A 52,131-nucleotide genomic window follows, 5' to 3' on the forward strand; every position below is an offset into this window, starting at 1 on the left:
GTTCTAGCTTTTCTCACGACTACAAGACTTTTGTCGATAACAAATTCACGAATGAGTGTGTATACGCCGTATACAACATCCACTTCGACGTGGTTCACCACCAATCGTATTGGCCTGATTATGAAGGACTGAAGGTGGTTCCCAACAAGTCCATGCGTAGGGCAAAGAAAGGTCGTCCACCAATTACTCGCATTAGGACCGAGATGGACGATGTGGAAACTGAGAGAAGATGCGGCGTTTGTAGGATGTCTGATCATTCCCGCAAAGATTGCACTAATATTAGACATCAGTAGAAATCTAGTATTTATTTCATATTTATTGTATTTCGTAAGTTTTTTATTTTATATATATTATGATTATTATTATAGTTACTTTTTTATTAATGCCTAAATTAATATTATGAATATAAGTTGAAATGGTGTGATAAATTAAAAAATGAAATGAAGTATTTATAGTAGATGAAATAATACATGTTTCATAATAACTGTAGATTTTATGGTGTTTTATTGGTTATATAATTTTAATTAGTTTTTTATTATTAAAAAGTAATTATTACATAATCTTTTTTTGTCTCCATTATACCAAAACCAAAACCTAAAAGCAAAAATTAAAAAAACCAAAACCATTACATAATAATTTTAATTATTAAAAAAATTAAAAAAAACCAAAAAAACAAAAACGCAAGTTGCACTTGCGTGGTATTAAAAAGGAGAAAAAAAAAACAAAGAAAAGGTAAACCGCAAGTCCCACTTGCGGGGTAGTTTAAAAAATAGAAAAAAAAATATAGGAAAGTACCCCGCAAGTGCAAGTAGCGGGGTACTGAAAGTGGTACCAGAAATTCTGAAAAAGTAGGGCATTTTTGCAATTTTTCGAAAAAGTGGGGCATTTTTGTATTTTTTTGCACAAACTAGGGCAGAAAAAAAAAAATTCCATATATCTTACCTCTGCAACTTCTCCCACGAATTGACAAAATTCCCTTAAGTCTTTCTCAGAAAATTCGTAAGGAATTAATTCCCCCCAATTGAGACCCATTGTGGAAGGGCACAAAGCTTGGTGTGTTTCTTCTACTCAACCTCATCTTCCCCATCTAAAGTATGCCCAAACAGAGAGTAATTTAACAATTACATTACATGGATCAAAATTTCATACTAAGTACTTATAAATTAAAAAAATAATATTTTCTATTGATAATTGATATGGTTGAGAAGTTAAAGAGTGAAGGATTCTCTTCTCTTCTCATTCTGTTCACTCTCTCTTTCAATATTCACGTTTCCTCTCTCATCAAAATAAATCTTATGAGAATCAACCTCATTCTTTAGAAAGAGATGCATCACCGTTTCTTTCAAAGGTAATGCAATAGAGTTAGTTGTCTTTCACAATGTTCATTGGAAAGTGATCAAACTAAAAATTTCTATTTTTCAAAGCACTTAGTAAGTAGGCACTAGGGGTTGGAAAACGTGTATAATTAACTGGAGTGGGTAGAGTTTGGATGGGGGATTTGAATTTCAAATTCGGCATTAAATGAGGCTTCAAAAGATAATTCCCGCCAAGGTTTAGGTTTAGGGTTTTCCAAGTAGTGTGTGTTGTACCTTAGGATTATATATTAAAACTAGACCTTGCACCCGTGCTGCCGCACGGGTCATATTGACGACAAATACATCATTCAAATAAATATAAATTTTTTTTGCTTTAGTACCAATGCAATGTGACTAATAAAATACAATTAAATTGAGTTCATGTTAGTACATTGCGGAAAATTTCTTTGTAAACAAGTGTAGTGCAGCCACAAATAACATATTTTAGACAACTCAATATTCGTCCTAAATAGCGGTGATTTAACATTGAAGAATAACACAATAAAAACTTGTTCCTGAATAGCGGTGATCACCACTCTTTGGGTTATGAAGATTATATGGTTATATGATAAATACGGTAATTGTGAAAGAGATGTTCTGTCGACATTGCATTTTATCTCTCTATTTGGTGGCTTAGTCCACCATGGAACTCCAATAGTGCTGCTAAAATTGTCAGTGCTACTGTTTGCAGCTGCTGCACTGTGCTTAGCGTGCAGCTGCTGCCAATCAGATTGCACGTCATGCGTGTCATGAACTGAAATTGTGCCAGACTTTTTCATTTTAACGACGCCATATGAACCAAAACATAATTGCAAAGGTTTTCTAATCCTGCACATTCAGTCCCTGCATCATAAATTCTCAACTTCATATTAGAAAAGCAGTATCATAAATTCTTGTTTCTCTTGTATATTTTGACAATACCATATATATCAATTGCAAACACAATTTAAGCAGCCCAAGTGACATAAAAAGACAATGCTAAAACATGTGGGAGTTGAAGAAATTAAATGGTATCATGTAAATTATACATATACCTGCAACAAAAGAAATTACATGCTGCCAAATGAATTATATGTCATCATACATGCACAAAGAGAAAAGTTTGAGCACAAGACATTTTTTTAGAAATTTGTTTTTCATAATGGTATATTTTGACAATAAAATCAAGCCACGTCTAAATTGAGGAAAATCATGAAGTAACATTCCAATAGAAGGATCAACCTAAAGTTTGGTGGAGAAATCATTTATGTTAGTTAAAGTGGCAGCCATCAGCGGATAGGTAGAAGCACATACACAACAAATTGGTCTACACTCTCTTGTGGCAGCTAATCTTTCTGCAGGTCCCGTGTTAATTTGAGAGCAGCAGCTGTCTGCTTGCTCCGGCTAGATGGAAAACAATCACTCCTGCCTTCATATACACATGATTTCCGCTGTCACGGCAAGTTAGAACAATTCTTTATTCATGGTTGCATAATTAAAGACTTGCATGACAATCTTAGGGATGATCTTTAACTTCCTTGCATCACAATTTAGTAAAGTGTCAATATCGCCATCACCACCAAGAGGAGAAGACCTCTCGTCCTTGTCGATATATGATATTTGGAGTACCACTTCATTGTAAAAAATCCGATATTGAACAAAAAAATTAATGCATTTTAGTTAGGAGGTATGAATGACACACACAACCACTTTGATGTGTCGAAGCTGCATTGTGGTTAGAAAGGGCACTCTTTTATGGGATAAATAGAAGTTGAATGAAAATTACCTCATATTTGCTGCTAGTAGAAATCACAGACTCAAATTCACTCCATGAGTTGGGTGCATAAAAAACATTACCATCTTCAAGTTGCTTCTTGATCCTCTGAGCTATAGTGATTGTATCTTATGTTCGCTTAACATTTGAATGAAGCAATTTTACCATAGAAACCAAAAATAAAAACAATCACATATTAGAAATTCTTTCAAAAATAAGTATTGAAAACAGCTTCGTAAATAAAGCTAGCAGGATCCTAGAAAATTGTTTTCCTCGTGTGTTACCTTAAAATATGTCAAGAACCAAAGAAACAGATTATTTGTGAGAAAGGTAAAACTTGATTATGTTGAAGAATCACTTCCAACTACTAAAAAATAAAAAATCAATTATTAAAATAGTTGTGATAAAAGATGAAGTAGAGCTATTTTTTTTTTAAAAGCAACATATATATTTAACAGCTAATTTGCACAAAACATGCAAAGAAACAAACATAATTACGGAAGCCTTATGTATGCGGCAAGCAACCAATAGGAAACCAAAATACCCTACCCCATCACAATACAAACCAACAAATCAAAATCACCATTGCGCATAACGCCTAAAACAGGACCGAAACAAAAACTGCAGCCAAAGCCACACACCAGACCAGCAGACGGTGAAAAAACTGACAGGAAAAAAGCACCTAACAGCAGCAACAGACCCGAGGCTTGCCCTCTCAACTGTCATCCCCTTTGTAAACACTCCTTTGGATTTCATATACAACGAAGTAGAGCTATTCGATTGGTTAATTCATAACTCATTGATATAGTGGTGTCCTTGATCTCATGGAACCTGTAAATGAATGATAACAAAAAAAGAATATTAAAAAGACAATAACTTGAGAATATGAACACTAACAACTTTTGAATTTTTCTTCCCTTCAATCAAAGCAATATATTTATGAAGTCTCAACTTAAGTGCATCATATGACTACCAACAAATTCAAAAGGGAAACCAAAAACACATTTAGATCAGATTACGCCACTATATAAGACTAATGAAATCAAGTGTCCTAAGATGCAATGCAAGTGTACTAAGTCAATCCCAAAATGTCACTAAATGAGTAATTTGAAAACCAATTTCCTGGAGTCTTCTGAAGCATTCCATAGCAGACCGCCAACTTCAGTCACTTAATAAAGACCATCACTTTATGCTTTCAATTCCACAATAGCTAGAAATTCTTCAAGGCAATTAACATGAGACCATATATAAAATTCAGAATGCAACAGAGAGAGCTTATTAATGGTTAAAATATTCAAATGCTTAAGTAGTTGAAAGATAAAATCACTTAAGATTTGAACTTTCCTTACCTTGAAACCAGCTTTAACCAGCAATGATTTATTAGTTAAAGGAAATTGATAACTTCAGCAGCAAACTTCGCTCCTGTAACTCGTGCATCATTCATTTTGTTGGACATATTTGATTCTTGAATGGGGTTCTCAAAGGGATAACATGATTTCTTTGGAATACATGATTTCTTCAGCTTTGAGAACAACAACGGGAAGTTGCTCTTGCCATTCTTTGTTTTTTTTTAGTAGCAGGAGTGCGAGCTTCAAAGACAACCCTGATCAAACACATGGTGTGCGCTCAGAATGTGAAGAGTAGAAATAGATGAATAAAAAATATCAAGTAAGAACCCGAAAGAAATTGAAAATGGTGGTCATCTCTTAATCTTACCTTAAAAAAATAGCGTGTGTCGAGAAGAACAACTCTGTTGCCGGAAACACATGGTGAATTGAACATGTAACGACATAAGCTGACGAAATTAATCAATGGGATAGGAATTGAGCAAGAACCGCAAATCAGTTCCTTAAAGGCCGAGGCACACAATAAAAACGTAATCTTCTCCATCTTTGTCTTCTCCGGATTCGTCACTTGTGATATCGTCACTTGGTTTTTTAGAAGGGTAACTGGAGTGAGAGAGAGAAGAGGGACTGAAAATGGAAGATGAATTTCTCATATCAGAGAAAAATGGGCGTGAGATGATAGGAGAGAGAGAGAGAGAACAAAAGGCAAGGAAATAGTTTTGTTAGGGATGGTTCAGATGCCTTTGGATTGAGAAGAGTGGGTAAGATTGAAGCCAAATTTTGAGCCATGTGCATGCCTCGGAAAGAAGCAAGCATTGAATGTTTGATGGAATACCAATGTTTGATGGATAAAAGTGAAGGGATTTGAAATTTGAATTGTACATTAAGTGCAGTTAAAGCAAAGTTTTCCCGCTCTAAATCAAGGATTAGGGTTTTTAGGTCTTCTGTGCATTGTACATTAGGATTGGATATAAAGATAAGATATATATAAACAAGGATATTTTAGTAATTTACTTAATTTATTATCGGGTATGGATTTCCGTAGACACGGGTATCATCGAATCCCACTACTAAAAAAAGAAAAATTAGGGAGGGAAATTAATGAGGGAAAAAATCAAATTCCTCACAAATTCTATGGTCCCAAAATTTAGTGACGGAATTAGAGAGGGATTTCACGTTTTCCCTCTCTAAATTTTCCTCACCAATTTTTGCTTTTTTATTAGTGATCCGTGTTCATATCCATAAAATAATGGATAGTTAAATACCCGTTTAGCTACCTGCCCCGTGCATGTGACGAATTTTACCCGCGGGTATCCGTGAGCGGGGGTATTTTTGCCACCCCTCCAAGGAGGATATTCAATAAGGATATATTGATATAGCACAACCATGGCATGACATCAATCTCTTCTTGTTGGGAAACAAGTGTTGCTAGTTTATCAAATATGTTGCTGAGCTAGTAAAATGAATAGTGGGAATCTTAACAAAGCAGATGTTGTCAATTTATGCTTGTTCAGCGTGGTAGATATAGTTTTGAGATAATTAAAGACAAAGTTCGCTATCTAAAACTAGCGCCAACGTTTAAAAATTAAGGATGTTTTTTTATGAAATACCTTTTCTTTTATAAAAAAATCTCTAAGAAATAATTTAAAAATATGAAGTATTAAAACTACTTTTTTTTATAATCATGACCTAAATAAAATTTGTTTTTGTTCTTCAGAAAAAAAAAAACTTTTTTTTTTTGAAGTTGGGGGCTTTTTTAGCCACTTTGATATATTTAAGTTGTAAAATCTATACCTATTAATAAAGACAATACTTTTTTTTTGGTGTAGCCTTTTTTTTAACATCCTAAATTTCCCTTACACGGTTATTTATCACATCTGTTGGTGATACAAAAAACTGCTACCTTTCTCGGTACAAACTGCCGCTGCTTCACTAACTGCTACAAACAAGGCTTTATTCAATTGAATAGTTCTTTAGAGACAGAATTTATTCAAACTAGCGTCCAGACGGACACGGAGTGCCCGTCTCTACGCTTTTTCTACTACGCTAATGTATTTAACTCATACAATTGGTTTTTGTTTAACGTTGGTTTACATTTTTTGATAGATTTTGGGGAATATAAAATTACAACTAAAAGGAGGATCACACATGTAATTGATAAAAAATAGAATTTGATAAAAAAAAAACGTAAGATTATACATGTTCACTTTCAATACGTTGTAGTAATTCACTATTGAATTTTGATTAATGAACTCTAATAATAATAATCGTGCGTGCCGAATCTTTAGAAATGGAAAGCACATATTGTGATTAATCAATTATTTCAATATTTAACACTGCATTAGATTGCGACATGATACTTGATCATTTCATATCTTTATCATATCATGTCTAGGCCTATATACCTAACCACGTGTTCGTTCGTCTTCATGTTATTCGCACATTCTTTTGAAAATTTCAACTATGTAATGCCTTCTTTATCAAATTTTCTCTTATTCAAGAAAACTACAAATGTTAAGTTTATGAAATTAGAAACCATTAATACAATAATTATAAGACCTCGATGATCATTTGAATGGACATCTCACTCTCACTTTTAAAAAAAATAACAGGAAATAAGAAAATTCATTAGAAATAAAATTAAAATTAACTAAAAAATATTTTTATAAGTAGAAGAATACAACTTTTATGTTTAAAAAAATTAATTGTTGTAGAATCATTCAATGTTGGTAAATTTCATCGAAAACAATAAGTAAACTATTGTCTCGGTCTTGGGCTCAACCTTACCCCTTCCATCATCTCATGTGACGACTGTCACGGGAGTCTGGGTTTATACAGCCATTGGAGGATGACTTTGATGGTCCTATATTTTCTTACCATTTTGCTTACTCTCCTATTCTATTCACTTCCTTTCATTTTCTCAGCAACTTTATGCCCATTTGCATCTTTAATGACAATATCATCATATGACATTGGCTAAATATATCTTTCACAAACCTTGATGGAAAACTCAACAATTAGTAACATTTGCAACTTGTTGTGAATTAAACCATCTTATGAAGTAGACATTCTCTTAAGGGCTTAAATTAAATATGTGCTCTTCATAATCATAATTTTGGTATATTCAGCCACCATGTGTCAAAGTATAAATGAATGCAAATCATACTCTTGTATAGATAGATATTTATAATTAACATTATTGATGTTGTGGAGTTTGTAAAAACACGTTAAGACGCAACTCAAGTTGCCTCTTCTTAATTAAGTCCTCGCCATATAAACAAACAGTACAATACACCTTGATTTCAAGTTGCCTCTTCTTACACAAATGTTGTTGAGTGTTTTATGAAGCTTGTGACATTCCCTACAAAGTAACCAGAATCAACAGAAAAAACTGAATATGAAAAATTGATGACATAATAGAAAAAAATGAAGGATATAATCGAAACAAACAACCAAATTTTTTTTTTTATCATTAAACTAATACTGATATGAAAAAAAAGAATTTTTTTTTTTTGAAAGAATCCATCTGCTAATGTTAATATTTAACTAAGCATTGTTGATATTAACTCATCTTATTTTTCACATGTTACGTTAATATAATTAAGTCTAGAAATAAAATGTATTTTGGTGCATGAATTCTTCTATAAAACAAGTTATTGGAGTAAAGAATTCTTTATGGATGATACTTTACTTTCAAGTGGAATTGTATGTTCTTTACATATAAATATCATATTGACACTTGCTCAAAGGGTTTGCTCAAAATTTGACATAAATCACAACAATAGATAAAGGCAATGAGTCTTTTTTTGTCTGGCATTTTTTTCATGAAAAGTTTACTCTTCTAACTTCTGTGTTGCAGTAGGGGGACTATGAGAATGGGTCTTGCAAGAGAAAGTTTTTAGAAGAACATCCAGGAGATAATGATAGGTAAATATAATTATTAGGCATTGAATATATTAGGGATTTTCATTGTACATTGCTTCTTTTTTTTCCGATATAATTCTTCCTTTTTTTGTTATGCTGGTGTACCTCATATATAGTTTGGTCCTCATTCTCTTCATTTTTTCCAAGGACCGGCATGTAGTGGAGGAGTCACATAGGCCATACAGGTATCCTTCGATTATATAATTCACTTTTTTCTATTATACCAACCCATTATATCATAAATATATGTTTCTTTCTAATTTATTTTTACTTTCATTGTTTGTTTATGTATATCATGCTTTAAATATTTTATTTCTTCTGTAAAATGGTGGTCAATCAGGGAAGGGAAGGGGTACATTATTCGCGGTTGACGAATATCTAACTATCAATGATGAACGGAGGATGATATAGGGAGCCTATAAATGACATTTTAATGCTAAAAACATAGCATTCAGTGGCTGGGGTAGAACATCAAACCCCACAATGGAAGTGGACAATTGGATGCATTTTGTGACTTCTACGTTGGCTCATGATCACGACAAGAATGCTTGGTGAACGAGGCATTTACAATTAGGTTTTCATCCTTTTTTTCTCTTGGTCTTTTTAGTTGTTCAATTCCAAAGAATTTTTATTTAAATTTTGTTGACATCTGATTGTACAATTTTTCAAGTCTAAAGTGTATGTTGGTTTGGTTTTAGACTCGATTTAAAGTCGAGAAATGGAAAAAATAAGAGCAAAATTTAAATCAAAAGAGAAAAGATGTTGAAACTATCCAGACAAAATGAATCATAACCAGTGCTGATGATCTTTTGCTATTGCCTTTTTATCAATTTGACGAGGACAAAGGTCAAAACTTGATTCAACGAGGGATGAAAACATCGACATTAATCAAAATTCATTAGTGGATTACAATAACCTAATGAATGTGGACATGTATCATCTTACATTTTTTAACAAGTTCGATTTTTTTATATCAATTACACATGTATGATATTTCTTTTAATTCTGATAGTTTTGTCCAAGAAATATATATAAAAAAAAAACTAACATTTAACAAAAACATAATGTTCATGCATTGCACACATTACCGCAGTAAAAAGAGCGGACAGACGGACACGAAAGTGTCTGTCTGGACGCTAGTATAAAGAATGCCGTAGCATTGCTTAATTTATAATTGGTATAGTAAACAAACATATTTTTATTTACATTTAAACTATGAATTGGGTTTAACTCAGTTGTGCAAAATACAGAATAGGTATGTAGATTTGGATTTGCACATAGAGCTTCTTTTTTTTTTTTTTTTTTATAGGCATTACCCAAAAAAAATAAAAAAATAATCCTAATCTAAACTTTTTTCATAAAAAATAGTTCAATACTTTTTTTTTTGACAAAAAAAAAATTACTAAGATAAAATGGAATTAAATTAACCAATCTTTTTTTTTGAAGAGGTTAAAATGGAATAGATTAACAAAATAAAGTGTCCTTCCTAACACAAGGTGTACCAAGAAAGAACACAAAGGTCAATCTTGTTTACTTACTCTCCATAAAGACTATTAGATCGAAGCAAAAAAGAAGCAAAGTTACATCATACACAAGAAAGTACACAAAAAGAATCATTACAAGAAATTCATTAAAAAATAAAGCATTGAAATTCCGAGGCACAAAACTCCTTGAAAATCGTCCATATCTCCTCGGAATGCCAATTTTTTCCGAGGAACTCACGTCCTTGAAAAATAGTTGGTTGGTTGCAATTGATTGAACTTGTTTCTTGCTGTATTATGTAAATAGATCCTTTTATAATGTAGATTGAGACAAATATGTACAAAGCATGGTTGCTGTTAACGTTGGAATTTATTCCTTGTAGATAAGTTGGATAGGTGAATAATTCATTGTAACTAATGGTTGCTAGCTAAATCTGTCATATACCAGTGGTTGCTTAATTTTTGAATTTATTTCTTGCAGAATTTTTTTTGTGGTGGCCGGATTCGAATCCCGTACTTCACATATATTATACATTTTCCATATCAAGTAAGCTAAGCTCACGATGACTATTCCTTATAGATTTGATTATTTATAATTAAATTTATACAATCAATCATATCCATAGGTCCACACATTAAACAAAACGACATATACTAATTATTTTTGCTAATCCAGAACAAGCCTTTAAATCCAACCTGCTTCCTGCCCCAACTTCTTTACTAATTATTTTTGCTGAGCATAATTGATAAGTTCCCGATCATCCATGACCAGGAGCATAATTGTGGCCGTGTGCTAAATCATCAGTAACATAACGGAAGCTTCCATCTAAATTAAAAACAAAAGGAAAAAAAAAAAAAAAACTTCAAAAAAAACGTTAATGGAGTGGAATGAATTAGTAATAGTAATGCATAAATTTAGAAAGAAAATAAAAATAATGAAATAAACTATTCAAGAACTGATTGAACAATGATGGGCTCATAAGTTATACTAAATTATCTTTGTAAACTCACATATACATATATGGATGCAAGGTCACTTACGTGCTTTACGATTCCAGAAGTGCCTTGCTGTTGCCAATTTTATTGAAAAGAGAAGCATAAATAGCAAAGATAGATTCAAGATAACCTTTTTAAAATAAGCCATCTTTAACCAAAAATTGTAGAAGCTAGAGCATATATTCGTGAAGTGTGTTTGGAATGGATGGAAATATATATAGACCTAGCTCTAGAGAGAGAGAGAGAATCGCCCTCTAAAAATAACTTATGAAGACCTCATAATAGTTCACCTTATTACTAAATCCAATTTTATTAATTGAGTTAAAAGACCATGCATTGATAATATTATAAAACTTTATTACGTCCTCAGCTAAGTGTGGTTGGGGCTTGATTTTGATAATTTAAAAGATATATTCCTATCGGTCTTATTTATAAGAAACATTTGACTTTTTTAATTTATTATATAAATGATGTATTTGGTCTATATTTTAGACAAGATACATCAGTTACTCAATGAATCTAAAAATCAATTTTTTCTTATAAATATGACCGTATTTCAAATTCCACCTGAGACATAAGTCATTAGTGTCACTGTTATTAAAACAATTTCTCCTTCTTCTAATTTTTTTAATAAAAAAAACTTAGAAATAAAAATTAAAACAGAATAGTATAGATTTATGTAAGGTCAAAGTTATCATACTACATAATTCTCTATTTCTCACGTTGGTTGACACTCTTAACTTCTTAGTAGGCAATTGTCAAAGGAAATTTCCTTCCGCAATACATTAAAGTAATTGTCAATGACTTTTGAAAGTATAGAAATTTAAAAGAATGACTTTTGAAAGTATAATAATAAAAAAACAATTTTGATGCTCCACACTAGTTAACTATCGTTGAATTTTTTTTTTAATTGTGTTGGTATACATCGGTAGTTAACTGCTGTCGGTCAAATCCAATGATAATTAACTACCGCTGTGGAAAAAACGTCATTTCCGTGTGTTTTTAGGAAGTTTTGTATGTCATGAAAGCAACTTTCAAGCTAATATGATATTGCAAAATAGAGGAAAAAACTATAGACAATCTAGAACCTTTAATTATTATTAAACGACAGGGTGAATTTCATGTCGCGTAAGGCGTAATCGCCTAACTGCTTGATGCTTATGCAGTGACTTTGAACCGTCTATATAAGTACCCATCCTCTCTACAAAACCTACACACCCTCATTCTAAAATACATCAAAGTTCCTTAAGTTCTCACTAACATGGACGTTGGAGTGTTTTTCTAGGTAAAACACTCCGCACTAGTGAAGGACAATATGATACGATCGTGCAACACATGTTTGATCAATTCATAATGGTGGTTTTGAAATTAACTTACACCAATCACATTAATATTTATCCTCTTTTTAAAAGGGATTGAACATTTTAATACCCATGTTTCAAAGAAAAATTCTTTACGTGTCCAACATAGTCACATTCCTAATTTTGTTATTGTTGATATAATAGTCATAGTGCTCACTAAAGTAGACAAACTTATATTTAAGTGTATGGTGAGTGGACCACTAGCATCAATCATTTATAGGATATATTAATATAATATACAACCATTTAGATTTGTGATTTGTAAAAAATATAAATAAAATCCCACTGTTTATATACACAGGCTTCTGATGAACTTTTAACTTCCAAGTGCTTTCTCTTTTTGGGTGAGAAATAAGGCAAGGACAACTGATGATATTTATCGAGAAAATTCAAACCACTTCTTACATTCTAATATTTGCATTTATATATTAGTTAAAAAAGTATAGTCAAAGTAAATTTTGTAAAAATGCAACATGTATTGCAACATTTTGCTATACTCATTGAACATATTTTAACACTCATCACCATTTTTATGTTAATAACTGAAAATGTGGCATAGATTGATGCTAAGGTTTTGAACTACATTAAAAACAAATTTGGAGATATCGTGTTTATAGAAGTAGTGACATTTGATGTGGAATGAGTATGGGTAGTGTTATCTCGCTTGATCATGGCCCGTTCGACAAAATTAGAAAAGGTTAAAGCGTCTCGAAAATGCTTGTAATCGAAGCAGAGGATGAGTTGTGAGAGAAAGAGTGGTTTCCATCTCTCTGAGAGAATGCTTGTGACGGCTGTGTCTTTGGTGGGAAGACAGGAGAGAATGTGATGAAGAAGTGAATCTGGAAAATTGCTGATTTTGTCTTCTTCTTCTTGAATTGAAAAGGCGCAGCGGCCATGACATTGCGGTGGCCGATGGGAAAATGAAAAAAGCCAAGTTTTTTCTGTGTTTTCTTATCCCATTCCCATATATACACACAGCTCAAGTGTTATCTTCGATGACTTGTAACAACAACGAAACCAAAAACAAAAATATCTTCTTTTATATTTTTGAAAGAAATCTTTTTGCGATTTTAATTGAAAGATAATAAAAATTTAACTTTCAATATGTGTTTCTGATCATAACATCGTCCGAAAGATTCACTTTGCAACGCTTCTTAGGTAATGACAGCCAACTTTGATACCATTTGATAAACACTCAGGCACTTGGGAAGAACCAAACCGCCTATATATTTCACCGAATATCCTATACTGTTCGATGCGAAACTTAGGCACCCCATTATACTCAAGCTCCTATCAATACTTTATAGGATTGAATTTTTATGCAAGTCAAGTCAATTCCCCGTTCCTTGCTTAGTAAGAAGCAAATTAAACAATTCAAACAGCAGTACATCATATTCTTAGAAGTAAAACACAAGCAAATAAAATCGACAAATTAAATTAAGCAAATGAATTAATTCAGCAAAGCAGATACAATTGAGAGATAATTAAAGACAAAGTTCGCTATCTAAAATTAACACCAGGACAATGATTCTGCTAATTAAAATACAGAACAATTGAGTCGTACTTCACATAACAATTCAAGGAAAACAAATAAAAGAAAGGAAGGTGGCACACTTTTGGTTACAGATTCAATTGGTCACATATTAGAAATTTCTCTTGACAGGATTAGCTTTGTGGCCTTTCTTAGTTTCAATTTTATTCTAAAAGAAATGCTAAGATATAGATACACACATAAATAGATGTATATATCAATGAAACAACATTCAGATCAACCATTATTAACATTCTTGTCACCATACATTGCAATTTATTCTTTTTTGTTTCACTTCAAACCATTGTCAATTTATTGTTAACCATCTGGAAACAAAACAAAAAGAATAAGATGAAATGGAAAGGAAAGAAAAATGGATCATTGACAAATTACTTCAGTTTTGTGTGAGATAAAAGCCTAACTTAGCTTGCTCACATTAACACCAAGTGGTTCTTTTGAGACTCGATTTGTAATTTTCTATACACTAATTGTGAACACCTTTATATCTATCAAATTTATTAATGCATGAACAGAGAGTCAACGAATCTAACATTGCAATTTCTCAAGCTACAATGCTACATATTAAATAGTAATTAACAATAATAAATAAAGTCAATAGTAACTAGAACAAGTATAAAATACATATCATAATGAGTTTAAATTTCACGCCAGGTAGCACCATATTGACATCCTTATATCAGAAATAAGGTGATATCAAACTCTCAACATAAACTTCGGAGGTAATGGGACTTTTGTTGTCTTGCGTCAAGGTTTTCTTAAGAGTACCATTTTTGAAATCATAAACGGCCAAATATGGCCCTAATGGCGTATAATCTATTAGCACTTGGTCATCCTCATAAATCCATAGTGGCTTGGCATATGGAGATAAAAAAGAATCATTAATGTCGGGAACACGAAATAATATATTCCTTCATCAACCAAACATTAGATAACTCCAAACTGCGAAAGTGGGATCAGAAATTAGGATATTCAAGGACTAACTGAGACATCGAAGTTGTAAGAGGATCTTGACGGGGAGCCTACATAGAATCTCTGAGATCAATTCGAGTGGGAGATCGGGCAGCGGTGGCGGGTCGGAAGAGATGAAGAGTGAACATAAGAGTAATTTTAGGGTTCCAATCAATTTGGTAGTCACCTGCTGCCTCTTGGTGGTGGTGGTAGTTCTTTCCTTCATCTGACAAGAAATGGCGTCGGTTAGGTCACTGTAGCCCTTGCTGTATAATGAAATAGAACCCAATGAAAGAGAATGAATGGAAAAGAAACGAAGATGTAATGAATGAAAACGAAGGAAACAATTCACAGGTCTTTCAATACATTTTTAAATTCCTTTTATAGACTACAACTAAAAGATGGCAGTCACATGTCCGTCTTTTCGACGCGTGTAAATTATCAACCAGTATTTTATATGAAATTATCGGCGCGTATAAATTATTTGTGATTTTTAAATTGTAACAAACTTAACATAAACAAATATTTGTTTATATTTTTCAATAACAACAATAATTTAATAAATATAAATATTATCTTTTTAATACTTCCAACAATATAACATTAATATAGATTTTTTTTAAAGGGTATAATTGAAATTATAAAAAATTAAAATCTCAATCCACTTCATATATAGTATTGTTACTATTGTAGTGGGATATTTCCTATTTTAAAGGAATTTAATTTTTTTAATCAAAAATTACATTTTTTTATTAAAGGAAAATAGTTTAAATGTAGGATAAAATAGGTAATGAAAAAGTCAGCTCAAACTCATGTATTTTCAACCTATTTTCTTTATATATATCAAATTTTTAAGGCTCAATTAGACTTTTGGTCTCTGTGTTTTGGCTTACTCACGAAAATGGTCCTCTGAAACAGAACAAATTTGTCCTCCAATTTTCATTTTTGTTGCATTTTTCGTCCTTCTCCCCATTTTATCCTCCAAAAACGCACGTGTCAGAATTTTAACTCATGTAGCCAATAAAACACCTATGTGGCAATGCATATGTGGATAATATCATTTATAAAATCACCAAATTAATCATATTATTTTGAAAAAACATTTTATCATTTTCAGAAATAAAAACAAATTCAAAAATCAAAAACATTCATCAAACCAAACCAAACCTAATATTCCTAACCTTATATCCAACCTCAAACTCTAATTCATCCTCAACAATTTAAAAAGAAGAAATTTTTATAAGAATCAAATTTCCATATTAAAACCCAAATCAATTTATTCATCCATTTCCTTCGCTAAAAACCCAGAAACAAATTGTTAAAAGACTAAAAACAATATAAACCTTCATTTTAGCAATTTCAACAAGGATGAATAGAAAGGTGGGAACTTTAGATATAAGGGAAAAAAAATGTATAAACTTTGGGTCAGATCTGGAATAATTGTTTAAATCCAACGTTACAACGACCGTGAGATTTCCGTCGAGAAACCCAACCTCCTCCGTTGATTAAAGGTTTCAACATGACCAGGAGCACCATGCACTTGGTCGGCATCCAGCGCCAGCTTCTCCGCCAACAACAATGATGACGACGACCGCCAACAACAACGATGACGACAACCAGAGCAACAGTTGAACCCAGCGATGATTGATTCTGAGGACGCATACGAAGTTTGACAACTTAATCACTATTTGGCATTAACACCAGCCTTGTTTGAAGAAAATAGAAAAAGAAGAAGAAAATGAAGATGAAAATGAAGGAATTGGACGAAAATGAAGATAGAGAAGCAGACAACAACAAAATAAGAAGAACTCGATGGAAGGAATTGAAGATGAAAATAATTGGAAAGGATTTGGGAACTAAATGTAATTTTATTTTTTTATTTCTTTTATTTATAATTTCTAAAATATTAAAATGTTTTTCCAAATTCGAAACACTAAATTTAATGACATTTTAAAATCATTTTGCAAGTTGGAATTGACACATAAGAGTTATTTTGGACACATGGGTGTTTTTGGAGGATAAAATGGGAGGTAGGACGAAAAATGCAATAAAAATGATAATTGAAGGACAATTTTGTTCGTTTTAAAAGGGCATGATCATTTTCGTGAGTAGGCCAAAACACGGGGACCAAAAGTGTAATTAAGCCAATTTTTAATTTGTTTTATAGAGAGAGGGCTTTGAATAAGGGAAACAGAAAAAGCATTTACTTCCTACTAATTTTGCCTTTTTTTTTTTTGCATAAACCCTTTTATTCTGAGTGAAAAATGACACTATTCTTAAGTTCGACCGTAAGGTAAGGATATCATATTCAAGAACTGCTCCATCTAGAAATCGAACTAGAATACTATTTTAAGCATTTACTTTATAGCACAATTTTGATTTTTAATACATATAATTACATATTCCTTACATTCCTTATTATAAGAAGGAAAAACAAAACTGAACTCTTTAAGCATGTGGTCAGGAGTTCGATTTCTCTTCGCATGTGTATGGAAAAATTCGATGGAGAGGAAAGAACACACCTTGTATGACCACACGCTCCCTGGTGGAGATTAGTCACTGTTAATCAGCAGTAGAAACTCCGTATCAATATCATGGTAAAAAAAAAAAATCAAAACAAATGAAACCTTAATGAAACTTCTTTTTAAATACCTAAAATGACTTTATATGTATTATCTTTAACAAAGAATTATTTTGTGCCAAAAGAAGGAAATACTTAAAATGACTTTTGAAGATAATCTATTCAAATTAAATTTTAATTTGAACCCTGGTTTCGCGCTCATACGCAGGTTCGCTGAATTACGCCAGTGATTAGTGTATTTTTGTTTGAATAGATTAGAGTTGTTCCACTTGACAGGTTTATCACGATATATTCCCGTTTGGGTTATTCCTGTGTTAGGTTCAATGTCCCCCTGATCTTTGTATTTGTTTCTTTTTTATTTATTATATTTTCTCTTTGGCTTAAAGAAAATTTAATTTAAAGCTTTCATTAAAAAAATTGTTAAAATTTAGGAAAATGATGATACGATATAAAAAATCATTTTTAATTAAATTTATACCAAACGAGCTGAGAAAATAAAAAAAAAAGTGAGTATCATATGTTTATTTATAGGAATAAAAATTATTTTTACATAATTTTTTATCCAACAAATAAATCATTTTTCAGTTTTAGTACATCTATACAATGTTAGTTTAAATTATTTCAAAAGGAGGATTGGAAATGATCACATAAAATATTTGGGAGACCATTGTTTGAAGAAATATTTAGAGGGGCTTAACCTGAAAAATGGTACATTTATTGGGATAAAAACTTATTTAACCCTATAGAATATTCTAAATTTTTCATTAAGGTCTTTGAATAAAATGAAAGTAAAGAATCCACATGAGCTATGTTTAACAAAGCATATTAAAATTTCATAACATGGAGAATCAAAGTTCGAACCCGGCACTAAAAGGTATTTGATTGTTCGATACACTTTGAATGAGATTACCTCTAGTACAAGAAACCTAAAAGTAAAGAAAAATAGGAAGAGTGTCGGTGATGTTGAGAGTTGCTTGTTGACAGAAAAACATTACTTTGTCGGTGAGTGATAAGAAGTGGCGTCGTTTTGGTCATCTTCCGAACAGTCATTCTGACCTAATTTTCAAGGAGGAAAACCAACGCAGATATTCTCATTCCACCAGTAGAACAAACCTTAATTTAGAGGAGTGTTTTTCTCTACGATGATGTGCTCATATAATCTTTACCTTCATACTAGACATTTTCTTGACAGGATTGGCTTTAATTTGTTGCCTTTTTAAAAGATGATCAAAATAATCTGGTCTCCCATATAACCAATGTCTTAAACAGAAAATAAAAAACCATTAGATTTTAAATGGACAGAACATACATTGTAAACCATTATAGGATTCTTTTATTTCATGTTCTGAGGAGAGAAGAACGTTACCACTTAATTATGTTTAAGAGCATAGGGAATAGGCAAATTATATTGCAATGGATAAAGTTTCATTAAACAAAAAATTCCAAGCTCACTAATTAAAATTAGTGGCTGATAATCACTAATTATATATCCACACAAAAAAGAAAGGTCAATGAACTGATAGAATAGAAATAAAATCAGAGACAAAGATTCTTCATTTTGGCAATAAAGTTCTATAGAAGCAAGCAAGCAATTGGCCAAAATAGATTGCAATTTCTTCTTTTTTGTTTCTCTCAATCTGATCAAATATTATGAAATTACTTCTGCCTTGGGTGTTAAAATGGGAGAAAGAAAGAAAACCTAACACCTTGCTCACAATAACACCACATTGAGTATTTAAAGCCAACCAACACCACATTGAAATCCTCATATTAGAAACAAGGTGATATCAGACTCTCACTACAAACTTCATAGGTCATCGAACCATTGAAGTCTTGCATCAAGGGTTTCTTAAAAGTACCATTTTTGAAGTCATAAACGGCCAAATTTGTTCTCCTCCATGACGCATAATCGATTAGCACTTGGCCATTGTTAGAAATCCATAGTGGCTTGACATATGAGTAATAGATAAGACCTTTCTTTTCAGGAATACGAAACAATTTAATCCAAGACTCTTCATTTCCATATTCTTTCATTAGCCAAACACTATAAACCCTAGGACTACATGCAAGGATACACAAACAATCCCTCAAAACACCCAAGTTCACCTTATGCACATATTCCCCTCCATAATTAGGCTGCAAAAGTCTTCTATACTACTCAATCACCAAATCAAAAGAAACAACATTATCATTCTTACATATCCAATTAAGCGTGCCACTCACAAATTTGAGTGATTCACAAACACGTGGAAGAGGTAACTCCCCATGAATCATTCTCCATGAATTAGTACCCAAAGTATGAACCATTCCTTGAGTTTTGAAACCCTCATTACCACAATAATAGGAAAAAACAGCAACCACCTTGTAAACATCATTCACATGATCGTAGCCAAAGCCATATTTAACAAAACCACATTCTCCTTGAATTTTAAAAGAAGGCAATATTTTGGATTTTCTAATGGAAGGGTTCCACAAAATGACATTGCTTTGTTTAACAATATTGGAGTCTTTCTTATCCAAACATAGGATTCCATTGCAAGAGCCAACGATATTATTGTATAGTGGATCAAAAGGATAGTGTAGTTGGGTCGGTTTAACTGTTACAGAGTTAAAAATGGAGCGAAGCGGGTGAAAAATGGAGTGAAGCCGGTAAAAGATTAGCGTTGACTTCATATCATAAGTATCATCAAAGTAGGTTAAGATGAGGTTGCGGCGGGTGATTGATAAGCGAAGGTGTTTCTTTGCGAAATTGGGATCAGAGATTAGGGTATTGAAGGACTTACTGAGACATCGAAGTTGTAGGAGGAGCTTGACAGGAAGTCTGCATAGAATCTCTGCCACCAATTCGAGCGGGAGATCCGGCAGCCGCGATGGGTGGAAAGAGTTGAAGAGTGATCTAAGAGTTCCCATCAATTTGGTCGTCGGATGCCGCCTCTTGGTCGTCGTGGTGGTTGTTTCCTTCATCTGTCACGGTTGCCCTATCGTAGTGAAACCCTACGAAAAAGAATGAATGGAAACGAAATGAATATGGAATGAGTGAGTGAGTCAACCCATTTTAATTTTTTCATTATTTATTTATTTTTTGGTATAGAGGGCTTTGAATAAGGAATGAGCGAAAGCATTTATTTCCTTAAAAAAATGGGAGTTAGTTTTTTTTGTAACAAACAAATAAAATGGGAGATATTAAGCATCTGATTTCGATTCTTTTTCATTGGTACAAAAATTTGGTTGGGAAGAAAGAACACATGTGACCACAAGCTCACTCTTAATTGACGGTAGAAATTTCACGTTTGTTTCAGATAGTAAGTTTTTAAGGTTTCAGATAGGTTTTTAAGTTTCGAGTTTGTTTCGGATATGTCTTTTCTATCAAATCAACTTTAGTTTAACGGAAGTTTAAATTTCAATATCATTTACCATTAGAATAGGAAATAAATAGAGAACCAGATTTTGTCAAAAAATAAATAAAAATAGAGGACTAGACATGTATAAAAGGATTATTTATGATAACTAAGGATGAATTTATAATCATTTACAGTAGTCCCCTAAAAAAATAAAATTATTTACCATAGGAGTAAGAAATAAATAGAGGACCAGACCATTTTTTTTAACGGCAAAATTTTATTAAAAAATCTCCCCTGCCAAAGACGAACAGAGACCGGTCATTCAAAAACTACAAAATAGAGGCGCCGTATACAAGTGGAATACCCAAAAGAAACACAAAAAAAGAGGCCAAAATACACACCACCTAACCACGACCTACCTTCTACATCCATAACAAACAACCACCAACGCCAACATTACCGCCAAAAAAAACTTAAACTTTGAAAGGTTTTCCTTTTCTATGATGAATTGTCAACGAGTTTAGTGCGTGATCTTTTATAATCAATTGTTAATCGTTGAGTTTATGATTATGTTAATTTAAGGGATCAAACCCAGGCCTCCTTAAATCTCTTTCAATATCCCTTAGCACACTAATCAAGCGACCTATGCAGAACAAAACTAGAGAAAGTTGATTTTTCACCAATCCTTTGCTCCCAGTAAGCTTTTTAAAGCAAAAGTTACACAACTAAAAGGCTAAATACCATGTATTAAGGACAAATATCACTAAAATAATTGGTAAATCAATTAGGAAGATAATAATTAGCGTTGGGATAAAGGCTCGTGTAGTAAATCTTCGAAAGAGTGTGTAGGTGATACACTATTAGAAAAAGCAAAATTAGGGAGGGAAATTTCTCACAAATACTTTGGTCGCAAAATTTAGTGAAGGAATTTGAGAGGAATTTCACGTTTTCCCTCACTAATTTTTATTTTTTTAGTAGTGGATGTCGAGAGTTGCTTGTTGATGGAAAATCATTCCTCTGTCGGTGAGTTTGAAGAAATGGTGTCGTTTTGGTCATCTTCCTCACTCGTATCCGTCATTCCGAGTTCAAGACTCAAGCAAAAATGAACTCGGAATTAGAAAAACCAAGACAGATATTCTCATTCCACCGGCAGAGCATACCTTAATCATAGGGGCTCAATCTTTTTAGGTAAAAATTATGAACATCTTCATGTATGTTCCTTCCAAAAAAAAAAACATCTTCATGTATAAATCATCAATAATCATCTAATGTAACCTTGATTGTTCACTAAAGATAAAATCGATGTATCTTTTTTTCAAATGCAGCCTGGCTAGAAAAACAAGAACTAAAATAGTTTCAAACTCAGCATAAACTCAATTTTGGATTTGCATACCATAAGGCACTCAAGGTAACTGTTGGTTAAAGGGATATGAGAGAAAAAGTATTATGGAAATGATATATTAGAAGACAGAAATAAGTTTATAACATCAAACACACCATTACACAATACTTTAGTGCCCTATAAATAGAGCTGAAACATAATTTAAAACAAAAAGAAACTTCCTAAAATTATTGTCTTTAAAACAAAACATAACTGAAAACAACTCACTGATGTCTCATAAAAAACTTCATAATATTGTAACCGAAAATACTAAGGCAATTCCTACAGTAACTTATATACCATTATAGAATCATCTATTTCATGTTCTGAGTGCACATATTACAAAATGAAAAAAGCAACTGTTTCAAAAAAAATTACACTGTTCCAAGATAGATTGCCATTTATCCCTTTTTTGTTTCTCTCAATCTATTCAAATATTATGAAATTACTTCTGCATTGTGTGTTAAAATGGGAGAAAAAAAAAGAAATAAACCTTGCTTGCTCACATTAACACCTTGATATCTATCAAAGTTTTCCGAACCATTCACTGAGAATCACCTTGATAATGACTGGGATAAGATTTGAAGCAAACATTATGAAATTTGTACAACAACTAGCAGGCACCTTAACAAACATACTAATTAATTAACAAAATTGTAATTCTAATATTACAAAGTCAAATCAGAAATCATCCAAAGCTACTACCCATAATTGTGAACTATATAAACGGTAATTCATGAATGGAGAATCAATGAATGTACATATCAAATTTTCAAGTTACATATTCAATAGACAATTAATTAACAATGATAAATAGAGTCAATAGTAATTAGAACAAATAAAAAATAAATAACATAAACGGAAATTAACATATAAGTTTCAATTGAGTCTAAATTTAAAGCCAACTAACACCACATTGAAATCCTCATATTAGAAACACGGTGATATCAGACTCTCAATACAAACTTCAAAGGTAATCGAACCAATGAAGTCTTGTATCAAGGGTTTCTTAAAAGTACCATTTTTGAAGTCGTAAACGGCCAAATTTGTTATCCCCTGTGACGCATAATCAATTAGCACATGGCCATTATTAGAAATCCATATAGTGGGTTGGCATATGAGTAATGGAAAGGACCATTCCTTTAAGGAACACGAAACAATTTAGTCCAAGACTCTACGTTTCCATATTCTTTCATCAGCCAAACACTAGAAAAACCGGGACTACATGCAATGTACACAAACAGCCCCTTGAAACACCCAAATTCACCTTATCCAAATATTCCCCTCCATAATTAGGCAGCAAAAGTCTTCTATACGACTCAATCACCAAATCAAAGAAAACAACGCTGTGATTACGATTATCCTTACATAACCAATTAAGCGCGCCACTCACATATATGAGTGATTCACAAGAACATGGAAGAGGTAACTCCCATTGAATTGTTCTCCATGAATTAGTACCCAAAGTATGAACCATGCCTTGAGTTTTGAAAACCTCATTACAACAATAATAGGAAAAAACAGCAACGATCTTGTAAACATCCTTCACATGATCGTAGCCAAAGCCATATTTAACTAAACCACATTCTCCTTGAATTTTAAAAGAAGGCAATATTTTGAATTTTCCAACAGAAGGGTTCCACAAAATGACATCGCTTTGTTCAACCATTTCGAAGTCATTCTTATCCAAACATAGGATTCCATTGCAAGAGCCAACGATAATACTGTATAGTGGGTCAAAAAGATAGTGTAGTTGGGTGGGTTTAACCGTTACAGAGTTAAAAATGGAGCGACTTCGGTGAAAAATGGAGTGAAGCCGGTAAAAGACTAGTGTTGGCTTCCTATCAATAGTATCATCAAAGTAGGTTAAGATGAGGTTGCGGCTGGTGGTTGATAAGCGAAGGTGTTTCTTAGCGAAATTGGGATCAGAAATCAGGTTATTGAAGGACTTACTAAGGCATCGAAGTTGTAGGAGGAGCTTGACAGGAAGTCTGCATAGAATCTCTGCCACCAATTCGAGCGGGAGATCCGGCAGCCGCGATGGGTCAGAAGAGTTGAAGAGTGAACGTAAGAGTGATCTTAGGGTTCCGATCAATTTGGTAGTCGGTTGCTGCCTCTTGGCGGTGGCTGTTTTCTTCATCTGTCACGGTTGCCCTAGTAGTGAACCCAACGAAAAAGAATGAATGGAAACGAAACAAAGATGGAATGAGTCAAAAGGAAGGAAAGAACCCACGTGTCTTTAAACCCAATTTGATTTTTTTTTTTCCTCCTATAGAGGGCTTTGAACAACGAATGAGCTTAAAAAAAAACTGAAGCCCTTATGAATGTGGTCAGGCTATTCTTTTTAATAGCATATATGAAAAAATTTGGTTGGGAGGAAAAAACATATGTGACCACAAGCTCTCGACGGAGATTAATCATTCTTAATCGATAGAAACTTCGTATCAATATCATGTTAAAAAAAATCAAAACAAATGAAACCATTAACATTTTTTTTTAAATACTTAAAATGATTATATGTAATTTTTTTAACAAAGATTTTTACTTTTATTTTTCTTGGCTACTTTGTGGTAGCATGTGGATCGTGTTTTTGTAATTTTTTGATCCTTTAGCTTTCTTTGGTACACCTTGTGTTAGAGGAGCTTGATTTTTTAATATATTTTGTTTAGCTTCTTCAAAAAAAAAAACTTAAATATGACTTGAAGGAAATTTATTCAAATTAATTTTTTTTTTATCAAGGGGAAAATAAATAAAAAAACTAAGCTAAACGTTGTCTAAATATCCCAGAGGCATCCGCAAGCAGAGAGATATTTAGTTGAGGTGGAGGAGACATCCATATCTTCAAGGAATCAACATTTTTAGCACAAAACTTGGCCAACCAGTCAGCACATTCATTGCCTTATCTCAAAGTATGATTAAAGTAGACCACCTTCAGATGTTTGAGTAGACCACATTCATTGCCTTATCTCAAAAAAATGTTTGAGTTCCTAGCAGTACGAATTCCTAAACCACCTTCAGATTTAGGCTTAGTCAAGGTTTTCCAATTAACCCAACGACAAGAGTTTCTTCTCCAAATAAAGGAACGCAAAATGGCATCAATATTATCACATATACCAGATGGAAGCCAAAGGTTTTGCATAGTATAAATAAGCATGACAGTCACAACACTTTTGGCTAAAGTGACTCTACCTGATCTACTCAGTAATTTTTAATTTGAAGCTTTCACTAAATAACAAATGAGCTCATAAATGGGTAAAAAGTAAATCATATATTTATTGAGACATAATTTTTTATTCCAATAAATAAATAATTTTTTGGTTTTAGTACACCTATATAATGCTAGTTTAAAATGATGACATTTAGAAGACCATTGTTTGAAAGAAAGAAAAAAATTAGAGGAGTTTTAAGGGGAAAAAATGGTATATTTATTATTGGGATAAAAACTGATTTAACCCTATAGATTATACCAAACTTTTCATTTATTTCATTAAGGTATTTGAATAAAATGAAATTAAAGAATCTACATCGTTATGTCTAACGTACGAAACATATTAAAATTTCATAATATGACAAATCAAAGTTCGAATCCCGTCTGGAAAATGTTCTATACACTTGTAATGAGATTACATCTAGTAGAAGAAACGTAATAGTCAATAGCATAGCTCAGTTGGCAGGGACATGCATTATTATATGTAGGGGTCGGAGTTCGAACTCCGGACATCCCACATATTCACGTTGAAAAAGGTGAATTCTAGTCATTAGACTTCTTGACAAAAAAAAAATATATATTACCTAGGAAAATTAGTGTGGAAAAAATGAAATCCTTCACAAATTTACTTCACTAATTTTAATTTTTTTAATAGTGTGTGAAGGAAAATAGGAAAAAGGGCCTCATGCCCTCTTTTGTAAAAAAAATAATTGGAAAATTAATTGTTGGTATGTCATAAAAAAAGTGGCATTGCGAATGTTAATGATACTAAAATAATTTGTTGATACAAAATTAACAACAAATTTTCACAACGATTTGAATGGTTAACACATTTTAAATATGTGGTTAATTGTATTAAGTAGATAGTTAATAAATATAATAATATATTGTAATTGTACCAAAAAAAATAATATATTGTAATTCATTAATCATTTAATAAACACGACTAACCATAATTTTGAACCTAATTGATTACGATTTACAAATCTTGTCCATTTTTTTTATCGGCTGTCTCTTCGGGGACATCTGATAAAATTTTATGAAATAACGAAAAAAAAAAACATGATTTCCGTGTGTTCAGATATACAAATTATCCATTTAACAAAAAAAGAAAAAATCTAGCTCGTACACCATTGGGTTTAAAATTTTACTCCTTCCGTTTCTAAATACATGTTGCAGTAAATCACTTTACACATGTCAATACTCAAGATTGGATGTGAAGGTGATGCTTAAAGCGATATCTTCGAAAAAAATTCTTGTTCATGCTCAATATCCTTATTCTTCTTAAATTCGTCCTCAGCACCATCAACAACTTGTCGTTGTTCCCCTATATCATTCTCAATCTTAGGTGCTTCATAGCTGATCTCTACAGTTTCGTCATTAATAATGCACACAATTGTGGCAATTTAAGGATTCACATTATAAGTTATATCATCATCTCATAGTTTTTATTTCAAGCATTGGTTCTGGCATATTGGGAACTTTATTTTGTGTACTAGGTAGCAGGGGACTCATTTTGTTGTGCCAGTACTATAAAGCATTCTTGAGCATGACCAGATATTTATTCCCTAAACAATGTGCATCAACTTAATCTTTCGATGAGGAAGACAAGAATCGATGTTGGGATGGAGGCTCGTGTAGTAAATCTTCGTAAGAGAGTGTAGATGATATCGAGAGTTGCTTGTCACTCATATTTCTCCGTTCCGTGGATGAGTGAGAAGAAGTGCCATCGTTTTGGTCATCTTTCTTACTCATATTCGTCATTCTGAGTTCAAGACCCAAGCAAAAATGAATAAACGATTTTTCTTCAAATAGGAATCATCAATAATCATGTAATGTATCTTGATTGTTCACTAAAGACAAAAGCGATGTAACTTTTCTTCAAATACAAGAACTAAAATAGTTTCAAACTCAGCATAAACTCAATTTTGATATAACCAATGATTTATGTAAGAGATAATTTAGGAAACAAATCAATCCTTGAGAACTTATAATCAAATGGATCTTCTGTTTCAGCTTATAACCAATGATTTATGTAATAGATACTTGTAGTCAAATCACAATCCATCCAAAACTACCCATACTTGTGAACTATATAAACGGTAATGTATGAATGGAGAATCAACGATTCTAACATAGCAATTTCTCAAGCTACATATTCGATAATTTATTCAAAAAAAAAAAAAAAACATAGCAATTTCTCAAGCTACATATTCGATAGAACAATGATAAATAAATTCAATAGTAATTAGAACAAGTATAAAATAAATAACAGACAGAAATTAACATATAAGTTCCAATCAATTGAGTCTAAATTTCAAAGCACCTGGTACCACATTGACATACTCATCTTAGAAACAAGGTGATATCAAACTCTCAACACAAACCTTAGAGGTTATTGAATCATAGACTTCATGCATCAAGGTTTCCTTAAAAGTACCTTTTTTAAAATCATAAATGATCAAATTTATTTCCCGCCGCGATAGCTATAATCCATTCGCACTTGGCCATCCTCATAAATCCATAGTGGCATTGCATATAGAGAATATAAAGTATTTTTCATGTTGGAAACACGAAACAATTTAGTCTAAAACTCTTCATTTCCATATTCTTTCATCAACCAAACAATAGAAAAGTCGTTAGTATACGCAGTGATACACAAACAATCCCTCAAGACACCCAAGTCCACACTATGCACATACTCCCCTCCATAATTAGGCTGCAAAAGTGTTCTATACTACTCAATCACCAAATCAAAAGAAACAACACTGTCTTTATTATCATCGTAACATGCAATCCAATTAAGAGAGCCACTCACAAAAATGAGTGAATCACAAACACATGGATGAGGTAACTCCCCATGAATCATTCTCCAAGAATTAGTACTCAAAGTATGAACCATTGCTTTAGCTTTGAAAACCGCATCATTAGGACAATCATAGCACAAAATAGAAACGACCTTGTAAACATCAATTACATGATGGGGATCATAGCCAAAACCATATTTAATAAAACCGTTTTGTTCTTGAATTTTAAAAAAGGCAATATTTTGAATTTTCTAATGGAAGGATTAAACAAAAGGACATGGCTTTGTTTATCAATAACGTTGGAATTCCATTGAAAGAGCCAACCATATCACTGTATATTGGGTCAAAAGGATAGTGCAGTTGGATGGGTTTAACTGTTGCAGAGTTAAAAATAGAGTGAAGCGGGTAAAAGATTAGCGTTAACTTATCATAATAATCAAAGTAGGTTAAGATGAGGTTGCTTCGGGTGGTTGATAAGCGAAGGTGTTTCTTAACGAAATAAGGATCAGAAATTAGGGTATTGAAGGACTTACTGAGGCATCGAAAGCTTGACAGGAAGCCGACATAGAATCTCTGACACCAGTTCCAATGGGAGATCGGGAAGAAGTGGGTCGGAAGAGATGAATAGAGAATGTAAGACTGATTTTAGGGTTCCGATCAATTTGGTGTTGGTGGTTATTTTATCCATCAATGAATGATAAATAGATATTGTGTCGGTTAGGTGGCTATCTGAGGCCATATACGATTTGACGATGAAATAGAACCTGATGGTTGAGCTGAATGATGGAAGAAGATAGTTTAAATAGAGCGGCTACTAACTGCTTCTTTCTTTTTGTTATGAGTTTTTGAAACCGGTTATCAGCTGTTTTTTTTTTTTTTTGTCAAGTAGCCTTGTATGAGCTCACGCCATTAAATTATGGAGAAGTGGAATGTCGGGGTTCGAACCCGAAACCCTACTTAGCTAACAAACCAAGAAAACCTTACTAAAATAGCTAAAATATAAAATTAAGTTTATTATTTTTTCCACCTATGCTTTACGGGTCCTATTATTTTTTTTAATTATCTTTTGCTAAGTAATTTTTTTTTTTAACAAGTCAAAATATAATAGATATTACTTGTTTCAAAAAAAAAAAGATATTATTACCGACGAAAAAACACTCTACATAGCACAAGATATACCAGAATAGAACACCGGAGTTGCAGTAGATTACATGTTAAAACTCATAAAGAAAAGAACAAAAGAGAAAGGGCTTTTGATATTCCAAATTATCCATACACTTGAGAACCATATTAGCAAAATAGAACATCGTAATTTAGAATCGCATGCTAAATGACCAAACTGAACAAAATGATCGGAGATACTCAAAGAGTGGATCGAATCAATCTAAAGCCACTGCCGAATCAAGTACTAAATAGCGCTAAAAAAGTTACACGCCAAAAAGAGATGGTTTCTCGTCTCTCAATCACCACTGCCACTCAATTAAAGTACCAAATAACAAATATAATTTGAACCATTGTTCGGCTTCTAAAATTCGAACGCAAACAATATATAATTCGAAATCAGAAACTCGCATCATTTCAACAATTTATATCATAGTTTTGAAAACCGGACCGGACCGGCCGGTTGAACCGGTCCGACATGAAATCAGCGCTGTGTGTTGAACCCGCGTCCCCCAGCTTGCAAGGCAATCACTTATCCACTGCAACATGAACCTCTTTTGTTTTAAAATTACTTCTTATTATTTATATATAATAACTGAACAGTTTTTTTTAAGGCAACGAAGTACACTCTATTTTTTTTAAGTAACCAAGCACACTCTTATCATTTAAATATTATTGTCTGACATCTCAAATATTTTAATAAACATTTTTTTTACAATATTTTTTTTGAAAGAATTTTTTTATTTTACTATATTTATTTGAATATGTATTACTCTCTTCGTCCATATATTTAAACACCCATTTGATTTTATTTTTGTCCTTAAATGTAAACTTTTTTTAAATTACAACACTCATTAATTATTTTAGTTTCTAAAGTGACCGAGTCACCGATTCAATCCGAGTTAATCCGGTTAAATAACTATATAAATTTATTCTAAGGACCGAGTTATCTAACCGAGTCATCCGAGTGGTTCCGATTCAGTCATGCGGTTCGACCAATGATTCAGTGGTTCGACCATTGACCCATTGACCCAATACCCCCGCCGAGTCGATGACCGAGCCGAATTTTAAAACTATGATTTATATTTTAACTTTGCCAAACTTCTCTCTCTCACCCCAAAATCTGAAAAACTAACATTGTTTGATTTTTTACTGTTTTTTGTTCAAAATCATCATATTTGAAGCATTTTTAATCAGCAAACACAAGGTAAGATCATTCCCTCGATTTCTCAATGTTTGCCTAACTAGATTGTTCCCAATTCATTGACCATTTTAACTTTAAAAAAAAAAAACTAACTTGTATTTTCACAGATAAAAATTGTTTGTTTAAAACCTCTCCAAAAAAAAATATGGTTTGTTTAAAAGAATATTATTGAAAGTTGTATTTTGCCTATTCTATCATTAGTATTTCATACGTTTTGTTTAAGTTTTGATGCTTTTGGTAAAATTTAACTTTTAATTAATATTATTGCCAGTTTGTTTAAAAAAAATATATTTTAATTATTTCAAAAACTTAATTTTGTTAAAAGTTACTTCTTAGTGAGAGAAAAAAAGAAAGTGATTTTTTAACTTGAATATGTAGCCACCTTAGGGGTGTCTAAATCCAAACACGAAAAAAAATTCAAATCGATCCAAAATCAAATTGTAAATCAATCAAGAAATATCAAAAATATATAAAAAAATTATATATTCTTATTTATTGGTTTAGAACTAGAATTAAATACTTTAGAGACAAAACTCTTGGATGAGGTATGAAAATGATGGTAGAAGACTCTTACTCGTTCCTTTTGTAAGTTGACAAAATAAACAGGTCATGGTTTATAAGGCAAGTTAAGATGAAGGATTTGCAAAATGCATTTTTCATTGTTTGTTATTATCTCTGCTCATAAATGTATTTAGTGAAGTTAGATTTGTTTTTCTATTTTCAAAAGCATGTGTTAATACAGTTGCATTAGACTAACCAGATTAGTCAAAAATTATGTGTCCATTAGGTATTTTTGGTTTTGCTTGCTGTTTTGTATTTAATATTTTTTGTTTTGCTAAAGTAAAAATGACTTAAATTTGTAAGAACACCACTTTCACTCAATCAAATTGGTAGAAAAACAAAATTGAAAACATAAAATGATAAAATTCAACATTGTTAAAATTAAAAAGGATGAATATGTGATCAAACTAATTAATTACATAAAATGACAAACTGAAAAATCAAAATATAGATTGAAGACGATATGTCAATTTGAATAAAATGAATGTTGCAACAATAACAGCGCACCAAAATGCCTGACAAAAAACGTTGCACCTAGACTATAAAATCATGGAATAACATGAAAGAAAAATAAGTTTTATGTGAAAATAACTTAGATATAAAAATATGTAAAAGAATGATTTGTGAATGTCTAAAATATAGCCCGAAATCACCATTTTATGTGGATAGTGAAAAAGGAAGAAAAGAATGAAGAGATAGTTGTGAGAGAGATGACTCCACTTATACAAATGTCATTTCAATTAGTATCAATAATATATTGACAACAATATATACTCGTAACAAAAAAAAAATAATGATTTTTTTGTTACCATGAAATTGGTATGAAATTTTTATTGTCGCACAACATAGAATGCCATTTTTTAATCTTCTCTGAGGAATTTGTGGGATATACAAGATGAGTTCTTTCCTTTTAATCGGATTTTAATTTTCATCAAAAAACTTATGAAGCACACGATCAGATACGCATGAGCTAGTAATTGAACCCCTAACTATATGTTTAAGGAATTTAAGTTCCTTGGATAAATTCCTTATTAGTAAATAATAATTACTTTTGTACGATAGATTGATGTCATAGATGAAAAATTATGATTTTTTACTTTAGACTAAATCCAAAATAAAACTTACAAAGATCAAAATCAACTATATTTTGAGATATATGAATTATATATTCAAATCAATTAGGTTTGTTTTACTTTTAATTTTATATTTACAATATTTGATTTTTGGATGAAATTAAGAGTCTGCTGTATATCACAACTTATTTTGTGAAAAAATCACTAAATTTTTAAAATAATAACTTTTAAAAAAATAATTTGTTTACTACAAATTTATTTAAAAACGAACAATTGAAAATAATTGAAAATTATTTTAAATGAGAACCTTTTTCAAATAGCGTAGTTTAAAAATAAATTCGAACCTAATTTTTTTAAGCGTAAAATAAGTATATATGGTTAAGTTAGAAGAAAAATGTACCATATACAAACATAGTTTTATTTATATTTCAACTACTAATTGGAAGGAAAAAAAACTACAAATTGGCTTTAACCAATTTTTAATTGGGTTTAACTCGGTTGTGCAAAATTTAGAACATATGTCTTTTTCTTTTATACGCATTATCAAGGATATTTTTGAGCTTGAAGTTTGCCTCAATCCTGATGAATTTTCTGACTAAGCTAAACATTTTTTATATAAAATAATTCAATAATTCTATTTTGACAATTTCTTAGTTGTTCAACACAACATACATATATATACATTTGAACTTTTAAATACATCACATTTTTCATATTTCTCGAGTCACAACAACAATTATAAAAATGTAGGCAAGAATTTAATTCAAGTGGTTAATAACCTTCATCAAATGACGAATTATTTAAGAGAAATTGAATTTGATTTTCAGATCAAACAATTCATCAAACTTTAGTTACACCTTGTTCGAACTTTGAATTATCAAATTCCTTTTTTCTAGAAACCGAAGAGTTAACACAAAAAGACAATTATAAATAATATACTTTTTAGGAAAAAAGCTTATAGCATTTTAGTTAAAATGTGTTCAATATAATGTGGTATTTCAACTAATATTTAAAAACTAACCGATAATATGATCGCATCAGCTAAGTTATAGACAACCTCATTTGTTTGTTTTCGAACAAACTCAACATTGGAGTTTTCATAAAATCTAACTAAAATAGCTTTATTGTTATCTATAACATATTAACATCCCTATACTTAGTTACATCATATTTTTAGGACAGGAATATTATCCACTACCTCTTAGAGTGTAACTGAAAGTCAACATGTGTTACATGCCTCAATTTTTTTTTTTTTTTTAAGAAGTTAAATTAGCCCATTTAAATTGACACTCGGAAAAATCGAACTTGAGACATCGAGAATGAGCACACTTTCAGATTCCAATATCACCAAACCAACCCAAATGGGTTCCTTTTAAATCTTAAAGTTGAACGCTTCTCCCATGTAAACGTCATAAATTGAAAATCAGCTTTTACCAAAAACAAATGCACATATATATATCATCTCTAAATACCTATCCCAACTTTATTGAGTTGAGTAAAAAAAAAATGCATCAATATTGCATTTGAATCTACTAGATTTGGTTCCACTTCACAATTCATGTTCTTATACAATATTAAATAAGATTGTCAATTTTTAATTCTTCAAAAAATATTTTTAAAAATAATATTTCTTTCAAAAAATAATTATTTCTAAAATATTATATTTATCAAAAATAAAAACATTACCCAAAATAATTTTATTCATAAACATGTCCCCACTTCTCCTCTCCTTGCCTTGTATTTCTAACACCAACTCCTCCTTCCTTCCCCCTACATTGGATGCACATCTGCTTCCCTCTGCAGCTCTCTCCATTTCTATGGCAATTTCAACCTATCCTCTTTCCTCTTCTTCTTCTTCATCTTCTCTAATCTTACACTGTCTTCCAACCTCTCATTCAACGCCCTCTTTCTCCATTCTTGCACTCTCAACACCACACACTTCACTCAAGATTTTGCTATAAAGTTTCAATCTTTTTGTTGTAAACTTTCTTTTTCTTTCTCATTTTGGACACCCTTTTGGCCATTTTGCTTGATTCTCACATCTTCAGCTCGCAAAACCTCTTCTTGGTGGGTTTTTTCAGCATCTAGATCAGTTTTTCAGAAGGGTTTTTCTCTGATCTGGTTGTAGACATAGGTTTTTGTAGCTTGGTCAATTCAGTAGATCTTCTATTTTTGCAGAAGATCCTGTCTTTTCCAAGGCTTGTGAGATTGAGAAAACAAAAGGGTCAATTTAGGTGATGTTTTTCTTTGATTGCCAAATCCCTTTTTAATATTTGAGATTTTTTATATTTTTTTGTTAGATTTCATTTGGAAAGACATGTATGTTTAAGTTCATGATTGTACTGTGGTTTTGAGGATTTTGGTTAGTTTTATGTTGTAAAACATCTTTGTATTTTCCTAGGTAGCTGTTCTTAGGTTTGATGTAACTAAGGTTTTTTAGAGGGTTAATTGTTTTTCCATGATGTTGGTATACTGCAAGGTTGTTACTTTGTGACAAATGAACTAAGGGTCTAGATTGGACCCTATACTACTTTTTGAAATCAAGTGTATGTCTAGTGTTGGTATTCTCTTTAAGATGTCGATAGACGATCCGTGTTTTGTGGAATGGAAAGAGCATTTTGTTTCACAAGAGCGTGGCCATCGTATAGTTCACTATTACCTAAAGGACTCTGCTGGGGAGTCCTTTCTTGCAGTTGTCGGCACTGAGAGGAGTGTTAGACACATGTGCTATGTTATTGCAGAGGAGTTCTTGGAAATTTGTGGAATGGAAATTCCACCTGGTTTCAAATGGAGATCTAGAAGAGAGGTGGTTGATTGGCTGACCTCGATGTTATCAAAGCAGCATCTGGAGGAAGATAGAAGTGGTAAGTCGATGTTTCTTATTTCTACTGATCGAATCAGTTGTCGCCATATATAATTATGTTGATCATTGTAGTGTTGTCAAGCGTGAAAAAGAACAGTTTATTCAAATTCTGCTACGCATCAGTGTTATAGTGCGCTGTAGCCTCTATTTGCCATCATTTTACACTAAATAGTGTATTGTGGAACAATGGTGATTTGTTCAAGTTTTGCGACGCTATAGCACTAAGGCGTAGCGCTATAGCACTTAGTGGGATAAGACTTGGTTTTTGTTGCTTGTTGTATAGAACTAAAGCGCCCCTATTGTTGCTATTTAACAACACTGGACCATTGTAGGTTGAACAATAATTTGTAAAATAATAATATAAGGATGTGATGGTTTTATCATAAAACTTTTATGTGATCCAATCGAATGATATAGACTTATGAACAACGATATCTGCTTTTGTCTGAAACAGCAGCAATATTGATGTGGTTCGATAAATATTTTTGTCATTATATGTAGTAGAAGAGAAGTACATAATACTTAATGTTTAAGTAAATTTATCATTTTTTTTGGATTTCAAATTACAGTATGGCCTGTTCATAATTTGGCACTAGCTCACAAGATCGCAAATGGCAGTGTCAAAGAAGTTAGTGCACAAATGGTGGATGACAAGGTATTTCCCTTTTTGTTTATTTTTCCTTATTCTCACTTTCTCTATTTCCATCTACTGTTTCTGATGAATGTTTTTAACGCATGCATACTCCTCTTTTTCAGGATATTCCAAAGAGTAACTCCAAATTATCCAATTCAGACATCGTTTGGTCAGGACTTGCGTGGACATGTGGCAAACAACTCAAACATTATCCTGCTTTTTGCAGAAATGGGATCCAAATTGGGGTAAGAAGCCCTTGAACTAAATATCAAGAGAATTTTAATTGTTTCGTTTTTAAAACAAACCTAATACTTATGTTGTTTTTTTAATCTCATGTTTACATTTTTCTGATACTCAGATTCAATCCTTTGTTTTTGTCATGGGCAATGGAGAGAACCATTATGTTGCTTATTTAGAGGATATGTATGAAGATAGGAGGGGACAGAAAAAGGTTAAAGTAAGGTGGTTTCACCACAATCAGGAAGTCAAAGGTGCAATTCCTGTACGAAATACTCACCCACGGGAGGTTTTCATCACATCATATTCTCAAGTCATCAGTGCAGAGTGTGTTGATGGACCTGCCGCAGTCTTAACTCGGGAACACTTCGAAAAATGCACACCTTATTTTTCCCCCTCTTCAACAGACAGAATACATTTGTGCTTTAGGCAATTAAAAGGCAACAAAGTCAAGCCCTTTGACTTAAGCAAACTGCGTGGCTACTACACTCAGCCAGCTCTTTCTTCCTTGCGCGTTGATACTATCCACAACACCGAGTCTCACAGCAACAGCCTCACAGGAGAAGATGAAGATTTGGATGTTGGTGATGATGCAAAGCGGGGAGCCAAGAGGAGTAGAAGTGTTACTAATGGTCGAGAAGGGGTTAGGAAGTTGATTAGGAGTAATCCAATGATGGGATACCAAACTTTCCAAGTTGTAAATTATGCAAGGCCGGATAGGAGATTGCTTTCTCTGAAAAAGGTTGATTGTAAGCCTTGGTTTAATCCCACATACAAGGTTGATGACAAGATAGAGGTACTCTCTCAAGATAGTGGTATCCGAGGCTGCTGGTTCAGGTGTACAATTGTACAGGTAGCTCGGAAACAATTGAAAGTCCAATATGATGATGTTCAAGATGAAGATGGAAGTGGAAATCTTGAGGTACAATCAAACTTTTGAGATATTCTAATTTCCTTTTTTGTCAGTACTTGAGCTATATTTCAAATTTGCATAAATAATGGGGGTTCCTATTTAAGGTTTTATCTTGATAGAAGGACGGTATAATGCTTTAAAAGCTTTTGCTATGACTGAATCTAGAGAAAAGCTGAATTCATTGATGGTCTATTTTAAGCAATCTTACTTTGCATTCACAGTTTGATTCCATGACACAATTTTTTGTCCACTTAGTCACGTGGCAGCAATTCCAATTGTTGTACTTTTACCAAGGCTTCTCTTATTTTAAGTAATAAATGTTATTTATTCACTGTTTTTTCTGTATGAAAGCATACACTATTCTAGTTTAAGCTTAATGTGGAATTTAGACATGCTGGACTAATCATTGTTAAAACATTCAACTGAAATATACTATTCTTGGTCTCTAATATTCTTTTAAATGACAAAGTTTTACTGCATAAAATCTTTTTGTTCGAACTAAATGGACTCTCATGTTGAAATACGCTTGATCATTTCTTTGAAATATTACTAGATATAAATAACAGTAGATTATTTAGGCCTGTCTTATACAGAGATTTCAGTTTCTTAGTGCAGTACAAGAGATTCATTTTTCAAATGTAGCTGGTAATGGCCGATAGCAACATGTGTCAGAATGGCGAGTAAAATATGATATGGTTTTTTCCTCTTAATGGAGTTAATATTCCCAATGTAAAACAAAATATTCAAAGAAATGATTGTATAGATTCCCTTAATGCATAACAATTACTCTGCTTCCTTTTGAATTCAATTTTTTAATCTTGATCTCTATTTTTTAGGAGTGGATCCCTGCTTTTAAGTTGGCCAAGCCTGATAAACTTGAGATGAGACAACCTGGACGATCGACCATCAGACCAGCTCCACCTCTTGAAGAACAAGAATTGATTGTCGAGGTTGGAACTGCCGTCGATGCATGGTGGAGTGATGGATGGTGGGAGGGGGTTATAACTACAATTGACAACTGTGGTGATGACAATGTTCAAGTTTACTTTCCTGGTAAGCTGTTAATTGTCACATGTTTCCCTATAATGCCCTGTTTGGATAAAAAGATTAATTAAGTTCTTATAGAGTAACACTTATCATATAATATGCATAAGCTAAATGAAGTCAAACTGTTTTTATATAAGATATAAGTTGTTTTCATAAGCTATCTTAGAAAGCTTATGGGATTATGCTGAAAATAGTTTATGGACGTGTCATATGCTCTCCTAAACAGTTTTACAAGTGCTTATGTCACTAGATAGTTTTGAATAAATCAATTCAAATAGACTCTAAATTTTGTCATCCTTCTCCAATTTGTAATAGAATTATTTTGTGGTATCAGGTGAAAGCTTGCAAATGACAGTACATAAGAAGGACTTAAGAATATCTAGAGATTGGTTAGGCGGCACGTGGGTCAATATAAAGGCAAAGCCTGATATAACCCCAACTATATTAACTTCTATTAGCTTTAACACAAACCTCACTTTGTCTCCATCTTTGGAAAAAGATGCAGACTCGGTTGGTTTTGCTAATTCATGTCATGAAGTTCCTGCTGAGAAGTCTAATAAACCTGATATTGTTGAAGAGAAACTTGTATGTTGTGGTGTTGCTGAAAATGGGGTTTGTGTCCAAGATGATAAACCTCCTTCAGAAAAAAGTACCCAAGTTGGTGATATTGAAGATGATGGTGGTAACAATGACAACGGTGAGAGTGGTGATAACAAGAATGTTAATAATGAGAATAGCGATGCAAAGGTGATTCGGACTTCGAGTGTTGAGTGTAAAAGTGTAGAACTAATGGAAGTTACTGTATAATCAATTTTTTTAAAGACCATTCATAAACATATGATGTTGCTGATCATAGTTTTGAATTGCGAACCGCGGCTGCAATATACAGTTTTAGAGATCTTTGAATGGCATCACTACGACCGTATTTTTTTGCATTTTACTGCAATATGAAGGTTCTCAGTGTAACCGCAACCTCAATTTGAAACGATGGTGCCGATTATAAAGCTTTGCCATCATCTCATGCTTTGTTGTAATCTGAGTTTCAATTTTAGTTTGATATAATGTATTGTATATAGTAGTTATAAGGGATATGAGGAAGTTGATTGATTTTAACTTGTTTAGTTGCCTTCAGAGATGTACAGTTTGAGTGTAATGTAGAAGTCTGTTTTTTTTTTTTTCTTTTTCTTTTTCTTTTTCCATTAAGTAGGTTGTGGTAGAAAGTAGATTTCTTTTGTATCAAACATGTATTGTTGAGTAATTTCATATTTGATAAGACTATGTTCATCTACAATACTACATATTTGAGTATCTTAAATGCACTATCTATGAATACTCTTTATTTTATTTTATTTTTTTCTTTTAAGAAATCCATGAATATGTTTTCCTTAATATTTTTTTTTATAATATGTGGTGATGCGTCTTTTATTTATGTTTTTACTATCGAAAAGATGGACACGTGAGTGCCCATGTGATTGTTTCTGCTTCTTTTATTGTTCTAACGTTTGAAAATTATGAATGATTTTTTTATGAAATTTTAATTTTGATTGAAAGTAAAAATATAAATATTTTTTTCTTTCAAATTATAAAGAAATCAAACTAACAAATCAATGATACCAAAAATATAACAAAAAAAATCTAAATTCTTATTTTTTGAATGATACTAACAATAATCTTTATTATAGAAAAAATTGTTCAAGAATATAATTGAGATAATAAAAAAGTGAGTATATATTTACTAATCTAGTTTGTTACACTTTTTTAAAGGATAAAGCATAACAAACTGGACATATATATACTCACATCATAATTGGATAATAAAAGAGTGAGTATATATTTACTTATCTAGTTTGTTACATTTTTTAAAGGATAAAGCATAACAAATTGGACATATATATACTCATATCGTATTTGTTACACATTTTTTTAATATTTAAATTTATTTTTATCTATTCTATTTGTTATTTGTATTGAAAATTAAGGGCATTTTTGGAAAGAAAAATTCAACCCAACAATGCTGAAAGGGTAGTTTTCTTTATGGTTAATTAAGTTTTTTATCCTTATAAATATCTGCAGTTTTTTTGTCCCTATAAAAACAAATAACACTTTTTAGTCCCTACAAAACTTTCTGTTACTGTTTTTAGTCCCTGTTAAATTAAAATTTGTTTAATTATGCTTAAAATTTTAAATCTTTTAAAGATTTTTTACATACTTGTTTAAAACATTATAAAACGTTCCGCTGCAATAAGTTAGCTCAAAATTTTATTTTTAGGTCCAAATTTTTGTTAGTTTTATCTTGAATTTTTTAGGTTTGAAAAAAATTATATTTAATTCAGTAATGTTAAAAAAAATCTAATTTTTTATAAAAGAGATTATTATAATGTTTTTTTTACAAGAGAGATTATTATAATGTTCTTAACATGTTTGTTAAAAATCATTTAAAAATATAAAATTTTAAATATAATTAAACACATACTTTTAGTCCTTGTAAAATTAAAATTTTCTTAATGTTTAAACTTTTAAATTTTTTACATATTTATTTAGAACATTATACAAAGTTCCTCCGCAAAAAAGTAACTCAAAATTTTATTATTAGGTCCAAATTTTCATTAATATAATCTTAAAATTTTGGCTTTTAGAAAAATTCATATTTAATTCATTACATGTTAAAAAACTAAAAGATTAAGCATGTCTGTAAAAAATCTTTTAAAAATTTAGAAGTTTAAGCATGATTAAACAAATTTTAATTTAACGGGGACTAAAAACACTAACGGAAAATTTTGTAGGGACTAAAAAGTGTGATTTGATTTTACAGGACTAAAAACAAAATTGTTGATATGTATAGGACCAAAAACTTTTTTTTTTTTTTTTGAAGAAGGACCAAAAACTTAATCCTTGATATAGATTTATTTATTTAAGTGCCATCTACAAGTTTGTTACGTTTTTCCATTTATTATCATTTTTGTTTAGGTTTGTTACCTATTTTTCCTCGGTCAAAAAAGATATGATAAAACCAACTTTCTAAAACAAGTTTATTATTATTTTTTGCTGGTTTTGTTACCTCTTTCTAACAAACTTTTGAAAGCGTGTGACCACTATAAAAGTAGGCAATGGGATCCATGAATTCATAGCATTCAAAACATTGTTGAATATTTTCTTAAGTCATCATTCAAAACGTTATCGAATATTTTCTTAAGCCATGGCTTCGATTCCAAAACTTCTTTTGCTTCTCACCCTGTTCACATCGTTCATCAACCTTACAACCTCACTACCATGCAACTCGTACACTTTTCCAAATAACCTTAACTTTGCAAGATGCAGTGACCTACCCGTTTTAGATTCCTCTCTTTATTGGAACTACAATCCAAAAACTAGTGTTATCGATGTTGCATTCAAGAAAATTAATGTAAAGGATTCTAGTTGGATTGCTTGGGCCATAAACCCTAATTCGAATGGCATGATAGGATCGCAAGCTCTAATCGGTCATCGAAACTTTGATGGAAGTTTCAAAGTCTATACTTCACAAATAACAAGTTACCAAACTATGTTACAAGAGGGTAACATTAGTCTTCCAGTTTATAATATTTCAGGAATGTACCTAGATGGAAGCATGATGATATTTGCAAGTTTGGAACTTCCTAAAAACGTCAGTTTGGTTAATCATGTTTGGCAAGAAGGATCAGTTTCTAGTGATGGAAGATTGAGATCTCATGCTTTGACTGGAGCAAATGTTCAAAGTTTTGGAACTTTGGATTTTCAATCTGGAAATATTATCTCCCATAGTTTTGGTGGAAAATTGATGTCAAAAATCAAACTAAGAATCGTAAGTAACTTCTTTATTTATTTATTTATTTATTATTATTATTTGTTTGGAATTTTGAATTTTAGTAGTTTATATGATCACTAACACTCCGTCTCTCTAAAGGTACATGCAATTTTTAATGTTATAAGTTGGGGAACACTAATGCCAATTGGAGTAATAATGGCTCGTCACTTGAAGAGATTTGAAGGACCAACAGGATCAACATGGTTTCAATTGCATAGAGCATGTCAATCTATAGCATTATTATTGGGCACTGTTGGTTTTGCCACTGGTTTATATATGGGAAACCAACCAGGAATTCATAACACACCACATAAATGTGTTGGAATCACTCTAATGACTTTGGCACTTGTTCAAGTTTTTGTTGCAATTCTTCTTAGACCAAAGAAAGATCACAAGTATAGAATATGGTGGAACATTTTTCATTTCTTAGTTGGTTACACAACCATTATCTTAGCTATATGGAACGTCTTCAAAGGCTTTGACATCTTGGGGGGAAATATCATGTTTAAAATTATCTATGCTTGTGTAATTGGATGTTTGGTTTTGATTGGTTTGAGTTTAGAAGTTGTTGCTTGGATTATGTGGCTATGGAACAAGAAGAGCAAAGAACTTGGAGTATAGAGAAGATAAGGCTAAAGGGTTGTCTTTGCTTATTATGTTGAACAAACTCTACTTTTGTATTTTTAATGCTATTTTGTTTATTGGAAGAAAACAATTGCTATCATTGACTATAAGATAATTTGTATTGATTGTTTAATGTTTAGTGAACTTCATTGTTTTAATTTCTGGTAATTGGTTTTGTTGCCTTTGTGATTATTACTTTTGCATATTTGTTTCTCTGAAAATATTTGTAAATTGTTTGTAGATACCACACAATATGTGCTACAACAATTTAGATATTGATTATCCTTCAAAAAAAAAAATTAGATCTTGATTATAAAACTTAACCAAATCGTCAAACTGGCTAGTGCATATTGTTTTTACACCATCTTATCCCAAAATTGAATTGAGGCATAAACAAATTTTAACAAAACAATGACAACCTTCATTGAAATAATTTACCCACGTCCACACAAGCAGTGTTTATCTTATATTTTTTTTCCTCATTTCTCAAGCTCAAAAGATGCAGGTTAAAGAAAAGAAGAAGAAAAAAAGAGGGCGATAAAACTGAACATGAGACTGAAGACAAAATTGGAAATCAATAGTGAATTTCCAAACCTTAAGTTAAGGGGAGAGATCGGAGATAGAGGAGAGACGTGGAGTTTGGTGATGAGGGGTAGAGTTTGGGGGTTTAAAACTATATGATATGATGTATTACGTTGATTGAAGGGGTGGTTTGTGCCTTTCTGGTACTACTAAGTTTCCTACTTAACCAAAAACAAATTTTCAACCTTATTTTTGTTTGAAAATGGCGATGAATGAAAACGGAAACGAAACAAGAAGTGAATGTTTGGTGCGTATGTGCAATGAAGAAAGCGACATTGAGACTATTCATTACTTTGAATGCAGAAAGACTCTGATGGAGATGCTTCATGATAGAGGCTACAATGTCTCTGAATCTGATCTCACTCTCTTTCTGAGTATCGTTAACGTTTCGGTGAATTTCCTAAACCTGAAACCCTTGGTGTTTGTGTTTCTCTTCTCTCTAACCCCTTTATCAAGGTACAAGTTGTTTTCCCAGGAACTGATGATATCAGAAAAAGCAACTTGACAGTTATACAAAGCCAGATTGTGGACAAAGAAAGGTTGAGTAGGCTGATACTTGTTGTGCAAACTAAGATGACTTCATATGCTCGTAAAGAAATGGAAAACTGTCCATAAAATTGAATGACTTGCTGGTCAATGTGACAAAGCATGTGCTGCAGCCAAAGTATGAGGTTCTGACTGCTAATGAGAAGCAAAATCTGCTCAAGTATAAGGTCGAAGAGAAACAGCTACCTCACATGCTAAGAACTGATGCCATTGCTAGCTACTATGGACTGGAAAAAGGACAAGTCGTCAAGATCTCTCACAGTGGTGAGATGTTTAATTCTTAGTAATGTACCGTTGTGTCGTGTAATAGTTCTATTTCACTATGCTGCCACATATGGAACGGTGACAATTACAATTTCATTGTTTTAGAACCTATCCTGCTTAAAGTTAGCAGAAAGATAATATTTGAATTGGTAAGTGTTTAGCAAGTTCAATTGTGTATGAGTTTTGTGTTGCCCATATATGTTAGAAACTTGTCAAGTTGGAAACTTATGATGTTGATCACATCACTTCTTAATTCAAAAGCTTCATTAATCAATTTTGTGCCTTTCTGGTAGCATATTGTAGAGTTTTTGGGTTGAAATCTGTTTTCAAAAAGAGACGATTGAAAGAGAAGAAAATGGATTATGATTTGAAACGTGTTAGCAGATACCAGAGCTTCAATGCAGGAGGATAAGGTTCCTTCTGTTGAACGTACTAAGAATATGAACACACGATATTCTCAAGTCTAAAAATCATAACTATTGAACACATAATTGTTGACTGGACATAAAGAAAGCATAAAAGAATTTATCTTGTCAGTCTAATCCAACTATACTATGATCTTAAATCTTGATTAAAACTTGTAAATGTACTATCTTCTTGAAGATACAATGTTACAAAACTTCAGCATGTTCTCACAAGGATTTCAGCTAACAGAGACAAACTTGCCCACTGCAGTTCCAATCTTTATCTCAAAATTCATATCTTCAGTTCGTAGAGATCCTGCAAAATGACAATCAACCAGATGCATTAAAACATGCCTAAATTTCACTTGCACCTTTTAATTTCATCTCCATTACCTCTTCTCTAATAAAACGCCAATTGCAGCGATTTTTTTAACAAGTTAAGTTGCATTCAGTTCCATGAAATCTGAAAGAATCCAAAACTTTTCACATAACACCAACTCACCATGCAAAACAGGTTTCACTCAGGCCAAACAGATAATATATAGATGACTCCTAGTTAACATATGCTTTTGAAAATAGAAAAACAAATCAAATTTCACTAAATACATTTGTGACAAGAGAGATATTAACAAACAATGCCGAACTCATTTTGCAAATCCTTGATCTTGACTTGAATATGCAATGTATGTGCAGGCTTTGCCTTATAACCATGACCTGTTTGTTTTGTCAAATTACAAAAGGGGGTGAGCTGTAGGCCTCTGCTTTACAGTTTATGGATATCTCTTCTATAACAAGTAAGAGTCTTCTACCATCATTTCCTTGCCTGAACCCTCAGTTTTGTCTCTAAAGGATTTTACTTCTAGAGTTCTAGTTCTAAACCAAATCTTTTCGTGAAAACCACTAGCTTGGAGAAACACAAAAAACTAGACCTTAAAAGCAACTAAATCAAATATATCCATAAATCTGGACTTCATGTGCATTGTTTCATAAACACCAAACCAAATTTCAACCAACAAATATTAATTACTGTGAAAGGGGCTGAATGAATGAAAAAATTATTGAAATAGGGATTAAATAATGAATAATTCATAGGTCGGGGGAGGATGCACCATCAAAACAAGAAGCACATGACAAAATATGAAGGAAAAAACTAAATAAGCATGACAACACTAAAGGTTTGTTTCTAAACTTCACAAAAACTTACTCACCCCATGTTCTGATATATAATCAGAGGAAGATAAATTATGTCAGTATCTAAATGAAAAAAGGAGGAGGTGTGACCTATTTTAAGAAAGGAGAAATTTCGAGAAACTTACCCAGTATCTACATGGGTAAGAAGACGGCAGTAGGACTTCCAGGGGATGGAGGATTGTCTCTTAGTAGAGATGCATGAGATCCAGCTTTAGCCAAAGAATCAGCATCAGCTGCAGATAAAATTTCCACATCGACCACCTCTTTTGAACCTATCTGTCTCTTGATCGAGTCCAAGTTTTCCCGAAGAACCTCAATTTCACCAAATGGCAGTCTCAAATTCAGGGCTTGAGCCCCGAGTGCAATCGCCTCATCCTTCTTAAACCTTAAGAAAGGCATACATAACTTTTGAGTTCGTTTAAAATCAGAAGATTGACCTACAGAACTCTGTTGTAAAGCCGCCATAATTTCTGAATCTGGAGCAAAAGTTCGAGAATCTTCGTTAAAGCTGTTCTGGAGAATCTTAAGGCACTCAGCTTTCCAACCATCAAATTGTTCATTTACATATACCAAGCATGTGAACTTGATTTCTGTTGGCACTACAACAGGAGCGCCTTTCTTATTTCCTTTCTTTGAGCCTGAAAGTTGCTTCTGAAGCAACTTCCTTATCAGAACAATAGAATCCTGTAGATATTTGTTGGCACTCTTTAGTGTAAGGTCAGGAGCATCTGCTGTTGGCCAACCTGCCTTCACCACAAAACCATCCTTCTTCAAAATCTCTCTCCAAATAAACTCTGCATAATGCGGACAGATAGGTGCTAGAAGACGTGTCTGCACATCCATAAAACGCCGCACCAAATCACGATTGAACCCACTAGCCCCACATGACAATCTATACTCATCCCTAGCAGCCTGAAGATCATAAAAGCCAGTCTTTAGTGCTTCTCGAAACATATAGTTGGAGTAATTTTGCTCAGTTGTTTTGACGGCAATGTTAATTTCATTGGCAAACACACGATCAGCATAGATAGACGGTGGACCTGTTCTCATAGAAGATTCTGCATCCAGAGTCTCTTCAAACCATGTAAGCTCTTTGGTGAGCCTGAGAATTGCCGCATTTGCTGTCTCAAACACAAAATTGGCATCATCAACACCATCACCAGCATCAGCCAAAGAGAAGCGTGTGGCATCAGCAGAAAACTCCTCAATTGCCTGACGAATAGTTCTGAAATTTCCAGTAGACTTGGACATTTTCTCAGAATTGAGCATTAAGTGGCCATTGCATCTATACCCACGAGGCCAGTGACGCTTGGGGAAAATTGCAGTGTGGTTGTAAAGGCAAAAAGTAAGATGATTTTGGATGAGATCTTTACCAGACACCCGAAGATCAAATGGATACCAGTACTCAAACTCAAGCTTCATTTTTTCTAAAACCGATGATGAAATATCAGTGGACTTGGGGAAAGGTCCACCACAGAAAATATAATCCCAGACATCATCAGTCAGTTGCTGAGGTTTGATAGATGATTCACTGGTTCCATACATGTCATTGTTCTGCAAATAGTGTGCAATAGTGTAATAAGCCATGTAAATGGTCGAGTCCGATAGAGACTCGACTAGGAACTGTTCATCCCATGGTATACGTGTGCCAAGACCAAATGAACGTGAGCAAGCCCACTGATTCAACCAGCCCAAAGTATGCTCAAAACCATGTCGCGTCTCATCATGATACAGGCTCATGTTAGACAGGCATTCATCAGTTAACTGCTTCCATTCTGACTCCCCATATGTAATGTACCACTGATCTGTCAGAGCTACAACACATTCATCACCAGATCTAGACATCACCCTCTTCTCTGGCTCACTGTACACAATTGCCTCACCTGAAAGTGTAAAATTATAAGTTCAAGTAATGAGCAAAAGTTGACTCACGATATTGCAGGATCGTATAAAAAATTATTAAAATTTACATGAAAAAAATAATGTAAATAAATTTACTAAATCAAATCTATTCATTATTAGCACAAAATGAATTGCATACTTCATTTAACAATATGTTGTTATAATATTTTGAAGAATTATGCCTCTAAATTTCTAGTTGTAATGGACGGGAAACACAACACAACTTGTCTCGAAAACAAATCATTGAGTCATACGGATAATGTACAGCTATACTTTTTAATGCAAGTTTGAGCATGTGTGATATTTAATATAAAATAATAGTGTTACTATGGCTGAGAGACGGAAATATCCATATTAATTATTTGGAAACAGCTCAAATTATGTTTTTCAGCAACTGGTTCCCTTATTTTTTACAGGCTCAAGATGTTTATAGTATTTCAATGGTACCAGAGGAAGGTGAAAATGCAAGAAGTGTTTCACCACTAGCTTTCCTAAGCGTTGTAGAGGTTCCTAATCAAGCTAAAAGTGGAGTGTGCTTAGACACTCGTATAAATTGCCAAAACAGCATTGATTTTCAGATGAATAGAAAAGATATTTATGCCCAGTGCATAGTTGATATACCTAATGTGAATGGAAACTCAGTTTCATCTGAATCCTATGATGACGGAGTTGAAAGTTTTAAAACTGGGAACTCACCAAAGGTAAGTTTCATAAAGTCATCTTCTGCACTGTTGTTTTTAAAGATATCATGCACATGATTAGATATCGTTGGCTGCGGATAACATACTATCCTCACGCGTATGTGTGTATCTTTATCCTTATACGAGGGCTGATATTTTACAACATTGCAGAGCGTACTGTGGAGAGAATCAAGTCTAAAAGCAGGGGAAAAACTTATGCAGAGTATAGTGAACCTTGGCAGCCCAAGAGGTATTCTGCTGTTCTTGGGTATCTTAATATATTTATTTCAGATAAGCCTATGTAGTTTTCTTGACTGGAATCAACTAGATAGTCGGGACATAATGATTTTCTGTAAGCAATCAGAATAGTTTAGAGATGAAAGAAATATTGACCACACCCAATACAAACAGAACAGCTGGATTGACAAAATAAGTATACATTTATAGCATTAGGATCATAAATAGATCTATCTTCCCATAGTCTAATGTAATGAGGAGTAGCTGACCTCCTGCTCTATGTCAATTAAAGAATTAAAGCATGTATTTATCCTATTGGATAATTTCTGACTGGTCCTATAAATCAACTATAAGATTTTTGGTTTGTTTGCCTTTCAAAAGCAATGCAATAAAAGATACGTAGGTTTTGTTCTGGCATTGGCCTGTGCAACGAAAAAGCAAATGAAATACTTGTAGTATACATGGTTTATTTGAACTTGAAAAGACAAGGGCATCTTCCATTTAAATTGTCCACTGTAGTCTTTTTGTTTTCCATTGTTAATCACATTGATAAGACTTCATACAGTGACATGCTATATTATGATATTCTTTATCTTTTATCTAGAATTCATTTTGTCATGATTAAACTATCAATTGCTCTCTTCTTTTACTTGGACTAGTGCTCATAGTTGTGTTCAAAACTCAGTAGGTTTGTGATTCAGATATATTTTTAATTTTCTTATTTTGTGTATTAACAGATAAGCCAGTCACTGAAAAGTTACATGATCTGCTGAGTAACAAATGGAGAAGATACAAGCGCTCTACCTCATTCGATTCCAGAAAAGTTGCTCTTCTGTTTTCAATATTGTAAGTTACAGCAGATCAAACACTAAAAGCTTGACATAAAATCATAGCTATCCACACGACCTTATACATTTTATCTTAGTATTTTGTCTATATGAATTTACTATACGATGAGATTTGATAGGATGCATGTGCAAAAAAGATTTTACATTAACGGGAGATAACATAAAATCTTCATTATTTCATAAATGGGTCACATTAACTTAACCTATGTGCTGCCCTAACTACATTATTCATATTAGGAGAAAATTTTGCAAGAAAACTGAAGCAATAGCAAAAAATACAACTATATTATATGATAGAATAATTCAATGATAATTTTATGCATAATGATTAAGTTCATGCAATAAACTTGTCCTTCAGTTCCAAAATTTTGGCTAGTCATATCTTGAAAACAAAATTTTGTGACCATTGAGGCAAACAGATCATGGATATGAACACACAACTTGTCTCTTTTCTATAAAAATCAAATACCATGGATTCATAGTTCACAACAACAGACTCGCAAAATAAAAACTAATCATGCAAATATGATGATGAACAAACAAAAGAAGAAATATTGATAAGTAGGCAATAGAGTAGGCAAAATATTAATACAAAAACAAAGTGGTATTCTAATCCTTCAAAAGTGAAGTTATTGATAAGTAGCCAAAATCTGTGCTAAATTGTAAATCTACAACCACCAGGTAATAGTACATCTAAGGCTGCAATTTTGTGTATAGTTGAGGACTTCGTTCACTAAAGGAAATGATGATTTAATTCTTTTAATTAACTTGACCCAAGTTGGTAAAAAAAATTGAAACCATATTGATAATTTTTAAAGGAAATTACACTAAAAGAGTAAAAGAAAGCTTGTTTAGTAGAATACTAACCTGTTTCCAAAAGCTTGCTCCTAATCAAGGGCTTAGCTTCCTGAACTTTCTTATCTTTAAATTCTCCGACAATCATAGTTCCGTCAGTGAATCCTTTCAAGTATGTTTGTTTCTTGGCTTCTGCAAGCTTGTCTTTCTCATTCTGAGATTTGATTTTCATCTGCAGGCAAACTGTCTCTGCGCACTTGTTTCCAAATGGCGGAACTTCAATGATCGGCAAAACCTCAAACGGCAACACCCATTCATCCTTGACACCAAACTTCGCCCTAAACGCCGCTTTGGACTTCAGATCCTGCAACGCCATGTAATCATCAGGAGAGTCACTAGGCACACTGGTCACCACTCCGGTACCTTTATCCATCAAAATAGACAACATAGGAAGCACATATATAATCTCATTCAAGGAAAGAGGAGATTTCACAGGAAGCCCGATCAAATCCTGACCCGTAAGCTCAAGCAAACAAGTCGGTTTCTGAGGTACCCTAGAGTGATTTTGGTAAGCAAGATTAAGCGCTGCCCTATGCGCTACAACAAACACCTCCGTTTCATTAATCTCAAAAGCCCCATATTTCCCATCAGGCAACACCCAAGCATTTGTTTGACCATACATAGTCTCAGGCCTCAACGTCGCCGCAGCAAGAAAAACCTTCTTTCCCTCCAAAACCTTAAACTTCTCAGGAAAAGGAGAAACCACCTCCATCTTAATAATCGTATACTCTTGCGGCTGAACACCTTCACCACTAGCCCTATCATGATCCGCACAAGGCTGTCCATCCAATGGCGAAAAAACTGTATACCTAACATCCTTAACAACCTTACCAGACGCCTTCAACTTCCTCATATGCCACCTAACAAAAGCATCAAAATAAGGATTCATATCTGTCGTAATAAACGACCTTCTCCAATCACAACCAAACCCAAAAGCCTTAAGATCATCGACAGCCAACGGCGGAAAATAAGACAACCACTTATAAGGATCCTGAAACTCCGAAATCTCAGCATCAGATATACCAACACTCCTCATAATCTCCCATTGATAAACCTGCCCACCCGATTTCGCAGCAACTTTTGATTTCTTCCCTTTAAATTTCCCAGCAACAGCATTTTCATTTTCATCATTTCCACCAGCATTTTTATCCTTATCAACAACAGTTAAATTCTCTAATTCATCAATTTCCTCGGGAAAAACCGGAGGATTACCAAACTGTTGAATCTCTCTAGCAAGCTTATCAGCAGAAGCCTTAATAGGCATACCAGTACAATGAAAAGCAAATGGCAAAAGAACATTCGCGCCGCGAAGACGATGAAACGCCGCAGCAAATTCAAGTTTGGAAAGCGAAAAAGCATGACCTAAATGTAAGTAACCGTTCATATAAGGAAAAGGGAAATTCCCGAAGAATTTTTCACCTTCTTGAGGTGGTTTGTTACCGGGTTCAGATTTGAAAACTTGTTTCTCTTCCCACCATTTTTGAACTTTTGATTCGATTTCACGAAGACGATCGCGACGAACGAAGCTTCTTGAAGTTTCCGACGCCATTTCGCCGCTACTTGTTCCGCGAATGTGAATGAATTTGGAAGCTAGATATCTTTTACACCTGTTATGATAGAAAATGGGTTAGTAGTAGATGAATGCGATGAGAGAGAGATGAAAAGAGAAAGAATGGGTTTTAGGGTTTGTTAATACCTTTGAGTGAGATGCGATGGGGTTTTGGAAATGAACATAAACAAGATGATAGCGGCAGTGCATAGAGGAAAAGGTAAGGATGAATTGAAGAGTGAGGGTTCTTGTTTTGGGTCGGGTTTACTTTCACTACCCTTAGACTGAGTTGGGTTGTTGGTTCGGACCGGGTTGGGTTCAATACAAATCGGTTCTACTTTCTGAAAATTTATTATATATGAATGTCTGCCTATAGCACATATTACCTAATTGCCCCTTATTCTTATAGTATTTTTTATTTAATTATAAGATAGGTGATAATTCCCTTGTTTTTTCTAAAAATGATAATATCCTTGCACTTGTATCTGAAAACACTAGTGAAGTGTTGTCATTCACACAACTTGGAGGTTTGGAGCTGTTTTAACTAGTGAAGGAGGGTGTTCGAACCAGCGTTAACATATTATGGCATCCCCTTTTCACTACGGCAGCCACAATCTGATTGATAAAATACATCTAAGATGGTATATAAGGAAAATCTAGGGGATCAGTTGTGGCCCCACGGGTCTTGAAGAGATCCGCCATTGGCTGTTTTTACATTTGGTTGGAGAAAAAAATGCTCTTTTCTTTTAGTGTTAAGAAATAAAATGCTTTGACCATCGTTATATATAAATTTAATAAATAAATTGTACTAAAATAAATAGATAAATAAAAGGGAAAATAAATCAAAACAACTTTTTTTATAAATCATCCAGTTTATTAATAGGATTTAATTTTGTGCC

At 32.7% G+C, this 52,131-nt stretch overlaps 6 protein-coding genes and 2 long non-coding RNA genes across 11 annotated transcripts; 3 read left to right on the forward strand and 5 right to left on the reverse strand.

The window, feature by feature from the left end:
• Positions 1–1,706: 1,706 nt before the first annotated feature.
• On the reverse strand, positions 1,707–5,332 carry LOC120579329 (uncharacterized). 3 transcript variants are annotated; one of them, XR_005645125.1, is made up of 4 exons: positions 4,825–5,332; positions 4,458–4,711; positions 3,121–4,327; positions 1,707–2,965 (listed from the first exon to the last, which is right to left on the reverse strand). It is a non-coding gene; the product is annotated as an uncharacterized lncRNA (long non-coding RNA). The 3 variants fall into 3 exon arrangements; XR_005645124.1 differs by having other exon boundaries at positions 1,707–3,939; XR_005645123.1 differs by having other exon boundaries at positions 1,707–4,327.
• Positions 5,333–9,978: 4,646 nt separating this feature from the next.
• LOC112419941 (uncharacterized) lies at positions 9,979–11,133 on the reverse strand. Its single transcript, XR_003010071.2, has 2 exons — positions 10,901–11,133; positions 9,979–10,685 (listed from the first exon to the last, which is right to left on the reverse strand). It is a non-coding gene; the product is annotated as an uncharacterized lncRNA (long non-coding RNA).
• Positions 11,134–19,067: 7,934 nt separating this feature from the next.
• Positions 19,068–20,207, reverse strand: LOC25489106 (F-box/kelch-repeat protein At3g23880). The gene is made up of 2 exons (XM_024778853.1): positions 19,542–20,207; positions 19,068–19,451 (listed from the first exon to the last, which is right to left on the reverse strand). The coding sequence occupies exons 1-2, from the start codon at positions 20,205–20,207 to the stop codon at positions 19,068–19,070; spliced, it is 1,050 nt and encodes a 349-aa protein (XP_024634621.1).
• A 3,007-nt stretch (positions 20,208–23,214) lies between these two features.
• LOC25489107 (F-box/kelch-repeat protein At3g23880) lies at positions 23,215–24,159 on the reverse strand. The gene has a single exon (XM_024778854.1). The coding sequence runs from the start codon at positions 24,157–24,159 to the stop codon at positions 23,215–23,217; it is 945 nt and encodes a 314-aa protein (XP_024634622.1).
• A 9,595-nt stretch (positions 24,160–33,754) lies between these two features.
• Positions 33,755–39,035, forward strand: LOC25489108 (uncharacterized). Its single transcript, XM_013604547.3, has 6 exons — positions 33,755–34,897; positions 35,466–35,551; positions 35,653–35,775; positions 35,889–36,689; positions 37,517–37,733; positions 38,062–39,035. Exons 1-6 carry the CDS (start codon positions 34,582–34,584, stop codon positions 38,532–38,534), a joined length of 2,016 nt encoding a protein of 671 aa, XP_013460001.2. The 5' UTR covers positions 33,755–34,581; the 3' UTR covers positions 38,535–39,035.
• Positions 39,036–40,910: 1,875 nt separating this feature from the next.
• Positions 40,911–42,171, forward strand: LOC25489109 (cytochrome b561 and DOMON domain-containing protein At5g47530). Its single transcript, XM_013604548.3, has 2 exons — positions 40,911–41,547; positions 41,650–42,171. Exons 1-2 carry the CDS (start codon positions 40,924–40,926, stop codon positions 42,169–42,171), a joined length of 1,146 nt encoding a protein of 381 aa, XP_013460002.1. The 5' UTR covers positions 40,911–40,923.
• A 787-nt stretch (positions 42,172–42,958) lies between these two features.
• Positions 42,959–43,586, forward strand: LOC25489110 (DNA-directed RNA polymerase V subunit 5A). The gene is made up of 2 exons (XM_013604549.1): positions 42,959–43,212; positions 43,352–43,586. Exons 1-2 carry the CDS (start codon positions 42,959–42,961, stop codon positions 43,584–43,586), a joined length of 489 nt encoding a protein of 162 aa, XP_013460003.1.
• Positions 43,587–44,018: 432 nt separating this feature from the next.
• LOC25489111 (leucine--tRNA ligase, cytoplasmic) lies at positions 44,019–51,533 on the reverse strand. 2 transcript variants are annotated; one of them, XR_003010536.2, is made up of 5 exons: positions 51,380–51,533; positions 49,696–51,290; positions 45,287–47,044; positions 44,364–44,433; positions 44,019–44,286 (listed from the first exon to the last, which is right to left on the reverse strand). XR_003010536.2 is itself a non-coding variant. In XM_013604550.3 (4 exons), exons 1-3 carry the CDS (start codon positions 51,415–51,417, stop codon positions 45,294–45,296), a joined length of 3,384 nt encoding a protein of 1,127 aa, XP_013460004.2. In that variant the 5' UTR covers positions 51,418–51,533; the 3' UTR covers positions 44,019–44,286; positions 45,287–45,293. The 2 variants fall into 2 exon arrangements, 1 of the variants encoding a protein (XP_013460004.2); XM_013604550.3 differs by lacking the exon at positions 44,364–44,433.
• Positions 51,534–52,131: the final 598 nt, after the last annotated feature.

Source organism: Medicago truncatula, chromosome 3, assembly GCF_003473485.1.
Source record: "Medicago truncatula cultivar Jemalong A17 chromosome 3, MtrunA17r5.0-ANR, whole genome shotgun sequence".
NCBI classification, from domain to species: Eukaryota; Viridiplantae; Streptophyta; class Magnoliopsida; order Fabales; family Fabaceae; genus Medicago; species Medicago truncatula.

Bases quoted from the DNA above. Each gene is read 5' to 3' on its own strand.
- LOC25489111 (XM_013604550.3), bottom strand. From the start codon at position 51,417: ATGTTCATTTCCAAAACCCCATCGCATCTCACTCAAAG. The intron at 51,291-51,379 runs GTATTAACAAAC...CTATCATAACAG, and splicing joins CCATCGCATCTCACTCAAAG to GTGTAAAAGATATCTAGCTT. The intron at 47,045-49,695 runs GTTAGTATTCTA...TTACACTTTCAG, and splicing joins GAGCAAGCTTTTGGAAACAG to GTGAGGCAATTGTGTACAGT.
- LOC25489109 (XM_013604548.3), top strand. From the start codon at position 40,924: ATGGCTTCGATTCCAAAACTTCTTTTGCTTCTCACCCTGTTCACATCG. The intron at 41,548-41,649 runs GTAAGTAACTTC...GTCTCTCTAAAG, and splicing joins CAAAAATCAAACTAAGAATC to GTACATGCAATTTTTAATGT.
- LOC25489108 (XM_013604547.3), top strand. From the start codon at position 34,582: ATGTCTAGTGTTGGTATTCTCTTTAAGATGTCGATAGACGATCCGTGT. The intron at 35,552-35,652 runs GTATTTCCCTTT...CCTCTTTTTCAG, and splicing joins CACAAATGGTGGATGACAAG to GATATTCCAAAGAGTAACTC. The intron at 35,776-35,888 runs GTAAGAAGCCCT...TCTGATACTCAG, and splicing joins GAAATGGGATCCAAATTGGG to ATTCAATCCTTTGTTTTTGT.
- LOC25489106 (XM_024778853.1), bottom strand. From the start codon at position 20,207: ATGGGAACTCTTAGATCACTCTTCAACTCTTTCCACCCATCGCGGCTG. The intron at 19,452-19,541 runs GTTTGTGAATCA...GTGATTGAGTAG, and splicing joins GGGAGTTACCTCTTCCACGT to TATAGAAGACTTTTGCAGCC.
- LOC25489110 (XM_013604549.1), top strand. From the start codon at position 42,959: ATGGCGATGAATGAAAACGGAAACGAAACAAGAAGTGAATGTTTGGTG. The intron at 43,213-43,351 runs GTACAAGTTGTT...ATGCTCGTAAAG, and splicing joins TCTCTAACCCCTTTATCAAG to AAATGGAAAACTGTCCATAA.
- LOC25489107 (XM_024778854.1), bottom strand. From the start codon at position 24,159: ATGAAGAAAACAGCCACCGCCAAGAGGCAGCAACCGACTACCAAATTG.